This window comes from Entelurus aequoreus, linkage group LG07, assembly GCF_033978785.1.
Source record: "Entelurus aequoreus isolate RoL-2023_Sb linkage group LG07, RoL_Eaeq_v1.1, whole genome shotgun sequence".
In the NCBI taxonomy this organism is placed as follows: domain Eukaryota; kingdom Metazoa; phylum Chordata; class Actinopteri; order Syngnathiformes; family Syngnathidae; genus Entelurus; species Entelurus aequoreus.
This window is the reverse complement of record NC_084737.1, coordinates 2,205,252-2,257,751: the sequence shown is the minus strand read 5'-3', so window position 1 is coordinate 2,257,751 and position 52,500 is coordinate 2,205,252. Positions and strand designations below refer to the sequence as shown.

At 32.3% G+C, this 52,500-nt stretch overlaps 2 protein-coding genes and 1 long non-coding RNA gene across 6 annotated transcripts in view; 2 read left to right on the top strand and 1 right to left on the bottom strand.

Annotated features, from left to right (window-relative positions):
• Nucleotides 1-9,731, top strand: part of LOC133653268 (histone deacetylase 7-like) — a 103,981-nt gene extending 94,250 nt beyond the window's left edge. For both annotated transcript variants that reach the window (XM_062052362.1, XM_062052361.1), the window contains exon 24: nt 9,163-9,731. In XM_062052362.1, the coding sequence (XP_061908346.1) occupies nt 9,163-9,205 (43 nt within the window). In that variant the 3' untranslated portion in view covers nt 9,206-9,731. The remainder of the gene's footprint in view (nt 1-9,162) is intronic.
• A 1,559-nt stretch (nt 9,732-11,290) lies between these two features.
• On the top strand, nt 11,291-22,302 carry LOC133653266 (uncharacterized). The gene is made up of 2 exons (XR_009826690.1): nt 11,291-18,141; nt 21,235-22,302. It is a non-coding gene; the product is annotated as an uncharacterized LOC133653266 (long non-coding RNA).
• A 3,704-nt stretch (nt 22,303-26,006) lies between these two features.
• LOC133652905 (twist-related protein 2-like) lies at nt 26,007-37,520 on the bottom strand. Of its 3 annotated transcripts, XM_062051848.1 has the most exons (3): nt 36,539-37,520; nt 36,313-36,422; nt 26,007-26,436 (listed from the first exon to the last, which is right to left on the bottom strand). In XM_062051848.1, exon 1 carries the CDS (start codon nt 37,172-37,174, stop codon nt 36,596-36,598), a length of 579 nt encoding a protein of 192 aa, XP_061907832.1. In that variant the 5' UTR covers nt 37,175-37,520; the 3' UTR covers nt 26,007-26,436; nt 36,313-36,422; nt 36,539-36,595. The 3 variants fall into 3 exon arrangements, with proteins under 3 accessions (XP_061907832.1, XP_061907829.1, XP_061907830.1); XM_062051845.1 differs by having other exon boundaries at nt 36,313-37,520; XM_062051846.1 differs by having other exon boundaries at nt 36,317-37,520.
• Between the last annotated feature and the right edge of the window lie 14,980 nt (nt 37,521-52,500).

Sequence of the window (52,500 nt, the reverse complement as noted above, 5' to 3'; positions counted from 1 at the left end):
TCTGCCACTATCAAAATACTCTTATACCCTCATTTATGCTGCTTTATTTATCAGTTCCAGCAGCATATCATGCTTAATCTTTACTATTCCAGCGCCATCAAAGTTAATAGTTTTGTTGTTGTTATTTATCAGCCTCAGCAGCATGTAATGCTGTATCGTTACTATTCTAGCGCCATTATAGTTCTACAAGGTTCTCATTGATGCTGATTTGTTGTTTATCACTCCCAGCAGCATATCATGCTTGTTCATAACTAATGTTTGTGGCATCAAATCATCTTCACTTGGATTAAGTGTGTGTAAGAAATTGAAATGCGCCCCCTTTGGCCAAAATAAATAAAATAAAAAAATGTATATAGAGACATACTGTAATAACATGAAGTAAATAATGAAAATTAAAACCAATTACAGAACAAATAAAACATGAACTAAAAGCAGTCTTTTTCTCACAATGCATCAACTTTTTTTCTTATCAAATTGGGAAGAATTTCTCATATTCTTTATGCCAAGTAAAATTCTGATTATTATTATTGTAACATTGCCCAAATTTAGACGTTTTTTTATAAAATTTTGACTTTTGTCGGGTAAAATTACGACTCTTTTCATAAAATGTATGAAATTTTAAGCTTTTCTTGAAAAATTGCGACTGTTATTGAGTAAAATTCCAACTTGTATCATAATATTGCACAAATGTTCAGTTATTCTTGTAAAATGTCGACTTGCGTCGAGTAAAATGACGACTTTTATTATAATACTGCCACAATTCTAAGTTTTTCTTGTGAAATTGTGAACTTTTTCTTGTGAAATTCCAACTCATTTTTCACAACAAGCTTTTTTATATATTTTTTTATAAAATAGTGACATTTTTTGAGTAAAATGATGACTTTTGTCATCATTTTGCCAAGTAAAATTCCGATTATTATCATAACATTGCCCAACATTTTTAAGTGTTCTTATAAAATTGTGACTTTTGTCGCGTAAAATTACGGCTTTTTAGGAAAATTGCCAAAATTTTAAGCTTTTCTTGTAAAATTGCGACTGTTATTGGGTAAAATTCCAACTTGTATCATAATATTGCACAAATGTTCAGTTTTTCTTGTCAAATTTTGACTTGCGCCGAGTAAAATGACGACTTTTATTATAATACTGCCACAATTCTAAGTTTTTCTTGTGAAATTCCAACTCATTTTTCACAACAAGCTTTTTTTATTTTTTATATAAAGTAGTGACATTTTTTGAGTAAAATGATGACTTTTGTCATCATTTTGCCAAGCTAAATTCACATTATTACTATAACATTGCCCAAAGATTGTGACTTTTGTCGCGTAAATTTACGACTCTTTTCGTAAAATTGCCGAAATTTTAAGCTTTTCTTGTAAAATTGCGACTGTTATTGAGTAAAATTCCAACTTGTATCATAATATTGCACAAATGTTCAGTTGTTCTTGTAAAATGTTGACTTGCGTCGAGTAAAATGACGACTTTTATTACAATACTGCCACAACTCTAAGTTTTTCTTGTGAAATTGTGACCTTTTTCTTGTAAAATTGTGACCTTTTTTGTGTTAAATTCCAACTCGTTTTTCACAACAAGCTTTTTTGTATTTTTTCATATAAAATAGTGACATTTTTTGAGTAAAATGATGACTTTTGTCATCATTTTGCCAAGTAAAATTCCGATTGTTATTGTATATATTAATGTAAATTATATATTATTAATGTCGTAAATACACATCTTTATATATCTAGAAAGGCTGGTCCTAAAGAGGGACTAATTTTTCACAACAAGCTTTTTTATATTTTTTATATAAAATAGTGACTCTTTTTGAGTAAAATAATGACTTTTGTTATCATTTTGCCAAGTAAATTTCAGATTATTATTATAACATTGCCAACATTTTGAAGTTTATTTATAAAATTTTGACTTTTGTCGGGTAAAATACGACTCTTTTCATAAAATTGCCAAAATTCCGAAGTTTTCTTATAAGATTGTGACTTTTGTCGGGTAAAATTACGACTCTTCTCAGAAAATTGACGAAATTTTAAGCTTTTCTTGAAAAATTGCGACTGTTATTGAGTAAAATTCCAACTTGTATCATAATATTGCACAAATGTTCAGTTATTCTTGTAAAATGTCGACTTGCGTCGAGTAAAATGACGACTTTTATTATAATACTGCCACAATTCTAAGTTTTTCTTGTGAAATTGTGAACTTTTTCTTGTGAAATTCCAACTCATTTTTCACAACAAGCTTTTTTATATATTTTTTATAAAATAGTGAAATTTTTTGAGTAAAATGATGACTTTTGTCATCATTTTGCCAAGTAAAATTCCGATTATTATCATAACATTGCCCAACATTTTTAAGTGTTCTTATAAAATTGTGACTTTTGTCGCATAAAATTACGGCTTTTTAGGAAAATTGCCAAAATTTTAAGCTTTTCTTGTAAAATTGTGACTGTTATTGGGTAAAATTCCAACTTGTATCATAATATTGCACAAATGTTCAGTTTTTCTTGTCAAATTTTGACTTGCGTCGAGTAAAATGACAACTTTTATTATAATACTGCCACAATTCTAAGTTTTTCTTGTGAAATTCCAACTCATTTTTCACAACAAGCTTTTTATATTTTTTATATAAAATAGTGACATTTTTTGAGTAAAATGATGACTTTTGTCATCATTTTGCCAAGCTAAATTCACATTATTACTATAACATTGCCCAAAGATTGTGACTTTTGTCGCGTAAATTTACGACTCTTTTCGTAAAATTGCCGAAATTTTAAGCTTTTCTTGTAAAATTGCAACTGTTATTGAGTAAAATTCCAACTTGTATCATAATATTGCACAAATGTTCAGTTGTTCTTGTAAAATGTTGACTTGCGTCGAGTAAAATGACGACTTTTATTACAATACTGCCACAATTCTAAGTTTTTCTCGTGAAATTGTGACCTTTTTCTTGTGAAATTGTGACCTTTTTCGTGTTAAATTCCAACTCGTTTTTCACAACAAGCTTTTTTGTATTTTTTCATATAAAATAGTGAAATTTTTTGAGTAAAATGATGACTTTTGTCATCATTTTGCCAAGTAAAATTCCGATTGTTATTGTATATATTAATGTAAATTATATATTATTAATGTTGTAAATACACATCTTTATATATCTAGAAAGGCTGGTCCTAAAGAGGAACTAATTTTTCACAACAAGCTTTTTTATATTTTTTATATAAAATAGTGACACTTTTTGAGTAAAATTATGACTTTTGTCATCATTTTGCCAAGTAAATTTCAGATTATTATTATAACATTGCCCAAATTTAGAATTTTTTTAATAAAATGTTGACTTTTGTCGGGTAAAATTACGACTCTTTTCATAAAATTGCCAAAATTCCGACGTTTTCTTATAAGATTGTGACTTTTGTCGCGTAAAATGACGACTCTTTTCGGAAAATTGCCGAAATTTTGAGTTTTTCTTGTAAAATTGCGACTGTTTTTGAGTAAAATTCCAACTTGCGTCGAGTAAAATGACGACTTTTATTATAATACTGCCACAATTCTAAGTTTTTCTTGTGAAATTGTGACCTTTTTCGTGTTAAATTCCAACTTGTTTTTCACAACAAGCTTTTTTATATTTTTTATATAAAATAGTGACACTTTTTGAGTAAAATTATGACTTTGTCATCATTTTGCCAAGTAAATTTCAGATTATTATTATAACATTGCCCAAACTTAGAAGTTTTTTAATAAAATTTTGACTTTTGTCGGGTAAAATTACGACTCTTTTCATAAAATTGCAAAAATTCCGAAGTTTTCTTATAAGATTGTGACTTTTGTCGCGTAAAATGACGACTCTTTTCGTAAAATTGCCGAAATTTTGAGTTTTTCTTGTAAAATTGCGACTGTTATTGAGTAAAATTCCAACTTGTAGCATAATATTGCACAAATGTTCAGTTTTTCTTGTAAAATGTCGACTTGCGTCGAGTAAAATGACAACTTTTATTATAATACTGCCACAACTCTAAGTTTTTCTTGTGAAATTGTGAACTTTTTCTTGTGAAATTCGAACTCGTTTTTCACAACAAGCTTTTTTTATATTTTTTATATAAAATAGTGACATTTTTTGAGTAAAATGATGACTTTTGTCATAATTTTGCCGAGCAAAATTCCTATTATTATCATAACATTGCCCACATTTGAAGTGTTCTTATAAAATTATAACTTTTGTCGCGTAAAATTACGGCTTTTTAGGAAAATTGCCAAAATGTTAAGCTTTTCTTGTAAAATTGCGACTGTTATTGGGTAAAATTCCAACTTGTATCATAATATTGCACAAATGTTCAGTTTTTCTTGTAAAATGTCGACTTGCGCCGAGTAAAATGACGACTTTTATTACGATACTGCCAAAATTCTAAGTTTTTCTTGTGAAATTGTGAACTTTTTCTTGTGAAATTCCAACTCGTTTTTCACAACAAGCTTGTTTATATGTGCATAGTATGTATATATTATTAATGTTGTAAATACACATCTTTATATATCTAGAAAGGCTGGTCCTAAAGAGGAACTAATTTTTCACAACAAGCTTTTTTATATTTTTATTTAAAATAGTGACACTTTTTGAGTAAAATTATGACTTTGTCATCATTTTGCCAAGTAAATTTCAGATTATTGTTATAACATTGCCCAAACTTAGAAGTTTTTTAATAAAATTTTGACTTTTGTTGGGTAAAATTACGAGTCTTTTCATAAAATTGCCAAAATTCCGACGTTTTCTTATAAGATTGTGACTTTTGTCGCGTAAAATGACGACTCTTTTCGGAAAATTGCCGAAATTTTGAGTTTTTCTTGTAAAATTGCGACTGTTTTTGAGTAAAATTCCAACTTGCGTCGAGTAAAATGACGACTTTTATTATAATACTGCCACAACTCTAAGTTTTTCTTGTGAAATTGTGACCTTTTTCTTGTGAAATTGTGACCTTTTTCGTGTTAAATTCCAACTCGTTTTTACAACAAGCTTTTTTGTATTTTTTCATATAAAATAGTGAAATTTTTTGAGTAAAATTATGACTTTTGTCATCATTTTGCCAAGTAAAATTCCGATTGTTATTGTATATATTAATGTAAATTATATATTATTAATGTTGTAAATACACATCTTTATATATCTAGAAAGGCTGGTCCTAAAGAGGAACTAATTTTTCACAACAAGCTTTTTTATATTTTTTATATAAAATAGTGACACTTTTTGAGTAAAATTATGACTGTCATCATTTTGCCAAGTAAATTTCAGATTATTATTATAACATTGCCCAAACTTAGAAGTTTTTTAATAAAATTTTGACTTTTGTCGGGTAAAATTACGACTCTTTTCATAAAATTGCCAAAATTCCGAAGTTTTCTTATAAGATTGTGACTTTTGTCGCTTAAAATTACAACTGTTTTCATAAAATTTATGAAATTTTAAGCTTTTCTTGAAAAATTGCGACTGTTATTGAGTAAAATTCCAACTTGTATCATAATGTTGCACAAATGTTCAGTTTTTCTTGTAAAATGTCGACTTGCGTCGAGTAAAATGACGACTTTTATTATAATACTGCCACAATTCTAAGTTTTTCTTGTGAAATTGTGACCTTTTTCTTGTTAAATTCCAACAAATTTTTCACAACAAGCTTTTTTATATGTTTTATATAAAATAGTGACATTTTTTGAGTAAAATGATGACTTTTGTCATCATTTCGCCAAGTAAAATTCAGATTATTATTATAACATTGCCCAACATTTTTAAGTGTTCTTATAAAATTGACTTTTGTCGGGTAAAATTACGACTCTTTTCATAAAATTGCCGAAATTCCGAAGTTTCTTATAAGATTGTGACTTTAGTCGCGTAAAATTTTCGGAAAATTGCCGACATTTTAAGAATTTCTTGTAAAATCGCGACTGTTATTGAGTAAAATTCCAACTTGTATCATAATATTGCACAAATGTTCAGTTGTTCTTGTAAAATGTTGACTTGCGTCGAGTAAAATGACAACTTTTATTATAATACTGCCACAACTCTAAGTTTTTCTTGTGAAATTGTGAACTTTTTCTTGTTAAATTCCAACTCATTTTCACAACAAGCTTTTCTTATATTTTTTATATAAAATAGTGACATTTTTTGAGTAAAATTATGACTTTTGTCATCATTTTGCCAAGTAAAATTGCGATTATTATCATAACATTGCCCAAATTTTGAAGTGTTCTTATAAAATTGTGACTTTTGTCGGGTAAAATTACGACTCTTTTCATAAAATTGCCGAAATTTTAAGGTTTTTTTGTAAAATTGCGACTGTTTTTGAGTAAAATTCCAACTTGTATCATAATATTGCACAAATGTTCAGTTTTTCTTGTAAAATGTCGACTTGCGTCGAGTAAAATGACAACTTTTATTATAATACTGCCACAATTCCAAGTTTTTTTTGTGAAATTGTGAACTTTTTCTTGTGAAATTCCAACTCGTTTTTCACAACAAGCTTTTTTTATATTTTTTATATAAAATAGTGAAATTTTTTGAGTAAAATGATGACTTTTGTCATCATTTTGCCGAGCAAAATTCCTATTATTATCATAACATTGCCCACATTTTCAATCAATCAATCAATCAATGTTTATTTATATAGCCCTAAATCACAAGTGTCTCAAAGGGCTGTACAAGCCACAACGACATCCTCTGTGTCGAGTGGGTCTGACATAATATTGTGAAAGTCCAACACATCAGCGAAAGTCCAGTCCATGGTGGGGCCAGCGGGAACCATCCCGAGCGGAGACGGGTCAGCAGCGTAGAGATGTCCCCATCTGATGGACAGGCTAGCGGTCCACCCCGGAGCAGAGTAGAAAAGAAAAGAAAAGAAACGGCAGATCAACTGGTCTAAAAAGGGAGTCTATTTAAAGGCTAGAGTATACAAATGAGTTTTAAGATGAGACTTAAATGCTTCTACTGAGGTAGCATCTCTAACTTTTACCGGGAGGGCATTCCATAGTATTGGAGCCCGAATAGAAAACGCTCTATAGCCCGCAGACTTTTTTTGGGCTCTGGGAATCACTAATAAGCCGGAGTTCTTTGAACGCAGATTTCTTGCCGGGACATATGGTACAATACAATCGGCAAGATAGGCAGGAGCTTGACCGTGTAGTATTTTATACGTAAGTAGTAAAACCTTAAAGTCGCATCTTAGGTGCACAGGAAGCCAGTGCAAGTGAGCCAGTATAGGCGTAATATGATCAAACTTTCTTGTTTTTGTCAAAAGTCTAGCAGCCGCATTTTGTACCATCTGTAATCTTTTAATGCTAGACATAGGGAGGCCTGAAAATAAAACGTTACAGTAATCGAGACGAGATGTAACGAACGCATGGATAATGATCTTTGAAATGTTCTTATAAAATTGTGGACTTTTGTCGGGTAAAATGACGACTATTTTCATAAAAATCCCAAAATGTTAAGCTTTTCTTGTAAAATTGCGACTGTTATTGAGTAAAATTCCAACTTGTATCATAATATTGCACAAATGTTCAGTTTTTCTTGTCAAATTTTGACTTGCGCCGAGTAAAATGACAACTTTTATTACAATACTGCCACAATTCTAAGTTTTTCTTGTGAAATTGTGACCTTTTTCTTGTGAAATTCCAACTCATTTTTCACAACAAGCTTGTTTATATTTGCATAGTATGTATATATTATTCATGTTGTAAATACACATCTTTATATATCTAGAAAGGCTGGTCCTAAAGAGGAACTAATTTTTCACAACAAGCTTTTTTATATTTTTTAAATATAAAATACTGACACTTTTTGAGTAAAATGATGACTTTTGTCATCATTTTGCCAAGTAAATTTCAGATTATTATTATAACATTGCCCAAATTTAGAAGTTTTTTAATAACATTTTGACTTCTGTCGGGTAAAATTACGAGTCTTTTCATAAAATTGCCAAAATTCCGAAGTTTTCTTATAATATTGTGACTTTTGTCGTGTAAAATGACGACTCTTTTCGGAAAATTGCCGAAATTTTAAGCTTTTCTTGTAAAATTGCGACTGTTTTTGAGTAAAATTCCAATTTGTATCATAATATTGCACAAATGTTCAGTTTTTCGTGTCAAATTTTGACTTGCGCCAAGTAAAATGACGACTTTTATTGTAATACTGCCACAATTTTAAGTTTTTCTTGTGAAATTGTGAACTTTTTTTGTGAAATTCCAACTCATTTTTCACAACAAGCTTTTTTATATTTTTTATATAAAATAGTGACATTTTTTAAGTGAAATGATGACTTTTGTCATCATTTTGCCAAGTAAAATTCTGATTATTATTATAACATTGCCCACATTTTGAAGTGTTCTTAATAAAATTGTGGCTTTTGTCGCGTAAAATGACGACTTTTTAGGAAATTGACGAAATGTTAAGCTAAAATTGTGACTTTTGTCGGGTAAAATACGACTCTTTTCATAAAATTGCCAAAATTCCGAAGTTTTCTTATAAGATTGTGACTTTTGTCGCGTAAATTTACGACTGTTTTCGTAAAATTGCCGAAATTTTAAGCTTTTCTTGTAAAATTGCGACTGTTATTGAGTAAAATTCCAACTTGTATCATAATATTGCACAAATGTTCAGTTGTTCTTGTAAAATGTTGACTTGCGTCGAGTAAAATTACAACTTTTATTATAATACTGCCACAACGCTAAGTTTTTCTCGTGAAATTGTGACCTTTTTCGCGTTAAATTCCAACTCCTTTTTCACAACAAGCTTTTTTGTATTTTTTCATATAAAATAGTGAAATTTTTTCAGTAAAATTATGACTTTTGTCATCATTTTGCCAAGTAAAATTCCGATTGTTATTGTATATATTAATGTAAATTATATATTATTAATGTTGTAAATACACATCTTTATATATCTAGAAAGGCTGGTCCTAAAGAGGGAGGCATTTTTCTCAGGTCTCAAGAAGGTAACAAATTTGTGTGTGTGTGTGTGTGTGTGTGTGTGTGTGTGTGTGTGTGTGTGTGTGTGTGTGTGTGTGTGTGTGTGTGTGTGTGTGTGTGTGTGTGTGTGTGCGTGCGTGTGTGTGTGTGTGTGTGTGTGTGTGTGTGTGTGTGTGTGTGTGTGTGTGTGTGTGTGCGTGTGTGTGTGTTGCAGCCTTCCAGATGAGCCAATGGAGCATGACAGCGACTCCATGTGACCCCCCCCCCTCACCACCTCGCTCAGCTCACCTTCAGGAAACGAGGCGGGGGCCCCCACTCGGGGCCCCTGGACCTCCAGCACTGCTCGCAAAGCTTCCATCCGCCCGTCTGCCTTATCCCGTACGTCTGACGATGTCATACAAGCGCCTCAAAGCTGGGAACCATTCAGCGGTAACCTCACCAAACCTCACCAAAGAGCAATACGAGATGTCGTTGTCATGTCGACGGACTTTTTGACTGACAAGGAGTTGTGCCTTTCTTACGGCACGACAATGTTTGTCCCGGAAGCACAACGTTGCAGGTGCTGTCTTAACTTTGCCTTCACTTTAGGACCAACCACTTTGGAATCCTTCCTTCTATGCCACTTTGCCTCCCCAAAACAAATCCCATTTTTGAAGCAACCCTGACAGGTGAAAGCACACACACACACACACACACACACACACACACACACACACACACACACACACACACACACACACACACACACACACACACACACACACACACACACAATGTAGAAAACACAGCACATTTAATGTCCTCCATGTATTTGAACCACTACGAGACAATGATAACTGTGGTTTGCCCGCAATACTTCCATGCTTGATTGCACTGTTCATTCCTCACTGTGAAGTGTAAGAGATTTCCAAAGCTCCTCCTCTCTTTAAAGAGTCGTCATGGCGACGTCTTTTTACGCACTCCGAGTTGTTACGTACTGTGGAATTGCGCTTACCGTGACTTAATGCGTCGCTTATGTACCACTGGTATTGTCTTTTTAAAAAAAAATAGATGTTCATTCCATAGCGGACCATTGTGATACGTAGTAATGATGTTTGTGATCGCACTTCAACACATCGCACAAGCGAGAGCCCGCGTGTTGCCGTTATAAGGCTTGAGTGGACAATGTCCTCCTGAGAGACCGTATGTTCCCCGAAATAAGCCACGCCCACTCAATTTGAGAAGAAAACTCATATTTTCACAAAAGTGAAATCTAAGTAAGATGAAACATCTCAAATAAGGCTGATTATTGATTATTTTCTGTCTGATAAGATCATTCTTCCCACTAAGCAGATTTGATGTTAGAGTGTTTTACTTGTTTTGCTCCTAAATGATGTCAGTAAGATATTACAGCTTGTTTGATGAGATTTGATGAGCTATATCGAGTAAAACATGCTTGAAACTAGAATATCAAGTATTGCAAAGCTGTGTCATCAACACTCACAAGTAGAAAACTACTTTTTTTAAAGTCATCATTTCTTATTTCAAGCATGAAAAGAAAAAAAATCCTGACTTTGGCACAATTGTGTCTCATAATTAAAACAGATGACAGCCAAATGGACTTTGCTGTGTTATTTTCAATGAAACAATAGAAATTAAAGCTGCAAGCAGCGTTGGTCGGGTCCGCATTTTGTCTGGTGCTAGTCCTAGGTGTCCCAATACTTTTGTCCAATGGTAGTCCTGAGTGAGACCTACATAGAGGTTTTTGTTGCATGTCTCTACGATATTCGTACTGGGAGTTAGAGGAAGTTGTGTCTGTGTTTTTTTCCCAGTGGTTCTTTTCTTTGAAGGCTCGTAAAATCAAAACCGTAGCACTTATTAAAACGCTTTCGCCAACTTTTAATCAGAAGGGTTCAATCTCTCTCCTGTAGCAGTTTGAAGCCAAAACGACAAACACGTTCAGAGGAGATAATGTTTGATGTTTGGTGACCGCTTTTTAAAAAAAAAATTGTTTTGAAGTGGGGTATATCAAACTTCCTGTTGATTTTTGCTGAAGGATGTCAATATATGAAATGTAGGTCTAAGTGAGACCTACGTAGATGTTTTTGTTTCATGTCTCTAAAACGTTCCTACCTGAAGTTACAAGCCGTTTTGTCTGTGTTTTCCTCTGAGAAGCAGTTTTGTCTCTGTTTTATTCAAAAATTGCGCAATTTTGAGTTTCGGGGTTCGGTTTTTTTTACATCGCAATTTCCACCAGTCACGATGTGTGTAAAAAGTTTGGTGAGTTTTGAAGTATTTTAAAGGGGTCAAATTACAGCTCAAAGAGGCAAAAATGAGTGTTTTTAGTCATTTTTTGTGTTGAAGGGGAAATTGCCAACTTCCTGTTGGTTTTTGCCCGAGGATGTGAAATTATGAATTGTAGGTCTAAGTGAGACCTACATACAGGTTTTTGTTTCATGTCTCTACGACCTTCCTAGTGGGAGTTACAGGCAGTTTGTTTTTGTTTTTTTCCTAGGGGGCGCTAGAGCGCAAGTTTGATTTTTTTTTTTTTTACTAAAGTGTGCTGTCCCAGTTTTTCTATGTTTGTATAAAATTTGGTGAGTTTTGAAGCATGTTAAGGGGGGCAAAGTAGTGCGCAAAGCTGCGAAATAATAATCAACCTTACAATTCCAATAGGTTCCTTTGTACCTGTATAACAGGGAGTCCTTTATACAGGTACATGCGAACCCTAATTATGTACTCATATAGTAGTACAGTTGGCACAGTACAGTAAACTGACAGTTAATATTTCAACATTTGACATTTCAAACAAATATGAACAGAAATAGTTCATGCACATTCAGATGAATACTTCAAAATTACAATTAAAATGTTTTGTTTTTGTATATATGCGCACTAATTGACTAAAAAGAGCACGCACTTGGCGTGATGATGTCATGTTATCCATGGAAAAATGCATGTTTAGACAATATGATTTGCCTGAGCGGCTAGGAGACCCCGAGAGTAACAAGCGCTTGCCTTGTTGCCTTTCCATTAAGAACAATAAATTAGTTTTTAGTATAAGTTTGCTGGTTTCAAGAAATGTAATATCATTATGTCAAGATAATGGCACTAGCATTTACTTCATTTAAGAATATTTTACAACATATTGAGCAAAAAGGTCTCTTTTTTTATACCAAGAAAAGCGCACTTGTTATTAGCGAGAATATACTTATTTTAAGCTATTTTTGGGTTCATTGAAGTTAGCTAATTAGGGACCGAGTACCCTATTGTATTTCTAGCGTTTTATTATTATACCGCCACCTCTTTAAACTGTAATTTGACCCCCTTAACATGCTTCAAAACTCACCAAACTGGACACACACATCAGGACTGGCGAAAATTGCGATCTAATAAAAAAAAAAAAAAAAAAAACTCAAAATTGCGCTCTAGCGCCCCCTAGGAAGAAAACACAGACAAACTCCCAGTAGGAATGTCGTAGAGACATGAAACAAAAACCTCTACGTAGGTCTCACTTGGATCTAGATTTCATACACTGACAACCCCCAGCGAAAATCAACAGGAAGTTTGCAATTCCCCCTTCAAAACAGAGGTTGAGTAAAAACAGTCACCTATTTTCAAACATTATCTCCTCTGAGCGCGTTTGTCGTGTGGGCTTTAAACTAGCACAGGAGAGAGATTGAACCCTTCTGATTAAAAGTTGATGAAAGAGTTTTGATTACTGCTCCGGTTTGGATATTATGAGCCCTCAAAGTCGGTCCCGTCCGTCGCTCCGATTGCTGGCACGGCCACTCTACCAACTTCGCCACGCCGTCCCCTCTATGTAGGTCTCACTTAGACCTAGATTTCATACGCTGACAACCCCAAGCAAAAATCAACAGGAAGTTTGCAATTCCCCCTTCAAAACAAAAGTTGAGTAAAAAAAGTCACCTTTTTTTAAACATTTTATCCTCTGAGCGCGTTTGTCGTGTCGGCTTCAAACTAGCACAGGAGGGAGATTCAACCCTTATGATTAAAATTTGATGAAAGCGTTTTAATTACTGCTCCGGTTTGGATTTTATGAGCCCTCAAAGTCGGTGCCGTCCATCGCTGCTTGCCGCTTTAATTAGGGTCCGCACGTACCCTGTACAAAGGACTCCCACAGGGAGTCCTTTATACAGGGACAAAGGACACTATTGAAATTGTAAGGCTTTATTATTAGGGTCCGCCTGTACCCTGTATGGGAGTCCTTTGTACAGGTTACAAAGGAACCTATTGAATTTGTAATGTTTATTATTATTATTCCGCCGCCACAAAAAACGCTATTTTGACCCACTTAACATGCTTCAAAACTCACCAAATGTGACACACACATCAGGACCTGCGAAAATTTCCATAAAATCAAAAAACCAAACCCCAAAACTCAAAATTGCACTCCAGCGCCCCCTAGGAAAAAACAAAAACAAACTGCCTGTAACTCCCACTAGGAAGGTCGTAGAGACATGAAACAAAAACCTGTATGTAGGTCTCACTTAGACCTACAATTCATAATGACACATCCTCGGGCAAAAACCAACAGGAAGTTGGCAATTTCCCATTTAAGACAAAAATGTACTAAAAACACTCATTTTTTCCTCTTTGACCTCTAATTTGACCCTCTTAAAATACTTCAAAACTCACCAAACTTCTCACACACATCGGGACTGGTGGAAATTGCGATCTAAAAAAAACCCGAACCCCAAAACTCAAAATTGCGCTCTAGCGCAATTTTTGAATAAAACAGAGACAAAACTGCTTCTCAGAGGAAAACACAGACAAAACTGCTTGTAACTTCCGGTAGGAACGTCTTAGAGACATGAAACAAAAACCTCTACGTAGGTCTCACGTAGACCTACATTTCATAGATTGACATCCTTCTGCAAAAATCAACAGGCCAAATGTTCTTCTTCTATTGGCAGATAATTTTGCTTAGTTCAAATAAAATACCCCTCATTTTTGTATTTTTTTGTTCTTGTTTTTGAACACTGACTTTTTGCAGCGCAGCCGCACCGGACTATAAGTACAATGTGAGTTGAGGTATTTACACAGCAAGACGTTGTCAGTGGTATTCACTTTTGGTGAATCTACAAAACCGTAACAACACAAAAAGAATGCCGGCGTTAGTTAATACTAACAAAGGACACTTGTAAACATGTTAGCATACTAGCTAATGCCATTGACACATATGAATGAAAACACTTTTACGCACATGGGACGGTTGAGTACGTGAGGATTGTTGTAGTTATATTGTAAAACTTACAAACGTCGCCCGTGGCGATGAATGAAAAAAAAATAAACGAACGGCACTTGTACTTCCGGTTGAAAGCTCAGTCTAAACAGAATGAACAATATTAAAAACAATATTCAAATATTATCCTTAGCTCCACCAATGACTGAATAAAAACAAAAAATAAATAAATATAAAACCAATATAAAAATAAATATGATTAAAAACGATTTTAATGGGTAAAACCAATTAAAACAATAAATAGAAATCAACATTTAACCACACAAGTCACGTAGTGTTAAAAGCCAGAGAATAAAAGTGGGTCTTAAGACGAGACTTAAGAGAGTCCACTGTGGGAGCAGTTGGAACATGGAGGGGCAGAATGTTCCAGAGCTTAGCCCGGTCTCCCCTGGTTTTAAGTCTGGCCTTGGGCACCACGAGCTGGAGCTGGATCTCGGTCCCAAGTGTACATTTGGATGAGGTCTGAGATATAATGAGGTGCCAGTCCGTGCACGGCTTTAAAAGCAAACAGCAAGATTTTAAAATCAATTCTAAAATGAACAGTGAGCCAGTTTTTTTATTATTATTATTTGCATTGTGGCCGAAGGAAAAATCCATAAATTAGAAACACTCGTTTTAGGAACCGCAGGGTGTAAAGCGTAGGAAAAGGCTTATAGTCCGGAATGTACGGTACTCAGGATGGGAATTCAACAAAAGTGTCCAAAAAAAATCTCGTTAGCGATGCGCTCTCTCTCTCTCGCCATGTGCTGCACTCCTGTTTCCAAGCGAGCGTCGTGTTAACGGAGGGAACCAACAGCGCCTCTGCAGGTTGCAGCCGAGTACTGCACGCCATTTTGCCTCAACAGAATCATTCTGGAACATACGCGTCTGTTCTGAGACTTGAGTGTATTTTGCTGTTGTGTTGACATTATTTGGGTCTTAACTGAAGAAACTAGCTTGTTGTCTTTTAAAAGAGTTTGTCTCCATAAGTACTTCAAAACTGCACTCACACACATTTAGTAGGAGTTTGCACAAAAATATGTGAGTATTTTGGGCTTTATTTGTCTTTTTAATGGACACTGATAACAATCAACAACGTAAAATGCAGTTCAAATATAAATGATAATAATAATAATAGATTTTATTTGTAAAAAACTAGGGATGTCCGATAATGGCTTTTTGCCGATATCCGATATTCAGATATTGTCCAACTCTTTAATTACCGATACCGATATCAACCGATATATGCAGTCGTGGAATTAACACATTATTATGCCTAATTTGGACAACCAGGTATGGTGAAGATAAGGTACTTTTTAAAAAATAATAATAAAATAAGATAACTAAATTAAAAACATTTTCTTGAATAAAAAAGAAAGTAAAACAATATAAAAACAGTTACATAGAAACTAGTAATGAATGAAAATGAGTAAAATGAACTGTTAAAGGTTAGTACTATTAGTGGAGCAGCAGCACGCACAATCATGTGTGCTTACGGACTGTATCCCTTGCAGACTGTATTGATATATATTGATATATAATGTAGGAACCAGAATATTGATAACAGAACGAAATGGGGGGAGGGAGGTTTTTTGGGTTGGTGCACTAATTGTAAGTGTATCTCGTGTTTTTTATGTTGATTTAATTAAAAAAAAACAAAAAAAAACGATACAGATACTAAAAAAAACCGATACCGATAATTTCCGATATTACATTTTAACGCATTTATCGGCCGATAATATCGGCAGGCCGATATTATCGGACATCCCTATAAAAAAAAACTTTACATTGAGCAAACAACCTCAAAGTGCTACAGTGTATTGAAAAAAATAATAATAATAAAAAGGTAATAAAAAAATAAAAACTAGAACAGCCTAATAGCTAGAACTAGTATACATATATCTATAAAAAAAAAAAAAATTTCTTTAAAAAGGGTTTTTAAGCCTTTTTTAATAGCATCCACAGTCTGTGGTGCCCTCAGGTGGTCAGGGAGAGCGTTCCACAGACTGGGAGCGGCGGAGCAGAAAGCCCACAGTTCGTAGCTTTGTCCTGGAAACGATGACACGGCAGTCCGTACTATCCTCATTAATGCTGCGGTGTTGTCGTTCATTATTCTTAAAAATAACCTGAAGCATCATTTAAGATAAAACAAAGTGGATATAGAAAGTAATCACGACCTTGTTGATTCTTTGATGACGGCACAGCAGCATATCATGCTTTGTCATTACACTCCTCTCGTTTATCGGCCTAAAAGCATCATTTTAGTTGCGACATCAAGTGGATATACAAACCATTCCGATCAAATAGTTCTATCTCCCTTTTTAACACGTTGTTGTTTATCAATCCCAGCAGCATATCATGTTTGATCGTTACTTAAACGCTGTCGTTTTTAAAGAAAATAAAACGACTGTTATTCAAAATAGCCTATAAACATTATTTCCCTTGTGACCTGCGTTGGATATAGAAAGTGATCACACACCTGTTATTTTTTCAAAGATTGCATAGCAGCATATCATGCTTTGTCATTACACCAGCAAATATTCATTCCTCATCCTTAAAGCATCATTTTAGTTGCGTCATGAAGTGAATATAGAAAGTAAAAACAAGCTTGATAATTATTATTTTTTATGATGGCACAACAGCATATCATGCTCTGTCATTACCTCACTACTACATCAAATATTCATATATCCTCATGACTTTGTTGTTGTTTATCAAACCCGGCAGCATGTCATGCTCAGTCGTCACCATGCCGACGCCATCAACGCACTTTTGTTGCTGTTGTGATTTATCGGCGTGTCATGCTTCATCGTTACTATCCAGACGCCATCAACGTACCCATGTACAGTATTTATGCTGCCACAGCAGGATATCATGCTCTGTCATTACTAAATACGGTCCAATAGTTCTATATTCTTCTTTAACATGTTGTTGTTTATCAATCCCAGCAGCATATCATGTTTGATCGTTACTTAAACCGTGTCGTTTTTAAAAGAAAATAAAACAACTGTTGTTGAAAATAGCCTAAAAACATTAATTTCGTGTTTTCCGTGTTGCTGTTGTGATTCATCAATGGCAGCAGCATGTCATGCACTATCGTTGTGGCGCAGCAGTTGTTTTCTATCGTAAAAAAATATATATATATGGTAATAAAAAAATGTTAAATCAAAGTGTAAAAAATATTCTGTCGGGGTAAAATATATTTAAGAAAATAATGAAATAAAATACAATTATGTCAAATATAAGTTCACCCAGCTTTATCAATGACAGCAGCATGTCATGCTCTATCGTTACTATTGCAGATTTTTATGTCATAAAAAAAAGTATCTTAAAATTACAGAGAAAAACTGTGAAATCAAAGTATAAAAAATATTCTATTAAGGTAATAATATATTAAATTAAATAATGAAAAATATAAATTCACCCAGCTTCATCAATGACAGCAGCATGTCACGCTCTATCGTTACTATTCAAGAATTTTCTGTCATAAAAAAATGTTTACTATATAAAAATTATCTTAAAATTTAGAGGAAAAACTGTAAAATCAAAGTATTAAAAAATATTCTGTTAAGGTAAAAATATATGAAATTAAATAATGAAAAATATAAATACATCCAGCTTCATCAATGACAGCAGCATGTCACGCTCTATCGTTACTAGTCAAGAACTTTCTGTCATTAAAAAAAATTGACTATATAAAAATGATCTTAAAATTAAAAAGAAAAACTGTAAAATTAAAGTATAAAAAATATTCTATAGAGGTAAAAATATATTTAAAAAATAATTAAATGAAATGAAATATTGAAAAAATATAAATTCATCTAGCTTCATCAATGACAGCAGCATGTCATGCTCTATCATTACTATTCCAGATTTTTATGTCCTAAAAAAAATTAAGACTATAAAATAAGTATCTTAAAATTACAGAGAAAAACTGTAAAATCAAAGTATAAAAAATATTCTATTAAGGTAAAAATATGTTGAATGAAATAATGAAAAATATAAATTCATCTAGCTTCATCAATGACAGCAGCATGTCATGCTCTATCGTTACTATTCCAGATTTTTATGTCCTAAAAAAAATTAAGACTATAAAATAAGTATCTTAAAATTACAGAGAAAAACTGTAAAATCAAGGTATAAAAAATATTCTATTAAGGTAAAAATATGTTAAATGAAATAATGAAAAATATAAATACACCCAGCTTCATCAATGACAGCAGCATGTCACGCTCTATCGTTACTATTCAAGAACTTTCTGTCATAAAAAAATTTTGACTATATAAAAATTATCTTAATATTAAAAAGAAAAACTGTAAAATCAAAGTATAAAAAATATTCTATAGAAGTAAAAATATATTTTTAAAAAATGAAATGAAATATTGAAAAATATAAATTCATCCAGCTTCATCAATGACAGCAGCATGTCATGCTCTATTGTTACTATTCAAGAACTTTCTGTCATAAAAAAAAATAAGACTATAAAAAAAAGTATCTTAAAATTACAGAGAAAAACTGTAAAATCAAAGTATAAAAAATATTCTATTAAGGTAAAAATATGTTAAATTAAATAATGAAAAATATAAATTCATCCAGCTTCATCAATGACAGCAGCATGTCACGCTCTATCGTTACTATTCAAGAACTTTCTGTCACAAAAAAAATTGACTATATAAAAATTATCTTAAAATTAAGAAGAAAAACTGTAAAATCAAAGTATTAAAAAATATTCTGTTAAGGTAAAAATATATGAAATTAAATAGTGAAAAATATAAATTCATCCAGGTTCATCAATGACAGCAGCATGTCACGCTCTATCGTTACTAGTCAAGAACTTTCTGTCATAAAAAAAATGTGACTATATAAAAATGATCTTAAAATTCAAAAGAAAAACTGTAAAATCAAAGTATTAAAAAATATTCTATAGAGGTAAAAATATATTTAAAAAATAATGAAATAAAATACAATTTTGTAAAATATAAATTCACCCAGCTTTATCAATGACAGCAGCATGTCATGCTCTATCGTTACTATGGCAGATTTTTCTGTCCTAAAAAAAGTATCTTAAAATTACAGAGAAAAACTGTAAAATCAAAGTATAAAAAATATAATATTAAGGTAATAATATATTAAATTAAATAATGAAAAATGTAAATTCATCCAGCTTCATCAATGACAGCAGCATGTCACGCTCTATCGTTACTATTCAAGAATTTTCTGTCATAAAAAAATGTTTACTATTTAAAAATTATCTTAAAATTTAGAAGAAAAACTGTAAAATCAAAGTATTAAAAAATATTCTGTTAAGGTAAAAATATATGAAATTAAATAATGAAAAATATAAATTCATCCAGCTTCATCAATGACAGCAGCATGTCACGCTCTATCGTTACTATTCAAGAACTTTCTGTCAGAAAAAAATTTTTACTATATAAAAATTATCTTAAAATTAAGAAGAAAAACTGTAAAATCAAAGTATAAAAAATATTCTCTAGAAGTAAAAATATATTTAAAAAACAATGAAATTAAATATTGAAAAATATAAATTCACCCAGCTTCCTCAATGACAGCAGCATGTCACGCTCTATCGTTACTATTCAAGATTTTTCTGTCCCAAAAAAAAATTAAGACCATAAAAAAAAGTATCTTAAAATTACAGAGAAAAACTGTAAAATCAAAGTATAAAAAATATTTTATTAAGGTAAAAATATGTTAAATTAAATAATGAAAAATATAAATTCATCCAGCTTCATCAATGACAGCAGCATGTCACGCTCTATCGTTACTATTCAAGAACTTTCTGTCACAAAAAAAATTGACTATATAAAAATTATCTTAAAATTAAGAACTGTAAAATTAAAGTATAAAAAATATTCTATAGAGGTAAAAATATATTTAAAAAATAATGAAATAAAATACAATTATGTAAAATATAAATTCACCCACCTTCATCAATGACGGCAGCATGTCATGCTCTATCGTTACTATTCAAGATTTTTCTGTCCTAAAAAAAATTAAATACTATAAAAAAAAGTATCTTAAAATTACAGAGAAAAACTGTAAAATCAAAGTATAAAAAATATTCTATTAAGGTAAAAATATGTTAAATGAAATAATGAAAAATATAAATTCATCCAGCTTCATCAATGACAGCAGCATGTCACGCTCTATCGTTACTATTCAAGAACTTTCTGTCAGAAAAAAAATTGACTATATAAAAATTATCTTAAAATTAAGAACTGTAAAATTAAAGTATAAAACATATTCTATAGAGGTGAAAATATATTTAAAAAATAATGAAATAAAATACAATTATGTAAGATATAAATTCACCCAGCTTCATCAATGACAGCCGCATGTCACGCTCTATCGTTACTATTCCAGATTTTTCTGTCCTAAAAAAAATTAAATACTATAAAAAAAATATCTTAAAATTACAGAGAAAAACTGTAAAATCAAAGTATAAAAAATATTCTATTAAGGTAAAAATATATTAAATGAAATAATGAAAAATATAAATTCATCCAGCTTCATCAATGACAGCAGCATGTCACGCTCTATCGTTACTATTCAAGATTTTTCTGTCCCAAAAAAAAATTAAGACCATAAAAAAAAGTTTCTTAAAATTACAGAGAAAAACTGTAAAATCAAAGTATGAAAAATATTCTATTAAGGTAAAAATATATTAAATTGAATAATGAAAAATAAAAACTCATCCAGCTTCATCAATGACAGCAGCATGTCACGCTCTATCGTTACTATTCAAGAACTTTCTGTCATAAAAAAAATTGACTATATAAAAATTATCTTAAAATGAAGAACTGTAAAATCAAAGTATTAAAAATATTCTATAGAGGTGAAAATATATTTAAAAAATAATGAAATAAAATACAATTATGTAAGATATAAATTCACCCAGCTTCATCAATGACAGCAGCATGTCATGCTCTATCGTTACTATTCAAGAACTTTCTGTCATGAAATTGTTTTGACTATTTACAAATTATCTTAAAATTAAGAAGAAAAACTGTAAAATCAAAGCATAAAAAATATTCTATTAAGGTAAAAATATATTAAATGAAATAATGAAAAATATAAATTCAAAAAATATCTTAAAATGAAGAACTGTAAAATCAAAGTATAAAAAATATTCCATGGAGGTAAAAATATATTTTAAAAATAATGAAATAAAATATTGAAAAATATAAATTCACTCAGCTTTATCAATGATATTATCATTAAATTACAAATAAGGAGCTCATCTTTTTGTGCAATTTCCTACTAAATTCGGGCTTGTTTGGCTTTTATTTTGTCATTTCCACACGAAGCCACTTGTCCCAAAACTTCCTGTTGACTTTGTGGTCAACAACAACGTCTCGCCCCTGACCCCTGACCCCTGACCTTTAGTCAACCAACACAATTGTCCTTTTTCAGAGTTGAGTAGGGATGTGTGTCACCTCGCGTCGCTTCACTTCTTCACCCAGACTCACAACAGTTGCAAACGTGTGCGTGAACGTGTGAATTGTCTCACTTGTCCACCAATAGAAGGAAGCAACTTACTTTTCTTCTTTTTTTTTAATAGCAAGACCGCATTTAAACCAGCGTGTTCATGAAGGTAGCGTGTGTGTGTGTGTGTGTGTGTGTGTGTGTGTGTGTGTGTGTGTGTGTGTGTGTGTGTGTGTGTGTGTGTGTGTGTGTGTGTGTGTGTGTGTGTGTGTGTGTGTGTGTGTGTGTGTGTGTGTGTGTGTGTGTGTGTGCACCATCTATGTAGTTGTGTGTTTTCGCTGATTGTCTTATTGACTCGTAACTGTTGCCTCTTTTTGGACGATGTCATGAGTGTGTTAGGACACACCTTGTGTACATAAATAAATAAATAAATAAATAGACGCTCCAAAGACCAAAATACAGACTTTGTATTGGCATCTCTTGTCTTAAGCAACTATAACTGGACTTACAGTCACGCTGTACTGATTTCATGCTAGTGACCTTTTCCTGTCTTCTTTTGCATCCTCTTTCCTACCATTTGTATAGAAAGATGTTCTATTTTGTACATTTTATGTTGTTGTTGTTGTTGTTTTTATTGTTGTCTTTTCCTCCTGATTAAAATAAAAAAAACCTTTTGGAAACATATTTTTTTATGTGCTTTCCCCCCCCCCCCCTCCTAAAACTTCTAATCTGTTTTACTCTTTAAGTTGAATATAATTATTATTAATAAAATTACACCTATTTAAATATGCATTTCTTTTGACAAACACAAGAAAAAATTATTTCAATGTTATTGGAGAAATCAAAAGTGTGCACCAAATAAAAAGGCAGGAACTCTTATTGAATATAATTATTAATATACACTAATTGTGACGCTTATATTCATTTAAATACATGTATTGACAAAACTTTAGTCCCAAAAAATTGCTTTCAATATTATCGGAGAAAACAAAAGGGTAAACATACCTGGATATATTTATTAAAGTTATTAATTGATTTTATAATACATAATTTACAACATCAATTGTACAACTTTAATTACAAAATATTATTGTATTATTAGATTGGCATAAAAACTAATAATAAAAAAATATGTAATAAAATTCCTACTAATGTAAATACAGGAAATAAAAAAATATCAAAAGTGTTAACTATAAATAAAAGTAATAAAATGACTACACAACATAAATGTGGCGCTCACAGATAAAATACTTTACATTTATTTTTGGGTTAAACTTTTTATTTTCTTTATAATTCATGGAGAAAATGAAAGTGCGACAAATGTAAAAGCAAGAATGCCTATTTAATTTTAATATTAAAATTATGACCTACCAATACTTCATTTTGGAAACATAAAATACATTATGATGGTTGTAAAACTATTAATATTAAATATTTATTATTGCAGTCGTACTGTAATAAGTTAACGAAATAATATAAAATATGTTATGTAATGAGATTATTTCAAACGTAATTGCAGGAAATTGAAAAGTGTAACATAATTATCAAGTCTAAAGTTACTGTCAATAAAAATAATACAATGATTACACAACATAAATGTGACCCTCACATAAAATCATTCATTTTTGGGCTAAACTTTTTTTTATTTTTTTTATTAATGGAAAAAAATTAAAGTGCAAAACAAATATTAGGGCAAGAATGCCTATGGAATTTTAATATTAAATATACTAATATTATTATAAATATTATTACCTAAGAATACTTAATTTTGGAGACATAAAATACATTAACGATTGTTAAACTATTAATACAAAATATATTTGTATTAGATTGACAGTTGTACTGTAATAAATTAACAAAATGATACAAAATATGTTATGTAATAAGATTATTTCTGGCGTAATTGCAGGAAATTTAAAATTGTAACATAATTATCAAAAGTCTAAAATTACTGTCATTAAAAATAATACAATGATTACACAAGTAGCAACATAAATGTGGCCCTCACACAAAATCGATTATTTACATTTATTTTGGGGCTGGATTATTATTTTTTTCAATATTAATGGAAAAAAAATAAAGTGCAGAACAAATATTAGGGCAAGAATGCCTATGGAATTTTAATATTAAATATATTAATATTATTATAAATATTATGACCTAAGAATACTTAATTTTGGAGACATAAAATACATTAACGATTGTAAAACTATTAATACAAAATATATTTTTATTAGATTGACAGTTGTACTGTAATGAATCAACAAAAATAATATAAAATATGTCATGTAATAAGATTATTTCTAACGTAATTGCAGGAAATTTAAAATTGTAACATAATTATCAAAAGTCTAAAGTTACTGTCATTAAAAATAATAAAATGATTACACAAGTAGCAACATAAATGTGGCCCTCACACAAAATCGATTATTTACATTTATTTTGGGGCTAGATTATTATTTTTTTCAATATTAATGGAAAAAAAATAAAGTGCAGAACAAATATTAGGGCAAGAATGCCTATGGAATTTTAATATTAAATATAATAATATTAATATAAATATTACTACCTAATTTTGGAAACATAAAATACATTAACGGTTGTAAAACTATTAATACAAAATATATTTTTATTAGATTGACAGTCATACTGTAATAAATCAACAAAAATAATATAAAATATGTTATGTAATAAGATTATTTCAAACGTAATTGCAGGAAATTTAAAATTGTAACATAATTATCAAAAGTCTAAAGTTACTGTCAATAAGAATAATAAAATGATTACACAAGTAGCAACATAAATGTGGCCCTCACACAAAATCGATTATTTACATTTATTTTGGGGCTAAATTATATATTATTTCAATATTAATAGAAAAAAAAGAAAGTGCAGAACAAATATTAGGGCAAGAATGCCTATGGAATTTTAATATTAAATATATTAATATTATTATAAATATTATGACCTAAGAATACTTAATTTTGGAGACATAAAATACATTAACGATTGTTAAACTATTAATACAAAATATATTTTTTATTAGATTGACAGTCGTACTGTAATAAATCAACAAAAATAATATGTTATGTAATAAGATTATTTGTAACGTAATTGCAGGAAATTTAAAATTGTAACATAATTATCAAAAGTCTAAAGTTACTGTCAATAAGAATAATAAAATGATTACACAAGTAGCAACATAAATGTGGCCCTCACACAAAATCGATTATTTACATTTATTTTGGGGCTAGATTATTATTTTTTTCAATATTAATGGAAAAAAAATAAAGTGCAGAACAAATATTAGGGCAAGAATGCCTATGGAATTTTAATATTAAATATAATAATATTAATATAAATATTACTACCTAATTTTGGAAACATAAAATACATTAACGGTTGTACAACTATTAATACAAAATATATTTTTATTAGATTGACAGTCGTACTGTAATAAATCAATAAAAATAATATAAAATACGTTATGTAATAAGATTATTTCTAACGTAATTGCAGGAAATTAAAAATTGTAACATAATTATCAAAAGTCTAAAGTTACTGTCAATAAAAATAATAAAATGATTACACAAGTAGCAACATAAATGTGGCCCTCACACAAAATCATTCATTTTTGGGCTAAACTTTTTTTCTTTTTTTTCAATATTAATGAAAAAAAATGAAAGAGCAGAACAAATACAAGGGCAAGAATGCCTATGGAATTTTAATATTAAATATACTAATATTAATATAATTATTATGACCTAAGAATACTTAATAAAACATAAAATACATTAACGGTTGTAAAACTATTAATACAAAATATATTTTTATTAGATTGACAGTCGTACTGTAATAAATCAACAAAAATAATATAAAATAAGTTATGTAATAAGATTATTTCAAACGTAGTTGCAGGAAATTTAAAATTGTAACATAATTATCAAAAGTCTAAAGTTACTGTCAATAAAAATAATAAAATGATGACACAAGTAGCAACATAAATGTCACTTAAATATAATTGTGGACAATATTGAGACGGAAGAATGCTCTGAGTATTACTGTAATACATCAAATGCCCGTGAGTACCAAATAATGGAGCAACTCCATTCGGACGCTCAAAGTGGGGGGAACATTCTGTGCCTGAAATCCAGCAAACTAAGAATTTGCATGAAAAGTGAAATTTGAAGGATTGAAGTTGACACTTTTTGCAGCACTTTTCCCCGAAACAACACCCGAGGCAAGAAGAAAAGTTACGTAAAGTAAGTTTCCTCACTTTAATAACGTTACACAACTCTCTTTCTGCTTTTCATCTTTTTTTTTTATCAAAATAGTTGTTATTTTAAAATGTTTCACTTGCTTGTCACACAAAATGAAATGATTGGCGTGATATTTATTTGTCGCTGAATTTTCCCTTTTTTTTCCCTCCATTTTCCCTCTTTTTAACGACTATTTTCAAAGCCAAAAACAATGAAAATCACGTCTAAAAAGCTCCAAACAGGCTATTAAAAAAAAACCTCACAGGGCTTTTTAATTGCACATTCTAGAATGTTCTTTGTGGAGGCGAAGAGTTCCTGACTGAGTGGGAAGGCGTGCAGACCTCGTTAAAGAAAAGGAGCCTTTTTAACAGGACGTCACAGACTTTCAACTCAACTTTATTCATGAAGACACTTTGGGGCTTGATCCTTTTCAAACACGCATTCATGCTCCTTCCAGCGGGAATATTGTCGTCGTCCAGGCCAAAGTCCGCAGGACTCCGAGGCTCAAAATGGCGGCACGGCCCGGACAACACGCCGGTCCTTTTTTTTTTGTCAGCAGCTGGGAAGGGAGAGAAATTTATTTTTTAGTACAAATCTCGGAGCCTGGTGACATTTTTCACAGATAAAAAGTACGTATTTATAAAGTGTAGGATGAGTTTTCATGCGGAAAATGTTCACTTGGACATAAACTAAAGCCCCTTTCACACAATCCCTCTTTTTTTAGACTCAAGTTAAAAAATTTTTACAGATAAAAAGTACATATTTATAAAGTGTAGGATGAGTTTTTAATGCAGAAAATGTTTAATTGGACATAAACTAAAGCCCCTTTCACACAATCCCTTTTTTTTTTAGACTCAAGTTACATATTTTACAGATAAAAAGTACGTATTTATAAAGTGTAGGATGAGTTTTCATTCTGAAAACTAAACTAAAGCCCCTTTCACACAGTCCCTTTTTTTTAATAGCTTTTTTTTAGACTCAAGTTACATGTTTTACAGATAAAAAATACGTATTTATAAAGTGTAGGATGAGTTTTCATGCTGAAAATGTTCAGTTGAAAATAAACTAAAACCCCTTTCACACAATCCCTTTTTTTTTCAGACTCAAGTTACATGTTTCACAGATAAAAAGTACGTATTTATAAAGTGTAGGATGAGTTTTTATGTGGAAAATGTTCAGTTGAAAATAAACTAAAACCCCTTTCACACAATCCCTCTTTTTCTTGCTTTTTTTTAGACTCAAGTTACATATTTTACAGATAAAAAGTACATATTTATAAAGTGTAGGATGAGTTTTTATGTGGAAAATGTTCACTTAGACATAAACTAAAGCCCCTTTCACACAATCCCTTTTTTTTCAGACTCAAGTTACATGTTTTACAGATAAAAAGTACGTATTTATAAAGTGTAGGATGAGTTTTCATGCTAAAAAACTAAACTAAAGCGCCTTTCACACAATCCCTTTTTTTTTACCGCTTTTTTTTTTTAGTCTCGAGTTACATGTTTCACAGATAAAAAATGTGTATTTATGAAGTGTAGGATGTGTTTTCATGCTGAAAATGTTTAATTGGACATAAACTAAAGCCCCTTTCACACAATCCCTTTTTTTCCCGTCTTTTTTTAGACTCAAGTGACATTTTTTACAGATAAAAAGTAAGTATTTATAAAGCGTAGGAATGGATTTCATTTTGAAAATGTTCACTTGGACATAAACTAAAGCCCCTTTCACACAACCCCTTCCATCCGCTTTTTTTAGACTCAAATTACATTTTTACAGATAAAAAGTACGCATTTATAAAGTGTAGGATGAGTTTTCATGCTGAAAATGTTTACTTGGACATAAACTAAAGCCCCTTTCACACAATCTCTCTTTTTCCTGCTTTTTTTAGACTCAAGTTGCATTTTTTACAGCTAAAAAGTATGCATTTGTAAAGTGTAGGAATAGATTTCATGCTGAAAATGTTCACTCGGACATAAACTAAAGCCCCTTTCACGCAATCCAGCTTTTTACTGCTTTTTTTAGACTCAAGCTATTTTTCCAAGATAAAAAGTAGGTATTCACAAAGTCTAGGATGAGTTTTCATGCTGAAAATGTTCGATTGACCATAAACAAAAGCCCCTTTCACACAATTCCTCTTTTTCCCCTCTTTTTCAGACTCAAGTTAAATTTTTTGAAGATAAAAAGTATGTATTTATAAAGTGTAGTCTGAGTTGATAATATACATAATACTCACTTTGACATAAACAAAAGCCCCTTTCACACAATTTCTATACCTCTCTTTCCCCCCTTTTCCCATTTTTAAGAGTTTTTCCCTAATTTATCCCTATTTACCACCGTCCCTCTTTAAAAGATCCATTTAACGACCTGCAGTATGTTGCACCATTTTTACTTGTGGTTGTTCAGTGTGAAAAGCACCAACAAGGACTGGAGAGACAAAGTCGGCATGACAATTTCTGGGCTTTGGGCTTAGAAACAGAGGCGGGACGGCATCTTGTGTGACAGGGAAAAGGAACAATGTCGTGAAGTTGTGTCTGTAGCACATTTTTACCGTATTTTTGTCACAACAGTCCGTATTAGTGCCTTTCACACAGAACAGGAATGATTCTTGTGTGTGTGAAAAGGGTATTCCACAATTCTGTGTTAGGGGTGTGAAGTGTCAAGGGAAGAGCAGGAAGTTCTGCATGAAAGGCAGAGGTGAAACAATGTCTGCTCTGATGCTACATCCTGATGGTGGACAATCGCTGGATTCTGTCCCCTTTCACACAGGTAATGTCCCACCCGTGTCACGGCTCCGACTCCTTTTACAGGTGGAATATTGCCATACTTTTATATGACAAAGGGATACTGCTGTTTTTAGGGATCTACTGCAAAAATGCAAGTTCAATCTAATTTTATATGACAAAAGGATACTGCTGTTTTTAGGGATCTACTGCAAAAATGCAAGTTAAATCTTTTTTTATGACAAAAAATACTGCTGTTTTTAAGGATCTACTGCAAAAATGCAAGTTCAATCTAATTTTATATGACAAAAGGATACTGCTGTTTTTAGGGATCTACTGCAAAAATGCAAGTTAAATATTTTTTATGACAAAAATACTGCTGTTTTTAAGGATCTACTACAAAAATGCAAGTTAAATCTAATTTTATATGACAAAAGAATACTGCTGTTTTTAGGGATCCACTGCAAAAATGCAAGTTCAATCTTTTTTTTATGACAAAAAATACTGCTGTTTTTAGGGATCTACTGCAAAAATGCAAGTTAAATCTAATTGTATATGACAAAAGGATACTGCTGTTTTTAGGGATCTACTGCAAAAATGCAAGTTCAATCTAATTTTATATGACAAAAGAATACTGCTGTTTTTAGGGATCTACTGCAAAAATGCAAGTTCAATCTTTTTGTATGACAAAAAATGCTGCTGTTTTTAAGGATCTACTACAAAAATGCAAGTTAAATCTAATTTTATATGACAAAAGGATACTGCTGTTTTTAGGGATCCACTGCAAAAATGCAAGTTCAATCTTTTTTTTATAACAAAAAATACTGCTGTTTTTAGGGATCTACTGCAAAAATGCAAGTTCAATCTAATTTTATATGACAAAAGGATACTGCTGTTTTTAGGGATCTACTGCAAAAATGCAAGTTCAATCTAATTTTATATGACAAAAGGATACTGCAAAAATGCAAGTTAAATCTTTTTTTTATGACAAAAAATACTGCTGTTTTTAGGGATCTACTGCAAACATGCAAGTTAAATCTAATTGTATATGACAAAAGGATACTGCTGTTTTTAGGGATCTACTGCAAAAATGCAAGTTCAATCTAATTTTATATGACAAAAGGATACTGCTGTTTTTAGGGATCTACTGCAAAAATGCAAGTTAAATCTTTTTGTATGACATAAAATGCTGCTGTTTTTAAGGATCTACTACAAAAATGCAAGTTCAATCTAATTTTATATGACAAAAGGATACTGCAAAAATGCAAGTTAAATCTTTTTTTTATGACAAAAAATACTGCTGTTTTTAGGGATCTACTGCAAACATGCAAGTTAAATCTAATTGTGTATGACAAAAGGATACTGCTGTTTTTAGGGATCTACTGCAAAAATGCAAGTTCAATCTAATTTTATATGACAAAAGGATACTGCTGTTTTTAGGGATCTACTGCAAAAATGCAAGTTAAATCTTTTTGTATGACAAAAAATGCTGCTGTTTTTAAGGATCTACTACAAAAATGCAAGTTAAATCTAATTTTATATGACAAAAGAATACTGCTGTTTTTAGGGATCCACTGCAAAAATGCAAGTTCAATCTTTTTTTTATAACAAAAAATACTGCTGTTTTTAGGGATCTACTGCAAAAATGCAAGTTCAATCTAATTTTATATGACAAAAGGATACTGCTGTTTTTAGGGATCTACTGCAAAAATGCAAGTTAAATCTAATTTTATATGACAAAAGGATACTGCTGTTTTTAGGGATCTACTGCAAAAAGGCAAGTTAAATTTAATTTTATATGACAAAAGAATACTGCTGTTTTTATGGATCTACTGCAAAAAGAAAGGTTAAATGCAATTTTATAAGACAAAAGAATACTGCTGTTTTTAATTATCTACTACCAAACACTATCAAAAATATTCTATGTGACAGGAGCACTCTGCTGCTTTTAGGGATATACTTCAAAAATGCAAGTTAAATCTTATTTATATGACATTGACAAATGATTTTATATGAAAATAGAATACTGCTGTTTTTTATGATCTACTACAAAAACACTGTCAAATATCCTCTGTGTGACAGGAGCACTCTGTTGTTTTTAGGGATCTACTTCAAAAATGCAAGTTAAAACTAATTTTATATGACAAAAGAATACTGCTGTTTTTAGGGATCGACTGCAAAAATGCAAGTTAAATAAAATTTTATATGACAAAAGAATACTGCTGTTTTTAGTGATCGACTGCAAAAATGCAAGTTAAATCTACTTTTATATGACCAAAGAATGCTGCTGTTTTTAGGGATCTATTACAAAAATGCAAGTTAAATCTAATTTTATATGACAAAGGAATACTGCTGTTTTTAGGGTTCTAATACAAAAATGCAAGTTAAATCACATTTTATATGACAAAAGAATACTGCTATTTTTATGGATGTACTACAAAAATGCAAGTTAAATCTAATTTTATATGACCAAAGAATACTGCTGTTTTTTAGGGATCTACTAAAAAATGCAAGTTAAATCTAATTTTATATGACAAAAGAATACTGCTGTTTTTAATGATCGACTGCAAAAATGCAAGTTAAATCTACTTTTATATGACCAAAGAATACTGCTGTTTTTAGGGATCTACTACAAAAATGCATGTTAAATCTAATTTTATATGACAATAGAATACTGCTGTTTTTTTTATGATTTACTACAAAAACACTGTCAAAGATCCTCTGTGTGACAGGACCACTCTGCTGTTTTTAGGGATCTACTGCATAATGCAAGTTACTTCTAATTGTATATGACAAAATAATACTGCTGTTTTTAGGGATCGACTGCAAAAATGCAAGTTAAATCAAATTTTGTATGACAAAAGAATACTGCTGTTTTTAGTGATCGACTGCCAAAATGCAAGTTAAATCTACGTTTATATGACAAAAGAATACTGCTGTTTTTAGTGATCGACTGCAAAAATGCAAGTTAAATCTACTTTTATATGACAAAGAATGCTGCTGTTTTTAGGGATCTATTACAAAAATGCAAGTTAAATCTAATTTTATATGACAAAAGAATACTGCTATTTTTATGGATGTACTACAAAAATGCAAGTTAAATCAAATTTTATATGACCAAAGAATACTGCTGTTTTTAGGGATCTACTACAAAAATGCAAGTTAAATCTACTTTTATATGACCAAAGAATACTGCTGTTTTTAAGGATCTACTACAAAAATGCATGTTGAATCTAATTTTATATGACAATAGAATACTGCTGTTTTTTTTATGATTTACTACAAAAACACTGTCAAAGATCCTCTGTGTGACAGGACCACTCTGCTGTTTTTAGGGATCTACTGCATAATGCAAGTTACTTCTAATTGTATATGACAAAATAATACTGCTGTTTTTAGGGATCGACTGCAAAATGCAAGTTAAATCAAATTTTGTATGACAAAAGAATACTGCTGTTTTTAGTGATCGACTGCAAAAATGCAAGTTAAATCTACTTTTATATGACAAAAGAATACTGCTGTTTTTAGTGATCGACTGCAAAAATGCAAGTTAAATCTACTTTTATATGACAAAGAATGCTGCTGTTTTTAGGGATCTATTACAAAAATGCAAGTTAAATCTAATTTTATATGACAAAAGAATACTGCTATTTTTATGGATGTACTACAAAAATGCAAGTTAAATCAAATTTTATATGACCAAAGAATACTGCTGTTTTTAGGGATCTACTACAAAAATGCAAGTTAAATCTACTTTTATATGACCAAAGAATACTGCTGTTTTTAAGGATCTACTACAAAAATGCATGTTGAATCTAATTTTATATGACAATAGAATACTGCTGTTTTTTTATGATTTACTACAAAAACACTGTCAAAGATCCTCTGTGTGACAGGACCACTCTGCTGTTTTTAGGGATCTACTGCATAATGCAAGTTACTTCTAATTGTATATGACAAAATAATACTGCTGTTTTTAGGGATCGACTGCAAAAATGCAAGTTAAATCAAATTTTGTATGACAAAAGAATACTGCTGTTTTTAGTGATCGACTGCCAAAATGCAAGTTAAATCTACGTTTATATGACAAAAGAATACTGCTGTTTTTAGTGATCGACTGCAAAAATGCAAGTTAAATCTACTTTTATATGACAAAGAATGCTGCTGTTTTTAGGGATCTATTACAAAAATGCAAGTTAAATCTAATTTTATATGACAAAAGAATACTGCTATTTTTATGGATGTACTACAAAAATGCAAGTTAAATCAAATTTTATATGACCAAAGAATACTGCTGTTTTTAGGGATCTACTACAAAAATGCAAGTTAAATCTACTTTTATATGACCAAAGAATACTGCTGTTTTTAAGGATCTACTACAAAAATGCATGTTGAATCTTATTTTATATGACAATAGAATACTGCTGTTTTTTTTATGATTTACTACAAAAACACTGTCAAAGATCCTCTGTGTGACAGGACCACTCTGCTGTTTTTAGGGATCTACTGCATAATGCAAGTTACTTCTAATTGTATATGACAAAATAATACTGCTGTTTTTAGGGATCGACTGCAAAAATGCAAGTTAAATCAAATTTTGTATGACAAAAGAATACTGCTGTTTTTAGTGATCGACTGCAAAAATGCAAGTTAAATCTACTTTTATATGACAAAAGAATACTGCTGTTTTTAGTGATCGACTGCAAAAATGCAAGTTAAATCTACTTTTATATGACAAAGAATGCTGCTGTTTTTAGGGATCTATTACAAAAATGCAAGTTAAATCTAATTTTATATGACAAAAGAATACTGCTATTTTTATGGATGTACTACAAAAATGCAAGTTAAATCAAATTTTATATGACCAAAGAATACTGCTGTTTTTAGGGATCTACTACAAAAATGCAAGTTAAATCTACTTTTATATGACCAAAGAATACTGCTGTTTTTAAGGATCTACTACAAAAATGCATGTTGAATCTTATTTTATATGACAATAGAATACTGCTGTTTTTTTTATGATTTACTACAAAAACACTGTCAAAGATCCTCTGTGTGACAGGACCACTCTGCTGTTTTTAGGGATCTACTGCATAATGCAAGTTACTTCTAATTGTATATGACAAAATAATACTGCTGTTTTTAGGGATCGACTGCAAAAATGCAAGTTAAATCAAATTTTGTATGACAAAAGAATACTGCTGTTTTTAGTGATCGACTGCAAAAATGCAAGTTAAATCTACTTTTATATGACAAAAGAATACTGCTGTTTTTAGTGATCGACTGCAAAAATGCAAGTTAAATCTACTTTTATATGACAAAGAATGCTGCTGTTTTTAGGGATCTATTACAAAAATGCAAGTTAAATCTAATTTTATATGACAAAAGAATACTGCTATTTTTATGGATGTACTACAAAAATGCAAGTTAAATCAAATTTTATATGACCAAAGAATACTGCTGTTTTTAGGGATCTACTACAAAAATGCAAGTTAAATCTACTTTTATATGACCAAAGAATACTGCTGTTTTTAAGGATCTACTACAAAAATGCATGTTGAATCTTATTTTATATGACAATAGAATACTGCTGTTTTTTTTATGATTTACTACAAAAACACTGTCAAAGATCCTCTGTGTGACAGGACCACTCTGCTGTTTTTAGGGATCTACTGCATAATGCAAGTTACTTCTAATTGTATATGACAAAATAATACTGCTGTTTTTAGGGATCGACTGCAAAAATGCAAGTTAAATCAAATTTTGTATGACAAAAGAATACTGCTGTTTTTAGTGATCGACTGCAAAAATGCAAGTTAAATCTACTTTTATATGACAAAAGAATACTGCTGTTTTTAGTGATCGACTGCAAAAATGCAAGTTAAATCTACTTTTATATGACAAAGAATGCTGCTGTTTTTAGGGATCTATTACAAAAATGCAAGTTAAATCTAATTTTATATGACAAAAGAATACTGCTATTTTTATGGATGTACTACAAAAATGCAAGTTAAATCAAATTTTATATGACCAAAGAATACTGCTGTTTTTAGGGATCTACTACAAAAATGCAAGTTAAATCTACTTTTATATGACCAAAGAATACTGCTGTTTTTAAGGATCTACTACAAAAATGCATGTTGAATCTAATTTTATATGACAATAGAATACTGCTGTTTTTTTTTATGATTTACTACAAAAACACTGTCAAAGATCCTCTGTGTGACAGGACCACTCTGCTGTTTTTAGGGATCTACTACAAAAGTGCAAGTTACATCTAATTTTATATGACAAAAGGATACTGCTGTTTTTAAGGATCTACTACAAAAATGCATGTTGAATCTTATTTTATATGACAATAGAATACTGCTGTTTTTTTTATGATTTACTACAAAAACACTGTCAAAGATCCTCTGTGTGACAGGACCACTCTGCTGTTTTTAGGGATCTACTGCATAATGCAAGTTACTTCTAATTGTATATGACAAAATAATACTGCTGTTTTTAGGGATCGACTGCAAAAATGCAAGTTAAATCAAATTTTGTATGACAAAAGAATACTGCTGTTTTTAGTGATCGACTGCAAAAATGCAAGTTAAATCTACTTTTATATGACAAAAGAATACTGCTGTTTTTAGTGATCGACTGCAAAAATGCAAGTTAAATCTACTTTTATATGACAAAGAATGCTGCTGTTTTTAGGGATCTATTACAAAAATGCAAGTTAAATTTAATTTTATATGACAAAAGAATACTGCTATTTTTATGGATGTACTACAAAAATGCAAGTTAAATCAAATTTTATATGACCAAAGAATACTGCTGTTTTTAGGGATCTACTACAAAAATGCAAGTTAAATCTACTTTTATATGACCAAAGAATACTGCTGTTTTTAAGGATCTACTACAAAAATGCATGTTGAATCTAATTTTATATGACAATAGAATACTGCTGTTTTTTTTATGATTTACTACAAAAACACTGTCAAAGATCCTCTGTGTGACAGGACCACTCTGCTGTTTTTAGGGATCTACTGCATAATGCAAGTTACTTCTAATTGTATATGACAAAATAATACTGCTGTTTTTAGGGATCGACTGCAAAAATGCAAGTTAAATCAAATTTTGTATGACAAAAGAATACTGCTGTTTTTAGTGATCGACTGCAAAAATGCAAGTTAAATCTACTTTTATATGACAAAAGAATACTGCTGTTTTTAGTGATCGACTGCAAAAATGCAAGTTAAATCTACTTTTATATGACAAAGAATGCTGCTGTTTTTAGGGATCTATTACAAAAATGCAAGTTAAATCTAATTTTATATGACAAAAGAATACTGCTATTTTTATGGATGTACTACAAAAATGCAAGTTAAATCAAATTTTATATGACCAAAGAATACTGCTGTTTTTAGGGATCTACTACAAAAATGCAACTTAAATCTACTTTTATATGACCAAAGAATACTGCTGTTTTTAAGGATCTACTACAAAAATGCATGTTGAATCTAATTTTATACGACAATAGAATACTGCTGTTTTTTTTATGATTTAGTACAAAAACACTGTCAAAGATCCTCTGTGTGACAGGACCACTCTGCTGTTTTTAGGGATCTACTACAAAAGTGCAAGTTACATCTAATTTTATATGACAAAAGGATACTGCTGTTTTTAGGGATCTACAAGTCAAGTTAAGACAACGCTGGGATGCATACCTACGTTGTTGATGAGGATGGTTGCTATGGTGACGAGGTGATGCTGGGGGTGGAGCTAAGGGTCAAACATTGCGAGACAAAAAGATCCAACACGGAGACGTCAGTCTTTGCTGCAGAGACAAAAAGAAAAAGAAAAAGGAAAACCAGAACCAAGAGCAAAGTCGGTGGTGACCAAGAAAGACCAACAGATGGGATGAAGTCTCTTCAGGAGTCTTTGTTGTGTAACCTGAGACCTGCCAGTCCATTTGGAACGTGGTCCACGTTTGAAGTCCAAGACCAAAGACTAGTGTCCGGCAGACATGGTGGACCAGGCGCCCTCCATCCTCCAGACGGAGAAGGCGTAGCTCAGCCTGTCGTGGGCCAGGTAGTTGCAGCCGCTCGGCTTGGAGTCCGCCTCCTCGTTCTGCAGAACCTGGTACAGGAAGTCGATGTAGCGCGACGCCAGCTTCAGGGTCTGGATCTTGCTCAGCTTGTCCGACGGGAGCGTGGGGATGATCTTCCTCAAGGAGGCGAAGGCTTCGTTGAGGGACTGCGTCCTCTGGCGCTCGCGGATGTTGGCGATCACCCTCTGGCCGTGGGGGTCCTCCGGAGACGACGGATCCCCGGTGGGACCGGGACCCGGAGACAGGGACGGTCCCGTGGAGGAAAGCTGATGCTGAGGACTGCTTTTGATTTTCTTGGGAGCGTAGACGTGGACCTGGTCCACGGGGTCGCTGGATGGGGCGCTGGAGTCGTCCACCGGGGGTTTGCCCGTGTTCCGTTTCCGTCTGAGTCCGGGTGTCGCCACCAGAACCGGGCAGGCATTGGACGGCGGTTTTTCTGGGTTCTCCTGATCAGCGCCAGTCTGCTGCTGGTCTCTCATAGTTCTCTGCCAAGTCAGGGCTGACTCTCCACCCTTTCTCTCCGGTCTTTGGCCCGTTGTTCCACGGTCTTGTTCCGCTCCTCAAGTTGCCTTTGGTCCGGTGGAAAGAGTCTCTGTCCTTCATCCCCGGTCAGCCAGCCACTGGTCTCTGCCCGCCGTCACACCGCATGGGTCCTCCTCCAGCTAGCGTGTGATCCAGCAGGGACTGGGATCTGGGAGGAGACCTCGGAGCGCTCGGCGGTCCGCCCATCTGATCCACTGATTGGTGCAGGAATCCTGAACCGCGGAGCTCTGTGATCAAAGGGAGAAGGTGTCTGGTGGAGCCAAACCAAATCAGACCTCAATGACGTCGCCTCGGAGGATTCCCGACTTTATTGCTTCCAGATTTTTACCCCCCAAGCCCCCCTTTCCTGGGTCTTTCTCACCCCCCTTTCCTAGGTCTTTCTCAGCCCCCTCTCCTAGGTCTTTCTCACCCCCCTTTCCTAGGTCTTTCTCACCCCCCTTTCCTGGGTCTTTCTCACCCCCCTTTTCTAGGTCTTTCTCACCCCCCTCTCCTAGGTCTTTCTCACCCCCCTCTCCTAGGTCTTTCTCACCCCCCTTTTCTAGGTCTTTCTCACCCCCCTTCCCCTTTAGGTTTGATTTCCTAAGTACGTATTTGATCCTGATGACAAACAATCATTTCACTAGCAGAACTGTTTTTAACCCTTAAAAAGTCACTATGTTTACGTAATGTTGCTGTTTTTGTTGCACTCCAAAAAACTCAAAGTCAAAACCCTTTTTTTTTAAATCTGACATAAGCACTCCAGGGGCAAACGGGCAGACTTTGTAAAAAAAAAAAGTAGAGCCCTCTGCTGTTTTTAAGCACCGCAGGAACACAGGTCAAAGATCATGTATGTGACAGAGGCACTCTGATGTTTTTAGGGACCAATACTGCCAGGAGACAAGTCAGGGGTCGTCTTAATGACAGGAGTGCTCTGCTGTTTTTTTGGAATCTTCTGAAAAACAAAACACAATTGTTTACTATGTGACAGGAATACTTTGCTGTTTTTAGGATCATGCTGTAAAAATGATTGATCCTCTTTAAGACAGGAGTGCTCTGCTGTTTTTTGGAATCTTCTGGGGAAAACCCACCACCGTTGTTTACTATGTGACAGGAGCACTTTGCTGTTTTTAGGAACATACTTGATCCTCTTAACGGCAGGAGTGCTCTGCTGATTTTTGGAATCTTCTGAAAAATAAAACACAATTGTTTACTATGTGACAGGAATACTTTGCTGTTTTTAGGAACATGTTGTAAAAACGCTTGATCCTCTTTATGATAGGAGTGCTCTGCTGTTTTTTGTAATCTTCTGGAAAAAAAAAACACACAATTGTTTCGTATTTGACGGGTGCATTTAGCTGTTTTTAGGAACATGCTTGATCCTCTTAATGGCAGGAGTGCTCTGCTGTTTTTTGGAATCTTCTGGAAAAATCTCCCCACAATTGTTTAGTATGTGACGGGAGCATTTTGCTGTTTTTAGGAACATTCTTGATCCTCTTAATGACAGGATAGCTATGCTGTTTTTTTGGAATCTTCTGAAAAAACCCCACAATTGTTTATTATGTGACAGGAGCATTTTGCTGTTTTTAGGGACATGCTGTAAAAATGCTTGATACTCTTTAAAACAGGAGTGTTCTGCTGTTTTTTTTAGAATGCTTGGGGGAAAAAACTAAATTTTTTACCAAAAAAACCCCACAACTTTGTGACGGGAGCATTTTGCTGTTTTTAGGAACATGCTTGATCCTCTTAATGACAGCATAGCTCTGCTGTTTTTTTTGGAATCTTCTGAAAAATAAAACACAATTGTTTTCTATGCGACAGGAATAATTTGCTGTTTATAGGAACATGCTTCAAAAACGCTTGATCCTCTTAATGACAGGAATGTTCTGCTGTTTTTAGGAATCTACCCCAAAAATGCTAGTTTTGACTACGTGTCAGGAGCATGTGCTATTCTTAAGGACCTACTGCAAAACAATGTTTATTTGACAGGAGTTATCTACTGTTTTTAAGGACATACTGCAAAAACACTTATCAAAGATCTCACATACGACAGAAGCGCTCTGCTGTTTTTAAGAACATACTGAAACAATACAAGTCAAAGATCCTCCTTATGACAGGGGCATCGCTGTTTTTGGAATCTCCTACAAAAAAACAACACTATTTTTTAGCTGTGCTATGCAATTGCTGGGTTTGGTCTGTTAGTTACAGTAGCAACTTAACTTTAGTACGTTTTTAATCACTGTTATTGATAATGATATGACACTTATTGTTGATAGTGTTGCTATTTTTATTACTATTACTATTATTTGTGTCTTGTATTTAATAAGTATTGTATTTGTATGTGATCTCAATTGATTTGTAATTTTATATTCCACGTATTGTAAAACTGGCATTAGGTTGTTGTGGGATTTAAAAAATGGAAAAAAAAAAAGATTAAAAAAAAAATAAAAAGGAAAAACAATTTTTTTTAAAAATGGTCGGATTTTAATAAAACGTTCAGAAAATGTCAGAAACGGGATAAGGAACAAGTGATTCAATTTTGGGGGTGATCCGGATCATTATGGATCAGAGGCTGCAATTGATCAAACTTATAAACTAGTTGTCACGCCTCCACCCACAGAGACAAAGAGAGGATGACTACAACGAGGGTTCCCCTCATTTTATTTATTTTCGTGGAACCTAGGGCCTGGCGGAGGTCTTTTTTTTCTAGTTTACTTTGTGACTGGAGCACTCTGTTGTTTGGAAGAACACACTGTGAAAATGTGAGTCAAAGATCTTCTATATGACAGAGCATGCTGCTGTTTTTTAGGACCTCCTTCAAAAACACAAATGTGTTGTTGTTGTTTTTTTTAAATAAAAATAAACACAAAACAAACAAACAGAAAGGTCTTGATTAAAAAATAAAAAATAAAAAAATAAAATGAAGGTCTTGTTCATGAGAAAAGTGTTGAAATGTACTGATTTAAAAAAAAAATGTTTAGGATTTCTTTTAAAAACACAAAGGCCTTGTTTGAAAAAAAAGTATTATTAATGAAAAAAGTGTTGGAATCTACTGGAAAAAAAATATTGTTCCATGTGACAGGATCATGTGTTGTCTTTAAGGACCTACTGTAAAAATGCTATGCAAAGATTGTTTATATGACAACTAAAAAAAACGAAGGTCTTGTTTATGAAAAAAGTGTTGAAATCTACTGAATTTTTAAAAAAAAAATTTAGGATTTCTTTTAAAAACACAAAGGCCTTGTTTAAAAAAAAAATGAAGTTCTTGTCATGAGAAAAGTGTTGAAATCTACTGATTTTATTTTATTTTATTTTTTTTTTATTTTTTTTTAGGATTTCCTTCAAAAACACAAAGGCCTTGTTTAAAAAAAAAATGAAGTTCTTGTCATGAGAAAAGTGTTGAAATCTACTGATTTTTATTTTTATTTTATTTTATTTTTAGGATTTCCTTCAAAAACACAAAGGCCTTATTTTAAAAAAATAAAATAAAAAATAAAAAAATGAAGTTCTTGTCATGAGAAAAGTGTTGAAATCTACTGTTTTTTTGTTTTTTTTTAGGATTTCCTTCAAAAACACAAAGGCCTTGTTTAATAAAAAAAATGAAGTTCTTGTCATGAGAAAAGTGTTGAAATCTACTGATTTTTTTTTTTTTTTTTTAGGATTTCCTTCAAAAACACAAAGGCCTTATTTAAAAACAATAAATAAATAAATGAAGTTCTTGTCATGAGAAAAGTGTTGAAATCTACTGATTTTTTTTTTTTTTTTTTTTTTTAGGATTTCCTTCAAAAACAAAAAGGCCTTGTTTAAAAAAAAAAATGAAGTTCTTTTCATGAGAAAAGTGTTGAAATGTACTGAAATTTTTTTTTTTTTTTTTTTTTTTTAGGATTTCCTTCAAAAACACAAAGGCCTTATTTAAAATAAATAAATAAATAAATAAATGAAGTTCTTGTCATGAGAAAAGTGTTGAAATCTACTGATTTTTTATCATTATTTTTTTTAGGATTTCCTTCAAAAACACAAAGGCCTTATTTAAAAAAAATAAAAAAAAAATAAAAAAATGAAGTTCTTGTCATGAGAAAAGTGTTGAAATCTACTGATTTTTTTTTTTTTTTTTTTTTTTTTTTTAGTATTTCCTTCAAAAACACAAAGGCCTTGTTTAAAAAAAATAAAAAAAATAAAAAAGAAGTTCTTGTCATGAGAAAAGTGCTGAAATCTACTGAATTTTTTTTTTTTTTTTTTTTTTTTTTTTAGGATTTCCTTCAAAAACACAAAGGCCTTGTTTAAAAAAAAAATGAAGTTCTTGTCATGAGAAAAGTGTTGAAATCTACTGATTTTTTTTATTTATCTTTTTTTTTTTTTAGGATTTCCTTCAAAAACACAAAGGCCTTGTTTTAAAAAAAAAATAAAAAATTAAGTTCTTGTCATGAGAAAAGTGTTGAAATCTACTGATTTTTAAAAAAAAAGTATTTATTTTTTTAGGATTTCCTTCAAAAACACAAAGGCCTTGTTTAAGAAATACGTCTTATTAATGAAAAAAGTGTTGGAATCTACTGGAAAAAAATATATAGTACCATGCGACAGGATCATGTGTTGTCTTTAAGGACCTACTGTAAAAATGCTATGCAAAGATTGTTTATATACCAATTATCATTTTTGAAGGTTAACTTCATCCATTATAGATGGCAGGCTTACTTGTAGCCACACAATTTGCTTGGATCCATTATGTAACAAAAAAACGAACGTCTTGTTTATGAAAAAAACTTTGAAATCTACTGAAAATTATTTTTTCTTTAGGATTTCTTTCAAAAACACAAAGGCCTTGTTTAAAAAAAAAAAATGAAGTTCTTGTCATGAGAAAAGTGTTGAAATCTACTGTTTTTTTTTGTTTTTTTTTGTTTTTTGTTTTTTTAGGATTTCCTTCAAAAACACAAAGGCCTTGTTTAAAAAAAATAAAAATAAAAAATGAAGTTTTTGTCTTGAGAAAAGTGTTGAAATCTACTGATTTTTTAAATTTAAAAACATTTTTTTTTAGGATTTCCTTCAAAAACACAAAGGCCTTGTTTAAAAAAAAAAAAAAAAATTAAGTTCTTGTCATGAGAAAAGTGTTGAAATCTACTGATATTTTTTTTTTTTTTTTTTTTTTAGGATTTCCTTCAAAAACACAAAGGCCTTGTTTAAAAAAAAATGAAGTTCTTGTCATGAGAAAAGTGTTGGAATCTAATTTAAAAAAATCTTTTTTTTTTTAAATTTTTTAGGATTTCCTTCAAAAACACAAAGGCCTTGTTTAAAAAAAATAAAAATAAAAAATGAAGTTTTTGACATGAGAAAAGTGTTGAAATCTACTGATTTTTTTAATTTAAAAATTTTTTTTTTTAGGATTTCCTTCAAAAACACAAAGGCCTTGTTTAAAAAAATAAAAATAAAATAAGTTCTTGTCATGAGAAAAGTGTTGAAATCTACTGATATTTATTTATTTTTTTTTTTTTTAGGATTTCCTTCAAAAACACAAAGGCCTTGTTTAAAAAAAAATGAAGTTCTTGTCATGAGAAAAGTGTTGAAATCTACTGATTTTTTAATTTTAATTTTTATTTTTTTTAGGATTTCCTTCAAAAACGCAATGGCCTTGTTAAAAAAATAAATAAAAAAAATTAAGTTCTTGTCATGAGAAAAGTGTTGAAATCTACTGATTTTTTTTTTTTTTTTTTTTAATTTTTTTTAGGATTTCCTTCAAAAACACAAAGGCCTTGTTTAAAAAAAAAGTCTTATTAACGAAAAAAGTCCTGGAATCTACTGAAAAAAAAAGACATGTACCATGTGACAGGATCATGTGTTGGACCTACTGTACAAACACTATGCAAAGATTGTTTATATGACAGGAGTCCTCTGCTGTTTTTGAGGACGAACTACAAAAACACTTGTCAAAGATCTTCTATTCAACAGAAGCGTTCTTGTGTTTTTTCCCCCTCAATCTACTGCATAAATGCTACTTTTTACGATACTACTATAAATTAAAAACATTTTCAGGGTGACATTTTTGGTCACAGGCTGATTTAAGGAGCAGGAAATTGTTTTGAATCGCATAATCGCTGGCAAATCTGACTTATATTCATCCTACGTGCACAAAAAGTCCTGAAAAAACCTGACTGGCAGAAAGGATCTTTGATGGGGGGAGCGTGGCGGTCGAAAGGGGTGACGGCGGTTGCCGATAACGAGGAAAAGAAAGAAACACAATGGCGTGTTTTCTTCTCGCGGCGGCGACTTGGCTCACGTCGCCGGCCTGCAGGCAGGAAGGAGCTGGCTCAGCACCGCACCCATGTGGTCCAATCAGGGACGTCAGCACCGCGGGGGCTCCGGGGGAGACTCTAGAACCGGACTCTCGGCAGAACCAACCCGTGTTTGTGTGTTTCTGCACATCGAGACGGGATGAGGCCGCCGCTCGTGACTCAGCGGGGGAAAAAAAACTCCCGGCGTGAGTCAACCCGGAGATGATCCAACGAGGCAAGAAAAAAACCGGAGACGACGCGTGAAAACTGCTGTTGGTTGCCAGGATATTAAAGGCCTACTGAATTTTTTTATTTTTATTTAAACGGGAATAGCAGATCCATTCTATGTGTCATACTTGATCATTTCGCGATATTGCTATATATTTTTGCTGAAAGGATTTAGTAGAGAAAATCGACGATAAAGTTCGCAACTTTTGCTCGCTGATAAAAAAAAGCCTTGCCTGTAGCGGAAGTAGCGTGACGTCACAGGAGCTAGTATTCCTCACAATTCCCCGTTGTTTACAATGGAGCGAGAGAGATTCGGACCGAGAAAGTGACGATTACCCCATTAATTTGAGCGAGGATGAAAGATTCGTAGATGAGGAACGTTACAGTGAAGGACTTGAGAGGCAGTGATGGACGTATCTTTTTTCGCTCTGACCGTAACTTAGGTACAAGCTGGCTCATTGGATTCCACACTCTCTCCTTTTTCTATTGTGGATCACGGATTTGTATTTTAAACCACCTGGGATACTATATCCTCTTGAAAATGAGAGTCGAGAACGCGAAATGGACATTTAAAGTGACTTTTATCTCCAAGACAATACATCGGTGACACACTTAGCTACTGAGCTAACGTGATAGCATCGTTCTCAAATGAAGATAGAAACAAAATAAATAAACCCCTGACTGGAAGGATAGACAGAAGATCAACAATACTATTAAACCATGTACATGTAACTAGTCAGTTAAAAATTCTCAACCTGGTAAGGCTTAACAATGCTGTTGCTAACGACGCTAAGGCTAATTTAGCAACTTAGCAACCGGACCTCACAGAACTATGATAAAACATTAGTGCTCCACCTACGCCAGCCAGCCCTCATCTTCCCATCAACAGCCGTGCTCACCTGCGTTCCAGCGATCAATGGCGCGACGAAGGACTTCATCCGTGGGTTTAAAATCAACGTCAGAACCCAACATTGATTAAACGTCGTCAAAAAGCATGTTGTTTCAACGTTGTATTTCTGTTGTAGAATATTGGTTGGGAAATGACCAAAATTCAATGTTCATCTAAACATCGGAACTTAACTTAACATTGATTAAACGTAGTCAAAAAGCATGTTGTTTCAACGTTATGTTTGAGTTGTGGAATATTGACTGGGAAATTACCAAAATTCAACGTTAAAATCAACGTCAGAACCCAACACAGATTAAACGTCGTCAAAAAGCATGTTGTTTCAACGTCCTATTTGTGTTGTACTATATTAGTTTGGAAATGATCAAAATTCAATGTTCATCTAAATAACGGAACCCAACATTGATTAAACGTCGTCAAAAAGCATGTTGTTTCAACGTTGTGTTTGTGTTGTAGAATATTGGTTGGGAAATGACCAAAATTCAACGTTAAAATCAAGGTCAGAACCCAACATTGATTAAACGTGGTCAAAAAGCATGTTGTTTCAACGTTGTATTTGTGTTATAGAATATTGGTTGGGAAATGACCAAAATTCAATGTTCAGCTAAACATCGGAACTTAACTTAACATTGATTAAACGTCGTCAAAAAGCATGTTGTTTCAACGTTATGTTTGAGTTGTGGAATATTGGTTGGGAAATTACCAAAATTCAACGTTAAAATCAACGTCAGAACCCAACATTGATTAAACGTCATCAAAAAGCATGTTGTTTCAACGTCCTATTTGTGTGGTAGAATATTGGTTGGGAAATGACCAAAATTCAACGGTCAAATCAGCGTCAAAATCCAACATTAATTAAACGTCGTCAAAAAGCATGTTGTTTCAACGTTATGTTTGAGTTGTAGAATATTGGTTGGGAAATTACCAAAATTCAACGTTAAAATCAACGTCAGAACCCAACATTGATTAAACGTCAGTCAAAAAGCATGTTGTTTCAACGTTGTATTTGTGTTGTACTATATTAGTTTGGAAATGATCAAAATTCAATGTTCATCTAAACATCGGAACTTAACTTAACATTGATTAAACGTCGTCAAAAAGCATGTTGTTTCAACGTTATGTTTGAGTTGTGGAATATTGACTGGGAAATTACCAAAATTCAACGTTAAAATCAACGTCAGAACCCAACATTGATTAAACGTCATCAAAAAGCATGTTGTTTCAACGTCCTATTTGTGTTGTACTATATTAGTTTGGAAATGATCAAAATTCAATGTTCATCTAAATAACAGAACCCAACATTGATTAAACGTCGTCAAAAAGCATGTTGTTTCAACGTTGTGTTTGTGTTGTAGAATATTGGTTGGGAAATGACCAAAATTCAACGTTAAAATCAAGGTCAGAACCCAACATTGATTAAACGTGGTCAAAAAGCATGTTGTTTCAACGTTGTATTTGTGTTGTAGAATATTGGTTGGGAAATGACCAAAATTCAATGTTCAGCTAAACATCGGAACTTAACTTAACATTGATTAAACGTCGTCAAAAAGCATGTTGTTTCAACGTTATGTTTGAGTTGTGGAATATTGGTTGGGAAATTACCAAAATTCAACGTTAAAATCAACGTCAGAACCCAACATTGATTAAACGTCATCAAAAAGCATGTTGTTTCAACGTACTATTTGTGTGGTAGAATATTGGTTGGGAAATGACCAAAATTCAACGGTCAAATCAGCGTCAAAATCCAACATTAATTAAACGTCGTCAAAAAGCATGTTGTTTCAACCTTGTATTTGTGTTGTAGAATATTGGTTGGGAAATGACCAAAATTCAATGGTCAAATCAACGTCAGAACCCAACATTGATTAAACGTCGTCAAAAAGCATGTTGTTTCAACGTTGTATTTGTGTGGTAGAATATTGGTTGGAAAATGACCAAAATTCAACAGTCAAATCAGCGTCAAAATCCAACATTGATTAAACGTCGTCAAAAAGCATGTTGTTTCAACGTTATGTTTGTGATGTAGAATATTGGTGGGGAAATGACCAAAATTCAACGGTCAAATCAACGTCAGAACCCAACATTGATTAAACGTCAGTCAAAAAGCATGTTGTTTCAACGTCCTATTTGTGTTGTAGAATATTGGTTGGGAAATGACCAAAATTCAATGGTCAAATCAACGTCAGAACCCAACATTGATTAAACGTCGTCAAAAAGCATGTTGTTTCAACGTTGTATTTGTGTGGTAGAATATTGGTTGGAAAATGACCAAAATTCAACAGTCAAATCAGCGTCAAAATCCAACATTGATTAAACGTCGTCAAAAAGCATGTTGTTTCAACGTTATGTTTGTGATGTAGAATATTGGTGGGGAAATGACCAAAATTCAACGTTAAAATCAACGTCAGAACCCAACATTGATTAAACGTCAGTCAAAAAGCATGTTGTTTCAACGTTGTATTTGTGTTGTAGAATATTGGTTGGGAAATGACCAAAATTCAGTGGTCAAATTAACGTCAGAACCTGACATTGATTAAACGTCGTCAAAAAGCATGTTGTTTCAACGTCATATTTGTGTTGTACTATATTAGTTTGGAAATGATCAAAATTCAATGTTCATCTAAATAACGGAACCCAACATTAATTAAACATCGTCAAAAAGCATGTTGTTTCAACGTTATGTTTGAGTTGTAGAATATTGGTTGGGAAATTACCAAAATTCAACGTTAAAATCAACGTCAGAACCCAACATTGATTAAACGTTGTCAAAAAGCATGTTGTTTCAACGTTGTATTTATGTTGTAAAATTTGGCTGGGAAATGACCAAAATTCTACGGTCAAATCAACGTCAAAATCCAACATTGATTAAACGTCGTCAAAAAGCATGTTGTTTCAACGTTATGTTTGAGTTGTAAAATATTGGTTGGGAAATTACCAAAATTTTACGTTAAAATGAACGTCAAAACCCAACATTGATTAAACGTTGTCAAAAAGCATGTTGTTTCAACATTGTATTTATGTTGTAAAATTTGGCTGGGAAATGACCAAAATTCTACGGTCAAATCAACGTCAAAATCCAACATTGATTAAACGTCGTCAAAAAGCATGTTGTTTCAACATTGTATTTGTGTTGTAAAATATTAGTTTGGAAATGATCAAAATTCAATGTTCATCTAAACATCGGAACTTAACTTAACATTGATTAAACGTCGTCAAAAAGCATGTTGTTTCAACGTCCTATTTGTGTTGTAGAATTTTGGTGGGGAAATTACCAAAATTCAATGGTCAAATCAACGTCAGAACCCAACATTGATTTAATGTCGTCAAAAAGCATGTTGTTTCAACGTTATGTTTGAGTTGTAAAATATTGGTTGGGAAATGACCAAAATTCAATGTTCATCTAAACATCGGAACTTAACTTAACATTGATTAAACGTCGTCAAAAAGCATGTTGTTTCAACGTTATAGTTGAGTTGTAGAATATTGGTTGGGAAATTACCAAAATTCAACGTTAAAATCAACGTCAGAACCCAACATTGCTTAAACGTTGTCAAAAAGCATGTTGTTTCAACGTTATGTTTGAGTTGTAAAATATTGGTTGGGAAATGACCAAAATTCAACGTTAAAATGAACGTCAGAACCCAACATTGATTAAACGTCGTCAAAAAGCATGTTGTTTCAATGTTGTATTTGTGTGGTAGAATATTGTTTGGGAAATGACCAAAATTCAATGGTCAAATCAACGTCAGAACCCAACATTGATTAAACGTCGTCAAAAAGCATGTTGTTTCAACGTTGTATTTGTGTGGTAGAATATTGGTTGGGAAATGACCAAAATTCAATGTTCATCTAAACATCGGAACTTAACTTAACATTGATTAAACGTCGTCAAAAAGCATGTTGTTTCAACGTTATGTTTGAGTTGTAGAATATTGGTTGGGAAATTACCAAAATTCAACGTTAAAATCAACGTCAGAACCCAACATTGATTAAACGTCAGTCAAAAAGCATGTTGTTTCAACGTTGTATTTGTGTTGTAGAATATTGGTTGGGAAATGACCAAAATTCAGTGGTCAAATTAACGTCAGAACCTGACATTGATTAAACGTCGTCAAAAAACATGTTGTTTCAACGTCCTATTTGTGTTGTACTATATTAGTTTGGACATGATCAAAATTCAATGTTCATCTAAATAACGGAACCCAACATTAATTAAACATCGTCAAAAAGCATGTTGTTTCAACGTTATGTTTGAGTTGTAGAATATTGGTTGGGAAATTACCAAAATTCAACGTTAAAATCAACGTCAGAACCCGACATTGATTAAACGTTGTCAAAAAGCATGTTGTTTCAACGTTGTATTTATGTTGTAAAATTTGGCTGGGAAATGACCAAAATTCTACGGTCAAATCAACGTCAAAATCCAACATTGATTAAACGTCGTCAAAAAGCATGTTGTTTCAACGTTATGTTTGAGTTGTAAAATATTGGTTGGGAAATTACCAAAATTTTACGTTAAAATGAACGTCAAAACCCAACATTGATTAAACGTTGTCAAAAAGCATGTTGTTTCAACATTGTATTTATGTTGTAAAATTTGGCTGGGAAATGACCAAAATTCTACGGTCAAATCAACGTCAAAATCCAACATTGATTAAACGTCGTCAAAAAGCATGTTGTTTCAACGTTATGTTTGAGTTGTAGAATATTGGTTGGAAAATGACCAAAATTCAATGGTCAAATTAACGTCAGAACCTAACATTGATTAAACGTAGTCAAAAAGCATGTTGTTTCAACATTGTATTTGTGTTGTAAAATATTAGTTTGGAAATTATCAAAATTCAATGTTCATCTAAACATCGGAACTTAACTTAACATTGATTAAACGTCGTCAAAAAGCATGTTGTTTCAACGTCCTATTTGTGTTGTAGAATTTTGGTGGGGAAATTACCAAAATTCAACGGTCAAATCAACGTCAGAACCCAACATTGATTTAATGTCGTCAAAAAGCATGTTGTTTCAACGTTATGTTTGAGTTGTAAAATATTGGTTGGGAAATGACCAAAATTCAATGTTCATCTAAACATCGGAACTTAACTTAACATTGATTAAACGTCGTCAAAAAGCTTGTTGTTTCAACGTTATAGTTGAGTTGTAGAATATTGGTTGGAAAATTACCAAAATTCAACGTTAAAATCAACGTCAGAACCCAACATTGATTAAACGTCGTCAAAAAGCATGTTGTTTCAACGTTGTATTTATGTTGTAAAATTTGGCTGGGAAATGACCAAAATTCTACGGTCAAATCAACATCAAAATCCAACATTGCTTAAACATTGTCAAAAAGCATGTTGTTTCAACGTTATGTTTGAGTTGTGGAATATTGATTGGGAAATGACCAAAATTCAACGTTAAAATCAACGTCAGAACCCAACATTGATTAAACGTGGTCAAAGAGCATGTTGTTTCAACGTTATGTTTGAGTTGTAAAATATTGGTGGGGAAATGACCAAAATTCAACGTTAAAATCAACGTCAGAACCCAACATTGATTAAACGTCACCAAAAAGCATGTTGTTTCAACGTTGTATTTGTGTTATAGAATATTGGTTGGGAAATGACCAAAATTCAATGGTCAAATTAACGTCAGAACCCACCATTGATCAAACGTGGTCAAAAAGCATGTTGTTTCAACGTTGTGTTTGAGTTGCTTAACGTCAGGATCTAATTGGACAAGCCGGCTCCTTCAGTCGCTGGTTTATTGTCTATTGTGTCTTTGTGCACCAAGTTTGCTCCTCCAACATTTGTTCCCGCACCGTCCCTAATCAAACAGACGTTTAATGTGCACGTCGCCTGCCGTCTCTGCACGGCCAGCAGCCCCAAAACTAGGACTAAGATGCACATTACAATCAAACACGTCCTGGCCAACACATTATTGCGTGTTTTGCAAAACAAGTCAAACTCTGCAAACACGAGTGAGTGAATTGTGGAAATTAGACTTCGATGCATCCTTTTGTTGCACAAGTCAGCAGCGAGGGAACTTAGCTAGCTTTCTTGCGGCAGGAACTGCTTAGTCAGCATTAATAGTGCTGATCACGGCAAAAAGGGTATGGCAAGTGTAACACACATGAGTTGAACGTTTGAAATGCAGATGTTGATAAGGCTTCAGTTCCCACTCACAATACATTTTCCATAGCTACTTCATCACATGGACTGGAATTGCAGCTTTAGTCGGAGTTTGGTTTTGTTGAATTTGTTGTTTTTTTACCAGCCTGTAGTTGGTGCACAGTAAGCTCTACTTTTTCCTACTCCTTTTCAGTCCACTTCGACGTGACACCGTTAAGCAAACTTAATCCGCCGCGCCCAGTCCGTGGAACGCTCTCCCTGACCACCTGAGGGCACCACAGACTGTGGATGCTTTTAAAAAAGGCTTAAAAACTAGGGATGTCCTGCCGATATTATCGCCCGATAAATGCGTTAAAATGTAATATCGGAAATTATCGGTATCGTTTTTTTTATTATCTGTATCGTTTTTTTTTATGTTTTTTTTTTTTAATTAAATCAACATAAAAAACACAAGATACACTTACAATTAGTGCACCAACCAAAAAAAAAACTCCCTCCCCCCATTTATTTCTGTTAGCAATATTCTGGTTCCTACATTATATATCAATATATATCAATACAGTCTGCAAGGGATACAGTCCGTAAGCACACATGATTGTGCGTGCTGCTGCTCCACTAATAGTACTAACCTTTAACAGTTAATTTGACTCATTTTCATTCATTACTAGTTTCTATGTAACTGTTTTTATATTGTTTTACTTTCTTGTTTATTCAAGAAAATGTTTTTAATTGAGTTATCTTATTTTTTTTATTTTTTTTTAAAGTACCTTATCTTCACCATACATGGTTGTCCAAATTAGGCATAATAATGTGTTAATTCCACGACTGCATTTATCGGTTGATATCGGTATCGGTAATTAAAGAGTTGGACAATATCGGAATATCAGATATCGGCAAAAAGCCATTATCGGACATCCCTATTAAAAACCCTTCTTTATTAAAAAAGGCTTTTTTTTTTTTTTTTTTTTAGATATATGCATACTAGTTCTAGCTATTTGGCTGTTCTAGTTTTTTTTATTTTTTTATTTTTTACTATATTTTAATTATTTTTTTTAATACACTGTAGCACTTTGAGGTTGTTTACTCAATGTAAAGTGCTTTTTTACAAATAAAATCTATTATTATTGTTATTATTATTAATCAGAAGCACTCCCGCATGGCCACAAGGGGGTGTAAAACCTGAACTAGAAGGGACAGTTTTTATGATTTAGTACAATTTCCATGGAATGTACCTCTTCTTTCTCTCACTTTGGTACTCAAAATATGCAGAATTGATCATATTTGGTTAATGGTATGCATTCTTATGATTTATTTACCACTACTGCGCCAATCATTATTACTTTTATTCAAATGTCTTTGCCATATTTGCTACAGCAAGCCCCCTTATGGCATAAGCTGCTCCAAAACGCTGCTGATCGAGTGGTGACTAGAACTTAGGAGAAGATACTATCTTGATGGATGGATAATGTGCTGTTGTTTCACCCACCTTATCAATCTCGACTCTGACACGATTACCTTTCTGACCTGCTTACACAACATAACAAAATAAAAATAAATCCCCGTTATCGTCATATCTTCGCTCTCTCCCGTGATGTGTGACAGTCACACGGAAATATACCCAAAATACGTAAAAGTATGATATTTATCTCAGTGTCCTATGACATAAGCATACAAATAAACTTCTGGTAAATAGGCTAAAATGTAACTTAAAACTGTTTTTTAACTGTGCATTGAGAAATGTTAATTAAATTAAATTAAATTAA

Excerpts from the sequence above, each read along its gene's own strand:
- LOC133652905 (XM_062051845.1), bottom strand. The coding sequence starts at position 37,174 with ATGAGAGACCAGCAGCAGACTGGCGCTGATCAGGAGAACCCAGAAAAA.